This window comes from Poromitra crassiceps, assembly GCF_964638095.1.
Source record: "Poromitra crassiceps genome assembly, chromosome: 20".
In the NCBI taxonomy this organism is placed as follows: Eukaryota; Metazoa; Chordata; class Actinopteri; order Beryciformes; family Melamphaidae; genus Poromitra; species Poromitra crassiceps.
Genome location: NC_139637.1, coordinates 7,900,055 through 7,972,143, shown reverse-complemented (window position 1 = coordinate 7,972,143; position 72,089 = coordinate 7,900,055). Strand labels below are relative to the sequence as shown.

Sequence of the window (72,089 nt, the reverse complement as noted above, 5' to 3'; positions counted from 1 at the left end):
ACTGGCTTGGGTCTATGTTAACTGCTCTCTCCTTCTGATGGATGTGAAGAACACTGGGATGATTTTGACTGCACAGCTTGCAAGTCAAGCGCTTAACGCAATCCTTGCTCCTATGCCCAATGCAAAGGCAGCCAAAACAAGATTCTTTTCTCCATCAGAAAGTTAATCTTGTCCCTGTGTGTCTTCTCCTCCAAACGTGGACAATGCTCCAGTGTGTGATCTTGAGAGCAACACATACAAAAGCGGGTGTTGGCAGATGAGCCAATTTGCCATTGAGCTTGGTTAGAGTTTCTGGGTTCTTCCAATGTAGGAGTTTCCATGGTGACAGTACTGGCAAAGCTGCCCCCCTTGAATCTGGGCTTTAAGTCAGATTCCATCCTGTTCATAGCCTTACTTAGTGGTGGTGTATTCTGAATGTTGCCAAAGATTGGGTCAGACACTATTTTGACTTGACGTTCGATGAATGTGATGATGTCAACAAACCGTGCCCTGCGATTGCATCGTTCCAATATGTCACATGCACAGATCCTCCAGTTTTCTCTTAGCTTATATGGAAGCTTCAGAATCACTGCCTTCATATTTCCTGGCATATCAAGTTCTGTCAGATAATGCACAGCCTCCATTGCATTGCCACACTCTCGCAGAAAGAGCGCATAAGCTTGAAGAGATTTGACATCTTCAGGCTTCACCATTGGCCAGCCCAGAACCTTTTCCATATAGGCAGCGGTGACCCTGTGTTCGTTGCCGAAATGCTCCTGAAGCAAATCCTTAGCCATAGCATAGCCTCTTTCTGGATCCATGTGATGACAGCTACGCACTAGCTCTCTTGGCTGCCCTCTTGTGTATTTGTCCAAAAAATACAAACAATCCCCTCTGTTGCTGGTGTTCAACTCCACACAGTGTTCAAAGGCTCGGATAAACGCTCTGAACTGCAAAGGGTCTCCATCAAAATATGGAATTTCTCTTGGTGGTAACAAATGAGAAGTTTGCTGTTGTATTAGCAGTGATGAAATTTCATTTTGCTTTTGCATGAGGTTGTATAAAGCAGATGTTTCATCATTTCCTTGCTGGAATTGAGTTTGGATGACGTTAGGGGATGTAAGCTGCACATGAGGGTTCAATAGAGGCGTGCCTGTCGGTTTTCCATCCTGTACTGTGTTTACTGCATTCCCATATGCATGTGGTTGTAGCTGCAAAGATGATGGTAATGCTGGTTGCTGCCATTGTTGTGCGTTCACAGGTTGTTGTGAATGCAACGGTGGTGGGTTGAAAGTTGCATTCCTATATGCATGTTGTTGTTGTTGTAGTATAGGTGGTGGGTTAAGAGTTGGAGGCATATGCTGTTGCATAGGCGGTGGTTGTGGTGGGTTTGGCTTTGGCGTGTATGCTTTGGCCTGCGGATTGAGAGTTGTATGCTGTTGTATAGGTGGTTGTTGTTGTTGTTGTTGTAGGTGTGAATCCATTGGTGGTGGGTTGAGAATGTTATTGATTTCATTTGACCTTGTTCCTCTTCTCATGTACGACTCCATTCCATTTGACCATGTACTTGAGAAAGCTTGTTGACTAGATAATACTGCTAATTTAGCAGCAGAAGCGGCCATTTCTGTATCCAGCTCCAGCCTTTCCTGTCTCCTTTTCAGCAGCTGTGCTTCCTCCTCCAGAGCATGTTTCTCTTCTAAACCTGCAGCACGAGCCAGGAGTGCTGCCCTCTCAGCCTCTGCCTGAATGCGTGCTGAAGAAGTGGAGCTTCCACTGGATTTGCTGGTTCTTGAACTGACATGACTTACGTGACTTTTCCGGCTTGATTTTTTACCATGAACATTTACTTCCACATTGGAGATGCTGTCACTGGGTTTTATTTCATTCTCCTCCTCAACATTACCACCCTCATTTTCAACAATTTCAGCTGGTTTCAAAATGTCTGTATTTGACAACCATTTGTTCACACCATCATTAAATTCATTGACACTCAACATTTTTGCTTTGAACCATATTTCATGTTTCTCCTTTTCTTCAGGAGGTAGAAGTTGCAACAGAGAAATGTGTGCTTCCTCTGCTTCATCACACAGACCATTGTATTTTTCCAGTGTAGAAAGCACCTCAGCTTCATTTTCTCTGTCCTGCATTATGTCCTGTATTGTGCTCTTTAACTTTGATGCTTTATTCAACGTGGATTTCCTATTTGCTTGCAGCCTTTCCACTTTAGCCAACAATGCCTTTTTTGTTAGTTTGACGACACGTTTTTCCCTTTCACCAGATTCCACCTTGTCACTGGTCACACCAGCAGCTGAATGAATTTCAACAGGTTTTTCCATTGTAATGGGAGTTTCATCAGGTGCAGGCTCAACAGGAGAAATTGTATTTTCTTGCCCAGACATAATTCAAAAACAATCAATTTGCAAATAGCCTACCACACCCAAGTCAAACAGATCATAAACCAAGAAAATGATCAGAACCAGGTAGGAATTCATAGACCACGCAGTATATATTCACAGAAGAAACCACAAGCAATAATCATCAATGGGCATTATGTTCGCACAGCCCACCCCACCATTCAAAACCCAAATGGAACCAATGCATTGGATTTATAGGCTAATGTGTGCACACCATCTAATGGCCATGTCATGTTGGTAGCGCGCTACACATACCTCTTCATTGCGTTGGCAGAGCAGATTGTGTCCCGTCCCAGTGGAAAGAGCGGCTGTGACGTCAGCGCTGGTGAGTTGCCGTTCCTGATCGGCAATGAGCGTGTGAGTGTGATTCACATGATGTTTTTTCCGCACCGGCAAGAGCCGGCGAGGAATAGGCTGGGATGTGGATCCCTCTGAACCCGTGGCCCCCTGCGATGAGCTGCCTGTGGCCTCGCACAGATCGGTACCGCTTAGCTGGCTGTGATGAGATGTGGATCCCTCTTCGTGCACGACACGCTGAGTAGATTGTCCCGGGCCGATGGCTGTAGTCTCCCGTCACCTGGTCTCCGGAGCTTATGACAGCAGGCGCACTCTGCCACTATGCACCTGCAGCTCCAGCCAAACACACTCCAGTGCTGTATATGGCTGGTTGATCCCGAACAACGGTCCAATACGAGTCAAAAATTAAGCCAGTTTTCGACTAATGTAGAGGCTAAATTAAACCAAAATAATAAAGCCACTGAGGGGCGAATTGGGAGTAGTTTCAGACGCGTGTTCAAGTCCAAGAAATCAATGTCCATTCACTGTGTTATAATTGGATGTCTCACCGACCCTCCATTTATTTGGCAATGCATGTTTGTCATTGCTCACCATATGTACAGCATAGTCCAACAGCAACAGTCACGCTATGATGCCCAGTAACCAAACTCATGACTTCACATAATACTGATAACACGGAGAAAATGAACAAACACGGTAATAGTGAAAGGCATGGAGCAGCACCAAACACTGCAGCACGGTCGAAAACTGTGTGCTTTCCCAATCAGCACCTGATTCCCCTCACCTGGGAGCATACCTATATGCACTTTTCTCTCCCATACCATGCTCCACCCAGTGTCCAATGTCAGAATTGCATGTTCACACACACACACACACACACACACACAGTGTCAGAGAAGAGGCCTGATAATAAAGAAAATAATAAATGAACAAAAGTACCTTTTGGCTCCAACAAAGTCTGTTATTGAAAAGTGTATGAAATAGATTCATAAATGCAGCAATGAACATACACGTGCCAGTCAAAAGCAGGTGACCATTCTGAAGTGTGACTTTGTATGTATGCTATATAATGAGAGTCACCATATACAGTACAGGATCCTCTTTGTCCCTGACTGTATCACCACAGCCCTTTGTCTCCGCTGTGCTGAACCCCAGCTGGCCCGGGGGTCACATGATGCAGGAGGTTTGATGTGATGTCTTTGGATGTGGTTGACGTTGACCACGGTCCTATAGCGCAGCAGGAGTCTGTCTGCTTTCTGAGCGTCAGCTGGGTGTGTGAGTGTGTATGTGTGTGTATGTGTGCGTGTGTGAGAGAGAGCAAAAACGACAGATTGTGTGTTGTGTGTGTCTTCATATGTGTGTTTATGGATTAGTGTATAATGTATATTTCGTGGTGTTCTCATATCATCTGTCAGGCCAGACAGTGCTACAGGGCTGACAACTCCTTCCCCTTCACTGAGCCCCCGCCCCCCGACACACACACACACACACACACACACACACACACACACACACACACACACACACACACACACACACACACACACACACACACACACACACACACACACACACAGAGCCGGGTTCACAGACACAAAGGAATATCAACTTAATTGTCTCATGCCATCAAGCTCAAGATTAGAACGAATAATAATAATTAATACGAATAATAACTATATTTATATAGCACCTTTAATAACAGATTTCACAAAGTGCTTTGACTGACAAAATAAAATACTCAGACATTATTCATTAAAAATACAGTAGGATGAAAATCAAAATAAACAGTAAAAGAAGAATAAAAGATAGAATTAAGAGATAGTTAAGATAAGACGTAAAAAGACAATAGAAAGACGATAAAAATGATAAAAAGCCAATGAGACAATAAAAAGCCGATAAAAGCACAAACTTTATTTAAACAAATAGATTAAAAGGTAAAAGGTTGGAAAATACCAAGAATATGTAATTCAACAAAAAAAATAGAAGGAAATGACTGTATTGCAAATACTGTAATACTGCACTGTAGCGTTTGCATATTGTACACACAATATAAAATAGAATATTTGAGAATATTGGAGATTCATTCACAAACTAATAGTTGTTTGAATGTTTTCTCTGAATTTTCTCGAACTAAAAAACACATTTTGACACCTTAATGGAAACAGCGAAGACGTTTGCTTGTGTCAGTGCAGACACACATGAAGACACACTGAAGCTTGTGTCAGTGCAGACACACATGAAGACACACTGAAGCTTGTGTCAGTGCAGACACACATGAAGACACACTGAAGCTTGTGTCAGTGCAGACACACATGAAGACACACTGAAGCTTGTGTCAGTGCAGACACACATGAAGACACACTGAAGCTTGTGTCAGTGCAGACACACATGCAGACACACTGAAGCTTGTGTTAGTGCAGACACACATGCAGACACACTGAAGCTTGTGTCAGTGCAGACACACATGAAGACACACTGAAGCTTGTGTCAGTGCAGACACACATGAAGACACACTGAAGCTTGTGTCAGTGCAGACACACATGAAGACACACTGAAGCTTGTGTCAGTGCAGACACTCATGAAGACACACTGAAGCTTGTGTCAGTGCAGACACACATGAAGACACACTGAAGCTTGTGTCAGTGCAGACACACATGAAGACACACTGAAGCTTGTGTCAGTGCAGACACACATGCAGACACACTGAAGCTTGTGTCAGTGCAGACACACATGCAGACACACTGAAGCTTGTGTCAGTGCAGACACACATGAAGACACACTGAAGCTTGTGTCAGTGCAGACACACATGAAGACACACTGAAGCTTGTGTCAGTGCAGACACACATGAAGACACACTGAAGCTTGTGTCAGTGCAGACACACATGAAGACACACTGAAGCTTGTGTCAGTGCAGACACACATGAAGACACACTGAAGCTTGTGTCAGTGCAGACACACATGAAGACACACTGAAGCTTGTGTCAGTGCAGACACACATGCAGACACACTGAAGCTTGTGTTAGTGCAGACACACATGAAGACACACTGAAGCTTGTGTCAGTGCAGACACACATGAAGACACACTGAAGCTTGTGTCAGTGCAGACACACATGAAGACACACTGAAGCTTGTGTCAGTGCAGACACACATGAAGACAGACTGAAGCAGAGTAAGCATGAGCTATAGGAGAGGCTGCATCAACATGTTTTACTGCATCTGTTATTTAGTCGGTAAGATAACTACACCGTGCAGCAGATGATCTTTAGAAACAAGTTAAAAAGTATTAATCATAATTTTTGGCAATTTGTCTTATGTTATGATGTAGCACAGAGCAGCTCTAGCTTGTGTGTGGTGGAAACTGATTTGAATCTAAATTGACAAACACAACATGTGGGACAAATTCCAAGTAAAGGAATGGAGAATAGGCATCATCGACTGTGTAGTTTTTCCCATGTTTTTTCCACTACAGCGTCAAGCAAGACGCACTGTTTCTGCTTCCTCTCTCCACCTTCCTCTCGTCCTCCTCCTCCTCCTCCCTCTTTCTGCCACATTCAGTAAGCCCCGCCCCCTCTTCCTCACTCTTTAGCGCCTGTACTCGTCCCCGCAGTCCCCGATGAGCGCCATCAGGTCGCTGGAGCGCCGCGTCACGGCCTGCAGGGCGGCCAGGTCGTCCTCCGTCAGCCGGAGCTCGGGGCTGCAGCTGCGCAGGCTGTCGGCGATGTGTTGCCCCGCCCCCGCCACCCCCAGACGACAGCCCACGATGACCCCGCCCACCGCCGGCCGGTCCAGGATGCAGCGCGTCGCCACGGACGCCATCGAGCAGCCGCGTCGCTTGGCGACCGTCTCCAAGGCGACGAGGAGCTCCTGGAAGAGGCTCCAGCCGCCCCACGCGTCGATCATCTTCTTGTACTTGGAGAGAGAGGAGGTGTCCAGCTCCGCCTCTGACTTAGGCTCCGCCTTCCCCAGATAACGCTCTGACAGCAGACCTCCAGCTGAGAGGAGAGAGGGGGAGAGAGGGGGAGGAGAGGGCAGGGAGAGAGAGGGAGAGAGAGGGAGGGGTTGAAAAAAAAATGGAGAGACAGAGTGAAGGAGTGAAGATGATGGGAGGGGGGGAGGGAGGGAGGGAGGGGGGGGCACGGAGACGGTATGTGTCGTCACCATTGGAGCGACTCCATCTTAGAAACCCACCATTTTACTTCTTTACCCCACTAACCCTAACTATAACCCAGCAGGATAACTATAACCCAGCAGGATAACTATAACCCAGCAGGACAACTATAACCCAGCAGGATAACTATAACCCAGCAGGATAACTATAACCCAGCAGGATAACTATAACCCAGCAGGACAACTATAACCCAGCAGGATAACTATAACCCAGCAGGATAACTATAACCCAGCAGCATAACTATAACCCAGCAGCATAACTATAACCCAGCAGGATAACTATAACCCAGCAGGATAACTATAACCCAGCAGGATAACTATAACCCAGCAGGATAACTATAACCCAGCAGGATAGTTCATATGCTCACTGCTTTTACATCATAAAACATCAAATCAACGTCTTCCTTGTAATTGTTCCACTTGAGTGACACGTATGTGTTTAATATGAGTAATACAACCGATGGGTAAATATAGTAGGGTCAAATATGATTGGCTTGAAGTCAATGTGCTGTATCTAACCCAGAGTATCTAACCCAGAGTGTATCTATCTAACCCAGAGTGTATCTATCTAACCCAGAGTATCTAACCCAGAGTGAGTCAATGTGCTGTATCTAACCCAGAGTGTATCTAACCCAGAGTATCTAACCCAGAGTATCTAACCCAGAGTGTATCTAACCCAGAGTGTATCTAACCCAGAGTGTATCTAACCCAGAGTATCTAACCCAGAGTGTTATCTAACCCAGAGTGTATCTAACCCAGAGTATCTAACCCAGAGTGTATCTAACCCAGAGTGTATCTAACCCAGAGTGTATCTAACCCAGAGTATCTAACCCAGAGTGTATCTAACCCAGAGTGTATCTAACCCAGAGTATCTAACCCAGAGTGTATCTAACCCAGAGTGTATCTAACCCAGAGTGTATCTAACCCAGAGTATCTAACCCAGAGTGTATCTAACCCAGAGTGTATCTAACCCAGAGTATCTAACCCAGAGTGTATCTAACCCAGAGTGTATCTAACCCAGAGTGTATCTAACCCAGAGTATCTAACCCAGAGTGTATCTAACCCAGAGTGTATCTAACCCAGAGTGTATCTAACCCAGAGTGTATCTAACCCAGAGTATCTAACCCAGAGTGTGTCTAACCCAGAGTGTATCTAACCCAGAGTGTATCTAACCCAGAGTGTGTCTAACCCAGAGTGTATCTAACCCAGAGTGTATCTAACCCAGAGTGTATCTAACCCAGAGTGTGTCTAACCCAGAGTGTATCTAACCCAGAGTATCTAACCCAGAGTGTGTCTAACCCAGAGTGTATCTAACCCAGAGTATCTAACCCAGAGTGTGTCTAACCCAGAGTGTATCTAACCCAGAGTGTTATCTAACCCAGAGTGTATCTAACCCAGAGTGTGTCTAACCCAGAGTGTATCTAGTGTATCTAACCCAGAGTGTATCTAACCCAGAGTGTATCTAACCCAGAGTGTGTCTAACCCAGAGTGCCGTAGGTCAGGAGCTGGATATTGTTTGCCAGACAGAATTCCTCCATCCTCACTGCTGGTTGCTGGTCGATCAGGGAGTACTGGACCTGCAGGACAGACACAGACATGAGTACTGGACCTGCAGGACAGACACAGACATGAGTACTGGACCTGCAGGACAGACACAGCCATGAGTACTGGACCTGCAGGACAGACACAGCCATGTACACGGTCCATATATACAGTCATATGTGTGTTAGTGAGAGAATGAGAGAGAGAGAGAGAGAGAGAGACAGACAGAGATGGAGTCTATAGTAGTTAGTCTATTATAGTGTCTAAAGGAGGTATACGGCCTGAAGGTAGTGGTACCTGGTTGCTAGAGATGCGGATGCCTCTGCTGGTGATCTCCTCCAGTCTCTGAGTGTCAAAGTTGGTGAGGGCCAGCTCTCCTGACACAGGAACCAGATGGAAGATGGAAAAGTCTCAATAAAAACACTGATCTGGGATCATAGAACAGGTCACTTAGCCACTAGTCTCGCTGGCCAGCCTCCTCTCCCTTCCGAGGAGTCTGGCGCCGCAGGTCTCCATAGTGGGATTGCGATGGGCGGCGCTTAGCGGCAGTGCCCTTGGAAAATAGTTTCAAACAATCCAACTTGCCGTTTTCAGCGTGTAGCAACGAGCTAGCGTGTAGGTTTCTGCCGTTAGCTTGCTAGCTAGTTAGCGTTGTTGTTTTCCCTGAGGATGGCAGGGCACTATTTACAGCAACACACAGGGAGGAGGGAGCAGAAGCCGCTCTGATTGACATGGTCGGAGCCAATGACAGAGCTTCTGACATCCGGCTGCCACTGAAACCGATGCCTCCAATGGGAGAGCAGAGTAGAGCAGGGGAGGGTTTATCCCAGTTATGTGTGTGTGTGTGTGTGTGTGTGTGTGTGTGTGTGTGTGTGTGTGTATGCATGTATGCATGTATACAGGACAACACAGGTGTACAAAATACAAACACAGAAAAGATAGACATGTAAGCAGAATACAACATGTATACATGTGTGTTTACATTGTAAACATCCAAATGCATGTATGACCAAACCTACATGAACACTGAAGAATATGTCCATAGAGAGACCGAGGTCAGAAAGGTGTTGCGCTATCTTTTGTCTCTCTTTTGTTTAAGTGTGTGTGTGTGTGTGTGTGTGTGTGTGTGTGTGTGTGTGTGTGTGTTCAGTGCAGTAAACATACGTATGAGTCCCTCCTGCTGCAGGTCAGACAGGTGTCCCAGAACGTCCAGGTATCTCTTGTCTCCATACTTCCACCAGTGGAACTGAAGACAGTCCAGACTGTCCACCTGCATGCGAGCCATGGAGCGCCGCACAGCCGTCTCCACCACCTGAGCACAGAGGGACGCTTCAAGGCCTGCTGCACGGTTCAAACTCCAAGCTCAATTAAAGCTTTCAAAATAAAACCTTCAGTCAGACGTCCACAAAACACTTTGAAGCTTCTGAGAAATGAAATGATTTGATTTAAGAAGGTGGTGTAGTGAGTAGAGCCTCCTTCAGTCATGAGACTCAGATGAGGGAGGTCATCTTTAAAAAGACACACACTGCTCTCTAGTGGATGGAAATATGTCCACTGTAAAACATGACGGGGTTAAAACCTATTTCTCCCCAGCTCACCTTGCGATCCATCGGAAGCCATCCACCTGCTCTTGGCACCCATTTGGTCAGTCCCTGCAGAGCCGGGGTGGGACTCCCAGAGGATTTGGACTTCAGCTATGGATCAGACAAGGACTAGTACAAATTAGAAAGACTTTGAATGACATTGGCTCGTTTCTGACCGTTGCACTTTATTTTGACATCCACCAAGAAGGTTTTGCGCCTGTTTGTTCCTTAGTTTGCCTTTACATGTATTTCAGCAGGATATCTAAAAATGTATGAATAGATTTCCATGAAAAATGGTGGACAGATCGACCTTGGGCCAAGGAAGAATTTATTTGATTTGTCTGATGATCCGTATCTGGAATTTCCACCATTAGACATTTATAATCTTTGTCGTCACTATGACGATGAGATAAAGAAGTGATTCCAAATGCCGGGTAAAGAAATCAATTAAACTTGAAATATAAGTGATAGAAATGATGTATTTGGGTATAACAGCAAGTAGGAGAATTGTTCAGCATTGGCAGAGGTTTGCACTATTCAATTTGTAATCTTGATATGAGATTTAAACTTATTCTGCCATTTTTGTATGTCCCTGACTCCCTGGGTAAGTCAAGCAATCAATCAATAAGTCAATCAATTTAATATCTAAAATGTGAATGTATAATTGACTATGATGTTTTACAATACAATTTTTCAGTTAAAGCTTGTGCAAAATCAAGAGAGAGAGAGTGTGTGTGTGTGTGTGTGTGTGTGTGTGTGTGTGTGTGTGTGTGTGTGTGTGTGTGTGTGTGTGTGTGTGTGTGTGTGTGTGTATATATATATACCTGGCTGTTGAATTGTCCAAATATCTCCTCTGCAGGCCCATAATGGTCTGCCATGTCAAATGTGGTCAGGCCAGCATCTACATAGGCCTGCATGGCTTTAACTGGAGAGAGAGAGAGAGAGAGAGAGAGAGAGAGAGAGAGAGAGAGAGAGAGAGAGACCACATCAGGGAGATTACATCAGGGAGATTCATCTAGTTTCACAGAAAACTATAACTTTCAAATATGTGTGCTTGTATCCTGTGTGTACTGTACAAACAGACATAATGAACCTAGAGGATTCCCACAATGCATTGCCCTGGATATAAAATTCCAATATAAATGTGGAATGCTTTTCCTTCCTGCTGTAATGTTGCTTAATTGGATCACTGGATGTGAAGTGGCCATGATGGCCCCCTTCAGGACTGTGTTGTGACTGGTTACACACTGCCAGTGACAACACCTGAAAGGCACTACCAATATACAGTGTATTATCTGCTATGTTCCTGACTGTAAAGTGATTCCTTAACTTCCACATTGTCTCCCCGGGCCCTGTCATTCTGTCTTGACGACACCTCTGTCAGTCTCATGTCCATGATGATATGATATGATATGGACCCCGGAGCCCGGGGGTAAAGTCCTGTGTGTTGTGTCACCTGCTCTGGCCTCGTCCACCGCTCCGTGCCCCCCGGACACCTGCCACATGCCGTTCAGCACCCGGCAGATCTCCAGACCACCGGCCAGTGTGACTGTGGGCACCGTGGACATACTGCTGCTGCCTGCCTGCCTGCCTGCCTGCAACAATAATAACAACAGACGTCTAGAGCTCCAAGAGCAGCACGTTTACTGGTTCATAAAGTAGAACAAGACATGCATGGAGTGTCAGTGTGGCACACAGTTATTCCTCATACAATACAACATTGTAAACATAATTAATCGATTAAAAGGCACTTACTCCGAATTTAATACTTAAAGGGTAGTTTACACGTAACGCCACTCACTGCAACAAAACTGTTACAAAACACTTTGCGTAAGGGCGTTTTACAAGAGCCACACATCTTGATATGACGTCCCTGAAGTAAACACTCGGGTGTCCTGTCCTCGCGTGCCCTCTGCTGGACAACAGCTGTCACTTCTCTTTAGGAACACAACCCGATCTGTCAGCTGTGATTGGTCCAACAAGGCTCACGTCAGAGCAAAACACGGCAACTGGCAATTCCAGCGCTGATGTCTGATGTCTTGTCTAGCCGACCAACTCTGTTTACATTTTAAAAACTGCGACAGTTCACAACTTTAACAAGACATATATTATAGCCTACATCAAACTCTTGAGCTACTTCTGCTCTCACTCAGAATGTCAAAGCGATGTGATGTAGCCAGGCCTATAGACCAAATCACCGGGATGTTTACATTTACTTCCGGGTACCCCTGAGGTCCACACATTATAATGGCGGTGGACGGCATAAACTGACATGTTGAAGACAAAAACAGACAAAGAAGACAAAAATGGTTCGTCCGTGTTGTGTTGTTGTTTAATATCATTCATAACAACACTTTCACTAACGTTAGTGGAGACCAGACTAGCTAATTTAACTGTTGGACCAGACTAGAGTAGACTTGAAGCTAAATTAAATTGACGTGGCGTCAGTATCTCTGTCTGTACCAGGCTCTTTCTCGCCGAGAAGAGCGAAGAGCCTGGTGACGCGAGGTTACTCTGTAACGTTAACGACTGCAAAAAACAGCGAGTTTGACAGACGAACAAACGTTATTAGCTAGCTAACACTACATAAAACAAACACAGAAGAAAGGCTAGATACGTCGGACAAGCATGTTTACCAACCGTTTAACCATTTAAATTGAAAGTAGTCGGCTGAAAACAACGAGAGGGTTTGACAGCATTTATTTGACAACACGCACATTTAAACCTGCCGCCTTCCCCAAGTGGTACCCGGAAGTAAATTTGTTTACATGGTGACGTCACGGTGATTTGGTCTATAGTTTTTGAGATATTATGTTTGTTTGGCACAACTCATACTATTGACTGCCGTGGGGTTCCGCATTTCTGGGTGGCAAGTGACGTCACGCTGATCATTTTGCTATTGTAGAAAGCATTTCAAGAAATAACACAACTAGAGGTTCATCTTAGTGTTCTCATGTTCATTATGTTGGACATACCGGTAGTTCAATTTCTACTTCAATTTTTATGGTAAAAAAAACTTTGAAGGCAAAATCACTAAACCGGAAGTGCAATTCCTGCTGGAGCAAAAAATCCGGCTCAATCCTGCTCTCTCTCTCTCTCTCTCTCTCTCTCCCTCTCTCTCTCTCTCTCCCTCTCTCTCTCTCTCTCTCTCTCTCTCTCTCTCTCTCTCTCTCTCGCGCGCTCTCTCTCTCTCTCTCTCTCTCTCTCGCGCGCTCTCTCTCTCTCTCTCTCTCTCCGAGTTAATCATTTCCTTGTTCGGTGTGGCGCAGATTATTTTCTCCAGGTAAAGGTAGGTAGGCTATTGTAACAGTACTTTACTGACACTTTTACTCTAACTTGACTGTTTAATAAGACTGTTAACACTGTTAAAACTGTTAGCCTTTTTGCTTATTTAGACTAAAAAGAGTTTTCTCCGTGTAAAAAAAACTCTAGATTCAAAACTAGACTTGTTTACCCTGAAGTTATGAGGCCGCCGCGCGCGCGCACCGTCATATTAAATGAACACACCTAGAACTGACAGAGGAGAATAAGCAGTCTGTCTTCTCTCTCTCTCTCTGTCTCTCTCTAAAAGATAGACAACAAATGTTGGTTTTAGAATAAATCCTACTCTTGAGAAAAAAGAAAAAAAAAAGTTTTTCCAGTGTGGATGTATAAGAAACTCACATCTGATCATAGCATTACAGTGAACACAATTAGAACAACGCGCGCGCGCGCTCAAATTCCCCCAAAAGGCTACAAAACTTACAAAGGAAACTAGTTGATTGTGGTTCAAGCTCAGTCTGAAGTGACTTTTGATGGACTCCTGTGAGTTTGCTGTCAGTTAGCCTCAATGCTATATCATCTCTTGTAAAATGGAATAACTTCTTGTCACATGTCGCTCTTCAGTCAGAAACCATTTTGATATTGCAGACTGTGACGTCAGACAGATTTGAGATGCACTCTCATAGACCCTTCTCACGGGGCCCATTTTGTGTCGAAAAGGCAGGGTAAACACAGGTGCAAGCAAAACACTAATGAGGGTTTCAAACTTCCATTGGAATTTGGAAACCCTCATTAGTGTTTTGCTTGCACCTGTGTTTATTCTGCCTTTTTCACACAAAATGGCCCACGTGAAAAGGGTCTATTCTCACTCGTCATTGAATTATATAGTATATAATATAATGATATAACATCTAAATTACTGCTCCATGCATTACATGTGTGCTGCTCTGCAGTTTACTTCACTGTAGATGATGTGGTTAATGTCTCCATCTAGTGGACAGACAGTAGTACTCTTTCAGGTAGACCATTATGATGTCAGACTAGACTAGACACGAAGTTATGAGGCCACACCCTCATATCACATGAACACACCCAGAACTGACAGAGGAGAATAAGCAGCGTCTGTCTTCTCACTCTCTAAAGAAATATATCGGGGGCAACTTTTGCCCTCACGGTCTAAAAATTGGGGGCTTTAACAACATTTTGGGGGCACTTTAAAAATAGTAATTAATGCATAAAGTTGCTAAAGTGTAGTGTGAACAACAGCGCTGTTTGTGTGTGTGTTCTTCATCGTTGTCTTCTGGCATCCAGCTTGCAGGTGCTGAGTGTGATACAGATGGGATTTAAATCTATTGAATGAAAATACAATTATCAAAATATTGGGGGCAATTTTTGCCTCATGAACATGTTTTTTAGGGGAATTAATCTGAGATTTCTTGGGGGCATTTTTGCCCTGTGTGTGTGTGTGTGTGTGTGTGTGCGTGTGTGTGTGTGTGTGTGTGTGTGTGTGTGTGTGTGGCCCCTGGCTAAATTCCTACACTGGCAAACACATAGATAAATACATAGCTGAGAGAGAGCAGAATAGACAGGGTATATTATAGACAGGGTATACTGTCTGAGGCTGGGCGATATGGTTGAAATCAGTATCACGAATATTCACAGGGGTCAGTTTAAAATTTAGAAACATAATGTATATCACAATATGGGTCATATATTAAGCAAAATTAAAATTTGGTACTCCAATTATCATATTATCATATATTATAATTACCTGGCGTTATGATGTCACTGAATAGACGACAAACGATTGTACTGGATTATCGTCCTTTGGCACGGCTGCTACTCAATCAGTCAGCTGTAGACATTCTGACTAGTCTAACCTTAACCAGAACTAACTAGCACAGAAGAAATCTAACTAATCTACCGCCTAGTCTGCCCTGTCCTGACCACCTCTAATCTAGTCTAATCTTAGCCTGAACACTATACGATCACGGCTAATCTGCAGCCTATTAATTAATTAATACACAGGACAAGATGTTACTATCCCTTGTGCCAAAATCCGAGGAAAAACACATTTAGAAGCCCAATCCAGAATAAAACAAGCTAACAGGCTAACAAACTAATAAACAAGACACAAATCACCAGTTACCTACCCTAGCCAACAGCAGTATGAAGCATGTCATTGGGGTTTTCAAGTGGGCACCTTCCTTCACCGACGTTTCGTTAAGTTAGGCCCACGACACCTCAAGAAGGCTTAACGGTGTAATCCAGCGTCCTGGAAACACCCCCCTCCATGCTACCACCGCACAACTGCATATTACCTCACTATCTAAACCTAGCTATCCAGGTCGGTTCGGTATGACATTCCTGACTACACCACCACTGTCAATGATTCAGCCCTGTTGATGCGGACCGTCAATCATGACCAACAACAAACAATCCCTAACTACACCACCACTGTCAATGATTCTGCCCTGTTGATGCGGACCGTTAATCATGACCAACAACAAACAATCAATCTGACTTTAGCGAGCTCCCCAGCTAGCATGTTTCCTCCTTATCCACAGCCATTCACTTGCTCATTCTGTTGCCCGAGACATGTTGCTAACCGCAAGTTTCAGGCTCCGTCCCCGAATGCCCAACTCAGTTAGTAAGGCAATAACGGACTTTGCCACAAAACCACGGCAGCCCACCTCTACAGGGCGCACTCGAGCCCTCCAACCTAAGTTAAGTTAAAGTTAAGTTATCCTTTATTTATCCCCTTGGGGAAATTCATCCTCTGCATTTGACCCATCCTCTACTAGGAACCTTCCTAGAACTAGGAGCAGCTGCTCTGCCTCTGCTGCCATTTCAGCATACCTAGCTTTCTTGCGCTCATAAGCCTCCTCAACTCGATCTTCCCACGGGACTGTGAGTTCGATAAAATAAACTCTCTTCTCTACCTCAGACCACAGTAACAAGTCCGGACGTAGCCGGGTGCTAACTATATATGCTGGGATGACTAGCTGTTCATTCAAGTCAACCCTCATTTCCCAGGCTCCACCTACACTTAGCTGCCCTAACTTGTGCCTGACCTTAATTGGTCTAATCTTTTCTCCCTCACGTACAAATTTGATCTGTCTAGTCTCTTTGCTAACCTAAACCACTCTGAGCTACCCCGGCACCGACTACCCCAGTCCCCACCCCCCCTCCCACAAACATATGAGAAGTGGAGCCCAGGCAGAGAAGTACCCCCACAACCCAACAACCCCACAACCCCACGGCCATAAGAAAACCTTATAGCCCCTGGATTGCCTCACCTTAAAGGAGAGGAGGAACCTTGTGAGGGCCGATGCAGCTTAGAGGCCAAACATAGACCCCAACTGGGGACCCTCCTCCAGGACAGGCTGAGATGTAATCGATGTTCGGCTAAACATTTGACTGTTGCAAATATGGAGATGAAATTGCCACAAAAAAGAGTTGGTTGGTAGTTGAAGGTAAATAAAAATAGGACAGTGGATAATCACAATAATTTTGCACTGTTTTGTTTTTAGAGAAGCATGACATTTCTCACATAGTTATTGAATACCATAATGCTTATTTTCAGATGTGGAGGGAAGGGAAGTAAGATTTGACCTCAAATCCAAGATGGCCGCTGATCCCATGGGTCTAATGTTCAAATGTGCTCATAACAGTTGTGCACTTTTTGAGAAAAGCATGACATTTCTCACGTAGTGAGTGAATATCCTACCATAAGGTTTATTTTCAGATGTGGAGGGAAGTCAAGTTTGACCTCAAATCCAAGATGGCTGCCAATCCCCCGAGTCTAATACCGCATTCAAGACAACTTGGAACACTGGAAAAATTAGTTTTGACCTGTAAAAAATGATTTGAACGCTTGTCGAGGTCGGAATTACATGTCAGAAATTCGGGTATCATTTCAGATCTCCAGTCTGTCCGAGTTGACATCATCAAAGTGTTTTTTGACCTAATTTGAGGTGCAATTATGCAATATGTGTTTATATTGTTTATATTTCGCTCTGATTATAGCAATATGTTGAATTCCCAATGAAATTAGCTAGCTGAAGTTAGCTGTGTATGTTTTTGTAAATGTATCCTGTAATAACAGCTTGTAGTAATGACTGAGTGCAGCTAACAGCATGTTGGTGTGTTTGTGTGAAGGTGTTGTTGGCTCCACTATGAGTCAGTGTGAGGAGAGAGAGGAGGGGCTCTCTCTGTCTGAGGAACATGACAGCCGGACCAAAGCTAAGAGGTAAGATGACATAACTGTTCTCTATCTCACAGCTAAGCAGTGACATCATTACAGCACAGCAGTGACATCATTACAGCACAGCAGTGACATCATTACAGCTCAGCAGTGACATCATTACAGCTCAGCAGTGACATCATTACAGCTTAGCAGTGACATCATTACAACTCAGCAGTGACATCATTACAGCTCAGCAGTGACATCATTACAGCGCAGCAGTGACATCATTACAGCTCAGCACTGACATCATTACATCTCAGCAGTGACAGCAGTGACATCATTACATCTCAGCAGTGACATCATTACAGCTCAGCAGTGACATCATTAACCCTTCATTATCCAGAGTCAAAGCTCTGTCTGTCTCTGTTGTGTTGAAGGCCAGTTCAGCAGGAGAGAGCAGACTCCCCTGTACCCAGCTGTGTATCCATGAAGAGTGACTGGTCTATGGATCCTCCTCTTCACTTCAAACATGGACAGCAGTCTACTGAGCAAAGGTAAGAACGGAAAGCAGATTAGTTTATTTGATTCTACTGAACAGAGGAAAGAAGTCATGATACTCTGTTGATTTAATTTCTTCTTTTATTACAATTAACTATCCAGATTCCAGAAGGGTTTTGCTTAACATATTTTCTTTTGCAGCATTGCTCTGCCTCACATCCATAGCTACATATATTCATACCAGAGCTCCTCAGTACAACAACAGCCTTCTGCTGTTGGTCACTGAGCAGCTACCAGAACAGTCTGGGGGTTGAGATCTTTGCTCAAGGTCTAATTGTTGGTAGTTTCACAGGGTGGAGAAAGAGTTACATATTCAAAGTTGACTTTCAAAGTTGTTACTGGGATTCAAACCGGCAACCTACTGGTCAAAACCCTGCTTCTCTAACATGTTCACTGCCACCACCCTGTTTTATCAATCCTTAGCAGGATCCAGCAGAAGAGAGCAGACTCCCCTGTACCCAGCTGTGTGTCCATGAAGAGTGACTGGTCTATGGATCGTCCTATTAGTTTCAAAGATGGACAGCAGTCTACTGAGCAAAGGTAAGAACTGAAAACAGATGAGTTTATTTGATTCTACTGAACAGACATAGTCAAGTCAAGTCAAGTTTATTTGTATAGCACATTTCATACACAGATGCAGTTCAAAGTGTTTCACATAAGATGATGATGAGGATGACATAAGAAAATAAAAAAAAGGATAAAATAGACATTTCACAACAGCTTTGTCTTTATACTGTAGTTTCTGTGTGCTTTATACTTGTGCAGTATTGTTTTATTTTTAAAATATCCGACTGGACGTCGTATTGTTATTATCGCTAACTAACACAGGAGTGCAGCCGGTCAGTGCGGTCTGCGTCTCTGCTTCGTGAGCTGGATTAGCTCACTGGCATAACAAACGGGCCAGATTCCAAAACAGATGAGATTAAAATGTGTCAGACAATGGTTTTGTATGCAGGAGACAAGGCTACAGCTGCAGGATCAAATGGACAAAAAGACTGCAACACCACAAACACGACCACAGCTCAGACAACAACTAACCATAAAGCACTATCCAGTGGCAGTATGGCCGCCTGTCACTCAACCGGGCCACGCCCTTAATTATGCATAACTTTAAACCTTTATTAAATGTAAACGGCTGAGTTATGCAAAAATTGACCCCCCTACAGTTGTTATGAAAAGGTGAAATTAGCTATATAGACCAAAACCGTGTTTCGGTCCAGGCTGTAAAGATGTTTAATTACTGTTGGGGCATTTTAACAGGAACGATGGGACTTCTGAGTCCTGCCTCAAGTGGCCATTCGAGGAATTACAGCTTAAACAAAGACTTCCGCATCTTCAGGGGAAAGGTGGTGGGCTTGCCCCTTGGTCAAACCCTGAGCTAGCCCCCTGGTGGTCACTGAGCAGCTACCAGATCCGTCTGGGGGTTGAGATCTTTGCTCAAGGTCTAATTGTTGGTAGTTTCACAGGGTGGAGAAAGAGTTACAAGTCAAGTCAAGTCAAGTTTATTTATATAGCCCTAATTCACAAGCATGTCTCAGAGGGCTTCACAGAAAGTATGTCTAGCTAATTCTAGCTGACACAACAGTAACAAGAATATACAGAATAAAGATAACATTTGAACAATTGATAATATAGAAAATACAGGAACGAGGGGAGAGCAGAGGAGAGCGCAGGAGAAGGGAGAACAGCAGGGGGAATATTAATGTACACAGTTACATATTCACTCTGACTTTCAAAGTTGTTACTGGGATTCAAACCGGCAACCTACTGGTCAAAACCCTGCTTCTCTAACATGTTCACTGCCACCACCCTGTTTTATCAATCCTTAGCAGGATCCAGCAGAAGAGAGCAGACTCCCCTGTACCCAGCTGTGTGTCCATGAAGAGTGACTGGTCTATGGATCGTCCTATTAGTTTCAAAGATGGACAGCAGCCTACTGAGCAAAGGTAAGAACTGAAAACAGATGAGTTTATTTGATTCTACTGAACAGAGGAAAGAAGTCATGATACTCTGTTGATTTAGTTTCTTCTCTCAAAACATCACATCCAATAATCATAGCAGCATTTACAGTAGGAATGCACCATATTTAACGGACCGATACATTATCATCCATTATGGCCATTTTGCATGAGCTCGTGACGTCACAGCTGCACCTGGTGCCAGGCGCACTAGAGCCAAACATGGCTGCCGGCAGTGTGGCTGTTCCACAGTTTCAGATGATAACAACTAGGGCTGTCAAACGATTACTTTTCTTAATCGCGATTAATCTTGCGATTAACTATAGTTAATCGCGATTAATCGCATCTTTGTATCGCATGTTTAAAATGCCATTATTTTGCAAAACATCCCCGTATTCAAAGCACTTAAAACACACAATCCCTGGAAGTTTCATTTCGGGTAAAGATGATTCTATATGGTTTACGCCAGCTCTGGGAGTATGAACTCCAAAATCCAATCCACTAACATTATTAAAGTCCCTGGAAACCAGAAATATTTCTTTATTATTTAGCATTTTGAGTTCATCACATCACAGGAGCCTATGTTAATAAGCCACCAGCCAAATTTGAACGATGATGAACGTCGCAAAGTATATAAATTTAGGTTTGACAGTCCTGGCAAAAGTCATGAGAATCAATTATTTTTTAGAGTGTATTTTCTCCCGCGGACTGTGTGGGCGTGTCCCGTCTACAGCAGGGAAATTTCCCTATCTCAGTCAGACCTCTCTCCTCTCCTCGGAGAGGGAGAGAGAGAGAGATGGTTTGTGTGTGTGTGTGTGTGTGTGTGTGTGTGTGTGTGTGTGTGTGTGTGTTCGCGTGTTGCTGCGCGCATAGCGTACTGACGGTCATCTGTCTATCTGTCTGCACGCGCGCACACACACACACAGCAGCGCCGCAGCAGGCAGAGGAGAGGTTTCTACACACCGCCGACGAGACTAATCTCTGCTCTGCCACTTCGAGTGCACAGCGCTTCTGTCTCCCTCCCACCGTGTGCTGTTCGTTCTCTCTCTCTCTCTCTCTCTCTCTCTCTCACTAGTCCAGAGAGAGAGAGAGAGAGAGAGAGAGAGAGAGAGAGAGAGAGAGAGAGAGAGAGAGAGAGAGAGAGAGAGAGAGAGAGAGAGAGAGAGAGAGAGAGAGAGAGAGAGAGAGAACGAACACAGCACACAGAGTGGGAGGGAGACAGACAGACAGCGCTGTGGGGGCAAAGAACGCGCGTGTACAAAGGTTATATAGAGCTTATGACATCATAAGCTCCTGCGTTTTAGCACCTCGCGCACTGCTGTCTTCAATGAGGAAGTACTTTGTAGAATCTTGTAGAAAAGTGTCGATTTTAAGGCTTTGGGTTGAAAGTAATGTATAATAATTTCGGAGGCACACAATTACTAACATAAGACCCTAAATAACATAGTTAGAACGTTTTTGTGGATTTTGGTTTCCAGGGACTTTAAGCTAACCAGGAGTCCCACTATAAACCAAATAGGGACTTTTGAGTTGAGCTATATGCAGAACTGGACAGAGCCATCATCTGTTTGGAGACCAATAATAAGGAAAACAAACACACACATTACATAAAAAAAAATCTGTCAACATCACATAGTGTCTTTTCTTTCATCTTTCATCTTTCCATGTCTTCTCCATTCACTTCAATAGAACTGGCCCCAATGCAAAATTCAAACAGATCAGTAACATGACAATAAAAGTCTAAATTACTAGGCTGCCTTTTGTCATTGTGTTTTATCTGCAGACTAATGCCTCCCACACACTAGAGGATAAAATGCCCGATTTAATGCCCGATTCCCCTCGGGGGGGCGTGGCCCGATTCGAGGCTAGTCTCAACCGATTTTTTGTCAAAATAATTGTCAAGTGTCTGGTGTCAATAAATTATTGATTGAATCGGAGCCTGCCCGATCTCGAATCGGGCATATCAAACATGTTTGATATTTACGATGGCTGTCTCCCGACGGAACCCGCAATAGCCAATGAGAGCAAGCAGACCGGGACTCGTCGACGCGTCATACCCGGATGTTAATGCAGCGCTCACAACAAACGAGCAACAGCCATGGCAACAGCAGAGCCATGTAGCTCCTCTCCCCAGCATCCTCACAGCAGCTTAAAACAGGGTGGACAGCGGCGGAGGGCTCTCCAAACATGCGCCGAGCGGAGCGGCCCGCCCCAAGGGAGCGGACATGCTGCAATATGAGCTCTCAGACAGGACGTTGTTTTAGCTTATTTTGCGAGGGTGTCCGCCCGCTTGTAGCGGACCCGCCGCTCGGCGCATGTTTGGAGAGCCATCCGCCGTTGTCTGTGGGAAAAAATTGCGGTTCTGTGGGATATAAACAGCCTACAGTCTAGTTGCTGGAATCGCTGTGAGTCGGTACTTCAAACGGCTGGTGTGTGGTCTCGCAGTCTGGCCGAATCGTCTAGTGTGTGTGTTCAGGCGATTTTAATGTTAAAATCTGATTAAATTGTCCTCATGTCTGTGGTCTCTCATGTTTTTAAAATCGGTTAAGATTTGAAAATCCTCTAGTGTGTAGGCAGCATAAGCGGTTCAGTTCAATAAATGCCTTTATTTTTTGTATTGTTTAATTGAGTGATACTTTACTAAAACAATCATATATATTATATCAGAAGTGCTCTTTGTTTTGTGTTCACAGTAGTGATGTCAGTTAGATTTGGTTAGGTCAGAGCTATGGAATAGTCTTTTAAATCACCCATCTTTGCTCAACACATCTGTCTTTTGTCACCCCAGGTGTGCATAAAATACAGGTTAAGAACTTATTTCTTTAAATACAAAGATGTGAAATAATTATCGGTTATTGTATCCGTTATTGGCCAGGAGAAGCAGATATTTATCGGTTATCGTATCGGCTCAAAAAAATCCATAGCCTATCGTGCATCCCTAATTTACAGTGGATTTCACTGTGTGTGTGTGTGTGTGTGTGTGTGTGTGTGTGTGTGTGTGTGCGTGTGCGTGTGCGTGCGTGCGTGCGCGTGCGCCTGCATCTGTGTGCGTGTGTGTGTGTGTGTGTGTGACATTATATGACCTAATACTTCATGTGTTCTCCAGAGTCCACCAGGAGAGGTCAGAGGTTCCCAGTGGTCAGTCTGTCCAGGAGCTTCAAACAGACCTAGACTCCATATTTATGGTGTGTAAATGTACAACACATTTTACTGCAGCTACTGAATTACAAAACAACTACTCTGCGGCCTGTACTACGAATGTTGTATAAGAAGATCCAGGATCTGTCCCTTGATCTGGTTTGTCTAAACCAGATCAGCTCGATTGTAGTTAACTTGTACTACGAACCTCGTTTGCCACTAGTTTAGTGGACCCAGGTTTTCCTAATCAAGCCTTGAGCTCGTGCACATAAAAAGGGCGTTCTCTCTGACGTCTGACCAATCACAACATGGAGACGCCAAACACGTCATCGGCTGCGTCTGACTGGCAGCAGCAGCAGCAGCAGCAGAGCCGCATATTTCTCGCTTGAGGAGCAAACGCTCATATTCACGAAATATGAGGTTTTTAAACATCTAATAAAAACAAAGGGCAACACTGTTGCACATAATAAGCGTGAAAGGAGGGCTGGCAAAAAATTGCAGATTGTCTAAATGCATAAGTTATTCAGCTTGCTTGATTTCGCCACCAAAGCGCCAGACACGCCTATTTCCTCATTGAATGAATCCGCAAATAAAAATCTGTGTTGGATATTATTAGTCTGTTCCTGAATGACTGTCTAAAGGGACCACTTTTATCCACACCAGTAATTTCTTTGAAGAGCGGTTTCGTAGGCTATCTACAGCTCTCTATCTACAGTCTTTTGTGGAAGCAATGTGTAATCTATCTCAGTGCAAAATCCGTATGTATAGACCATTTAGGCTCAATGAATAATAATGATCTCATGATGTGTTTAGTCGCACTGACTGAATAATTCCTATAGGCTAATCAATAAAAAAAAGAATGATAATAAAATAAAAAAATGGTTCTGAACTGAATTGACACGGTACGTGCAGGCATAGATTTCATTTATAAAAAATAGCCTATTTCGTGGTCACATATAGGCTATAGGCTATTGTCAGCAGAGTCGCATATCTCCATATTTCATATAATGATGCTGGAAATATGAAGTTCAATCACATCATACAGGCCAAAAGCAACACAGTTGCAGCTGAAAAATGCAGGAGTAGCCTAGATATTAATCATCTTAATATGGGATCGCCTGTGTGCAGGTGATCCCATATTAAATTGCTTAGATGTAGTAGGCTATTCTAGCATGTGGGCTATGACCATTTCAATTCCAACCCAACGTCAGTCTCAGCTCCATTGCACACATGGCACCGTGCGCTTTGGAGACGTTTATGTAACCTTTTTATGCCGGTTTAGTGATATTTCTCCACTCACTATTCAGCTGCAATCGATCAGCGGGGTCAAACAACGTATCTAGGCTACTTGAGAGCACAAAAATGAATATATAAAAACATATTCCAAAGTGGTAAGTAGGGCTTAATTAAAATGTAGCCTGCAACAAGTGCAAGGCTTTAGTCCTTGATTAATTCAACATTACAATTCGTGCTCCTTCCTTGATGGGAAACTAGTCCAGAAAGGGGTTGGCCATTTTTCCAAACTGCTGATTCGATTGGTTCGTGGGCGGTGTATCTAAGGTCTAATCTTATCCTTGCAACTTAACCTGCTGCGGACCAGGTTAAGTGTGAAGCATAAGTTGCTATGGAAATATATGTCGGTAAGAAGTTAACTTGCTTTGTAGTACGGCTAAACCAGGTTTAAACCTGAAGTTACCTCGCTAAACCACTAATCTTGCTTTGTAGTACAGGCCTCTGGTCTTATAACAGTCTGTTGTTGTTGTTCTTGTTGTTGTTTCTCCTCTAGTCTCTCCCAAGACTCAAATATTATGTTGAATCCCTGCGCTCCGCATACTACACAAATGAGTCTGTGCCACTTCACAGCCACTGCTGGGGTTTTAGGGCGGGTCTAGGCAGGTTGAAATTGAATGAGTGACAGGTCATAGGACCAATGAGAGAGCGGTTCGAAAAATGGGCTGCGCCTCCCGTGCAGAGCCATGTAGATAGAAGAGTCCCGACATCTCCATTCACTCCAATGGACCAGTTTTTTACTCTCAAGGGTTCCAGGAATTAAGGTCCTGGATTAAGCAGCACTGCCGAGTTGCAGCAAAATAGACAGTTTGTGTTGTACTCTGAAAGGGTTTTCCCCCCCTTGAATCAAATTGTACATTATCAGCTTTATTTTAGCATGCAAAAGTAGCGCGAGACCCATTCCTGGCTGTTCATTGGCTACTGAGTCTCACATTTTGTTCCTCCGCTGACGCCACTCTATCTCTAGAGGACACTACTCCCGTGTCGTCTGATCGCAGATTGCAAAGTCGTTACTCAGTGGTGGAGACTGAATCCACCACTGGCCAATCACTGGCCAAGTGAACGGTTCACTTCTGTCCCCAGCTGGCTGAAGGGAGTGTCCCAGAGAGAGAGATCTGCAGCATGCAGTAACATAGTGTATCAGCGTAACAACTCTCATGGGTCTGGCGTTGAGACTATTTCTCCCCAAACCCTGTTCCATCCTGTCTTTTGCCTGCTTCCTGGTCATTATTGTAGAATTTGTTCTTAACTAACTTCTTGCCTGTTAAAATAAAGATTGTTGGTTGATGAGGTCTTCAAGCTGCACTCTTTAGACCAGTGGATCTGATGTTATTACAGTATTATTATTTTTCAGAATGTTTAATTCAAATGTTATTCTGTTGCAGCTGCTTGAGGAGAACATTGTCACTTTTGTGAAGAAGGAGCTGAAGAGAGTCCAGCTGGTTCTCAGTCCAGATTACCCAGAATGCTTAGAGAGTCCAAGGGAGGAGGAGGAGGCTTTTCTAAACATCACACTGCTCTTCCTGAGGAGAATGAAGCAGGAGGAGCTGGCTGACTCTCTGCAGAGCAGTAAGAGGCTTTAACAGCTTTAACATGATGGAGGGAGGAAGTGGTGGGAAAATGGGAGATATATGATTAGTTATTAGACATTTCTCAAGAAAGATTGATTCAATTCCAGATTGCAAAATAATATTCACAATCCTCATGAATCATCAGCTAAAATCATTGATTTATTCATTTGGGTGTATAATGCTGAACACAGTATTATTTAAGAACAAATGCCACCACAGATGCATTTCACATTGGGTAGCACACACAGTCAGGACCTGTTTGTCCACCAGTGATGAGCAGAATAGATGCCATGTGGTTAGGAAAAGTATGCATTCACAGATTAATATTTACACTTCTCATATTTACAGCAACATCCACTGATTGATGTAATTTGTACTTTCAGAAACTCTTGCTGGAGTGTGCCAACGTAATCACAAATCCAGTCTGAAGGAGAAGTTCCAGTGTCTGTTTGAGGGGATTGCTAAAGCAGGAAACCCAACACTTCTGAATCAGACCTACACAGAGCATTACCTCACAGAGGGAGGGAGTGGAGATGTCAATGATGAACATGAGGTGAGACAGATTGAAGCAGCATCCAGGAAACCAGTGAGACCGGAAACAATAATCAAAAGTGAAGACATCTTTAAACCCTTACCTGGAAGAGATGAACCAACCAGAACATTGATGACAAAGGGAGTGGCTGGCATTGGGAAAACAGTCTTAACACAGAAGTTCACTCTGGGCTGGGCTGAAGACAAAGCCAACCAGGATATACAGTTCACATTTCCATTCACTTTCCGAGAGCTGAATCTGCTGAAAGGGAAAAAGTACAGCTTGGTGGAACTTCTTCATCACTTCTTTCCTGAGACCAAAGGCATCTTCAGATTTGACAAGTTCCAAGTTGTGTTCATCTTTGACGGTGTGGATGAGTGTCGACTTCCTCTGGACTTCCAGAACAACAGGATTGTGACTGATGTTACAGAGTCAACCTCGGTTGACGTGCTGCTGACAAACCTTATCAAGGGGAAACTGCTTCCCGCTGCTCGCCTCTGGATGACCACGCGACCGGCAGCAGCCAAGCAGATCCCTCCTGATTGCATTGACATGGTGACAGAGGTGAGAGGCTTCACTGACTCACAGAAGGATGAGTACTTCAGGAAGAGATTCATAGATGAGGAGCAGGCCAGCAGAATCATCTCCCACATCAAGACTTCACGAACCCTCCACATCATGTGCCACATACCAGTGTTTTGTTGGATCACTGCTACAGTTCTGGAGCTTGTGTTGAAAACCAGAGAGAGAAGAGACATGCCCAAGACCCTGACTGAGATGTACATCCACTTCCTGCTGGTTCAGTCCAAACAGGCGGATGTCAAGTATCATGGGAGTGCTGAAACAGATCCAATCTGGAATACAGAGAGCAGGAAGATGATTCTCTCTCTGGGAAAACTGGCTTTTGAGGAGCTAGAGAGAGGCAACCTAATCTTCTATGAAGCCGACCTGAGAAAGTGTGACATTGATATCAGAGCAGCCTCAGTGTACTCAGGAGTGTTCACACAGATCTTTAAAGAGGAGCGTGGGCTGAACGAGGACACTGTGTTCTGCTTTGTCCATCTGAGCATTCAGGAGTTTCTGGCTGCAGTTTATGTCTTTCTGTCCTTCATCAACACTGGTGTCAATCTACTGTCAGAAAGTCAATCAACATCCTGGTGGTCAACACTATCAAGAGACAAATCTAAACTAACACGCCTCTACCAGAGTGCTGTGGACAAGGCCTTACAGAGTCCAAATGGACACCTGGACTTGTTCCTCCGCTTCCTCCTGGGTCTTTCACTAGAGACCAATCAGACTCTCCTAAGAGGCCTGCTGACACAGACAGGAAGTAGTTTGAAGACCAATCAGAAAACGGTCCAGTACATCCAGGAGAAGATCAAGGTGAATCCCTCTTCAGAGAAAAGCATCAATCTGTTCCACTGTCTGAATGAGCTGAATGACCATTCTCTAGTGGAGGAGATCCAACAGCACCTGAGTTCAGGAAGGCTCTCCAAAGCCGGACTCTCCCCTGCTCAGTGGTCAGGTCTGGTCTTCATCATACTGTCATCAGAAAAAGAGCTCGATGTGTTTGACCTGAAGAAATACTCTGCTTCAGAGGAGGCTCTCCTGGGGCTGCTGCCGCTGGTCAAAGCCTCCAATAAATCTCTGTAGGTGCATGCATAACTTGATGTCTTCAATATGAAATGCAATATACAGAAAAAACTACTTTCAAATTTCTTGTTCATGGCTAATTCTTCCCCAGGTTGAGTGGCTGTAAGCTATCAGAGAGAGGCTGTGAAGCTCTGGCCTCAGTTCTCAGCTCCCAGTCCTCTAGTCTGCGAGAGCTGGACCTGAGTAACAACGACTTGGAAGATCCAGGTGTGAAGCTGCTCTCTGCTGGACTGGAGAGTCCACACTGTAGACTGGAGAGTCTCAGGTCAGTATCCTTTAAGCCCATGGTACACCAATCAAACCTTCTCCAACAAACACAGACAAACACAGATGTTTGTTTGGTGCCCCGTTGCTGGCTGTCGTTGTTTGGAATTGTTTGGAGATGTTTGGTCAGATTCAACATGTTCAATCCTTTATATAGGTCTTCACAGGTCTACTCGGGTATTACACATAATGATAGAATAGATAGTGATAGAATCGGACCCGACCCGGACCCTAATTGATCATAATAAATATGGACCCGGACCCGTACGGGTCTTGGGTCGGGTCCCAGGTCCTAGGATCCGAGTAGCCCCGTGAAGACCTCTATAAAGGATTGAACATGTTGATCAGCGCTGATCACGAGAGAAACATATGAAAACACACAGCACGTGCAGAGGAGGCTCTCCTGGGGCTGCTGCCGCTGGTCAAAGCCTCCAATAAATCTCTGTAGGTGCATGCATAACTTGATGTCTTCAATATGAAATGCAATATACAGAAAAAACTATTTTCAAATTTCTTGTTCATGGCTAATTCTTCCCCAGGTTGAGTGGCTGTAAGCTGTCAAAGAAAAGCTGTGAAGCTCTGGCCTCAGTTCTCAACTCCCAGTCCTCTAGTCTGCGAGAGCTGGACCTGAGTAACAACGACTTGGAAGATCCAGGTGTGAAGCTGCTCTCTGCTGGACTGGAGAGTCCACACTGTAGACTGGAGAGTCTCAGGTCAGTATCCCTTAAGCCCATGGTACACCAATCAAACCTTCTCCAACAAACACAGACAAGCACAGATGTTTGTTTGGTGCCCCGTTGCTGGCTGTCGTTGTTTGGAATTGTTTGGAGATGTTTGGTCAGATTCAACATGTTCAATCCTTTATAGAGGTCTTCACAGGTGTACTCGGGTATTACACATAATGATAGAATAGATAGTGATAGAATCGGACCCGACCCGGACCCTAATTGATCATAATAAATATGGTCCCAGGTCCTAGGATCCTAGTAGCCCCGTGAAGACCTCTATAAAGGATTGAACATGTTGATCAGCGCTGATCACGAGAGAAACGTATGAAAACACACAGCGCGCACAGAGGAGGCTCTCCTGGGGCTGCTGCCGCTGGTCAAAGCCTCCAATAAATCTCTGTAGGTGCATGCATAACTTGATGTCTTCAATATGAAATGCAATATACAGAAAAAACTATTTTCAAATTTCTTGTTCATGGCTAATTCTTCCCCAGGTTGAGTGGCTGTAAGCTGTCAAAGAGAAGCTGTGAAGCTCTGGCCTCAGTTCTCAGCTCCCAGTCCTCTAGTCTGCGAGAGCTGGACCTGAGTAACAACGACTTGGAAGATCCAGGTGTGAAGCTGCTCTCTGCTGGACTGGAGAGTCCACACTGTAGACTGGAGAGTCTCAGGTCAGTATCCCTTAAGCCCATGGTACACCAATCAAACCTTCTCCAACAAACACAGACAAGCACAGATGTTTGTTTGGTGCCCCGTTGCTGGCTGTCGTTGTTTGGAATTGTTTGGAGATGGTTGGTCAGATTCAACATGTTCAATCCTTTATAGAGGTCTTCACAGGTCTACTCGGTTATTACACATAATGATAGAATAGGTAGTGATAGAATCGGACCCGACCCGGACCCTAATTGATCATAATAAATATGGACCCAGACCCGTACGGGTCTCGGGTCGGGTCCCAGGTCCTAGGATCCGAGTAGCCCCGTGAAGACCTCTATAAAGGATTGAACATGTTGATCAGCGCTGATCATGAGAGAAACATATGAAAACACACAGCGCGCACAGAGGAGGCTCTCCTGGGGCTGCTGCCGCTGGTCAAAGCCTCCAACAAATCTCTGTAGGTGCATGCATAACTTGATGTCTTTAATATGAAATGCAATATACAGAAAAAACTATTTTCAAATTTCTTGTTCATGGCTAATTCTTCCCCAGGTTGAGTGGCTGTAAGCTGTCAAAGAGAAGCTGTGAAGCTCTGGCCTCAGTTCTCAGCTCCCAGTCCTCTAGTCTGCGAGAGCTGGACCTGAGTAACAACGACTTGGAAGATCCAGGTGTGAAGCTGCTCTCTGCTGGACTGGAGAGTCCACACTGTAGACTGGAGAGTCTCAGGTCAGTATCCCTTAAGCCCATGGTACACCAATCAAACCTTCTCCGACAAACACAGATGTTTGTTTGGTGCCCCGCTGCTGGCTGTCATTGTTTGGAATTGTTTGGAGATGTTTGGTCAGATTCAACATGTTCAATCCTTTATAGAGGTCTTCACAGGTCTACTCGGGTATTACACATAACGATAGAATAGATAGTGATAGAATCTGACCCGACCCGGACCCTAATTGATCATAACACCGGCACCGGTGACCCCTGTTTCAATCCACGGAGTATACATTGACAATAAACTGGACTGGGCTAAGAACACTGAAGCACTCTACAAGAAGGGGCAAAGCCGTCTCTACTTCCTGAGATGGCTGAGGTCCTTCAACGTCTGCCGGACCATGCTGAGGATGTTCTATGAGTCGGTGGTGGCCAGTGCCTTCCTGTATGCTATCAGACTCAACAAACTGATCCGTAAGGCCAGGGACATTGTGGGGCTGGAGCTGAGCGGTGTCGGAGAAGAGAACACTGACCAGGCTACGCTCCATCATGAACAATGACTCTCACCCACTCCACGGCGTGCTGGTCAAACACAGGAGCACGTTCAGTGAGAGGCTGATCCCACTCAGATGCACCACAGAGAGGCACAGGAAATAATTCCTGCCTGTGAAGTAGCCGGCGTCCCGTGTTGTGCACAACCACGCTCTGACGTATGTGTGCGCGTTTGCGTGACAGGTCTACTTGAGATCGTGAGGATTACTTTTTCTTTTCTTCTCTTTTTACATAGAAAACACTGCATTCTGGCGGGCAATGATCTAACGCAGTAACGCAGCCTTTCTTGGATTAGTAACTGTAATGTAATTACTGTTTTGGAAATTGTAACGCCTTATATTACTTTGTTACTGAAAAAGTAAGTAATTACAGTAATACGCCCAACACTGTTTATATTTCATCGCATGGTGAGTACACAAGTCACAACATGTACATGTGAGTGTTTCTGGCGCTGTTAGAATTTGTATTTTGGGTGACTGAACGGCGATACCATAAGCCGCTTTCAGACATGCCTTGGAATTCGGGAGTTACAGTATCTAGAGGGCATCCGGATGGCGGTGTATGTATGTATGAACACATTTTGGTGAGCTATGCGAGCTCCCGTGACCCTCCTACTATCCGGAGGTAAGACAACCTCGAGCCCTTGTATCAGGGATGCGTGATTTCTAACCCCACATAGGATAAGCAATAACCACGCCCTGTGGCGCCAGGAGCATTGAAGCTTGGGACTAAAGCACGGGGTTTTTCATCTTTTAAAATAAAGATGTTTAAAAAACTATTGCTTGTTACATTTTCAGTGCTGTACCTTTTCTCTGGGTAAGAATTGAGCTTGAAATTAACGATATGATACATTATATTATATGAGCTATGAACGTGAACACAACACCGTTTATAGTATTGCATGTTTTTGTAGATTGTGTACATTGTGTAGATTACAATTATTATGCTTATTATTATTATTAGTATGCTAAGGAAGGTAGGTGACCATAATTAATTTCAATGTCCGCTCTCAATGTCCGCTCTCGAAATCGCTGTCCGTTCTCAAGACAAGAGCTATTCAGTTGGTTCATGAAATCGCTGGGCTGCGTGCCCTCCAAGTCAAGTCAAGTCAAGTCAAATTTTATTTATATAGCACCTTTCATACACGAGGCAATTCAAGGTGCTTTACAAAAAATAATCGAAAAAACAAGCAGCAAAGCAATGCACATATAAAAAACACATAAAAAACACAGCCGACAGTTTTAGTTAAAATATATACTCAAATTAACAAACATGAAACATTATTTCTGTTTTAAATAAGTTACAAGGCACTCTTCAGTATTATTATTACATGTACAGTCCATTTGTTGGAAATGTACAGGAATCTTTTTTTTAAATTACAGGCCGAGAGAGGCAGTAGTTTAGTAGCAGTTAAAAGCAAGAGTAAACATAAAGGTCTTTAGCTTGGATTTAAAAATAGGCAGAGTAGGGGCAGATCTAATGTGTTCAGGGAGTTTGTTCCAGTTATGAGAGGCATAGTGGGAGAACGCGGCTTCACCATGTTTTGATTTGGTCCTCGGGACAATTAGTAGACCAGTGCCTGAAGATCTCAGGGATCTGGATGGTTCATAGTGTAGAAGCATTTCAGAGATGTAGTGTGGGCCTGACCCGTTGAGAGATTTGTAAACTATTAGCAGAATTTTAAAGTCTATTCTAAGATTTACTGGCAGCCAATGCAGGGATTTGAGAACTGGTGTAATGTGTTCAGCTTTCTTGGTTCTTGTTAGAACTCTAGCAGCCGCATTCTGAATGAGCTGTAGTTGTTTAATAGCTTTTTTGGGAAGACCATTGAAAAGACTGTTGCAGTAGTCTAGCCTGCTAGAAATGAAAGCATGAATTAGTTTTTCAAGATCTTGTTTGGACATGTAGCCTCTAATCCTTGCTATATTTTTTAGATGATAGAAGGCAGATTTTCTTATAAGCTTGATGTGGGAGTTGAAATTTAGATCAGAGTCAATAATAATGCCAAGATTTTTTACCTGGTCCTTTGGCTTCAAAGATAGGGATTCGAGGTGAGCAGTAACTTTGAGCCTATCTTCTTTTTTGCCGAAGACAATTATCTCTGTTTTGTCTTTATTAAGTTGGAGAAAATTCTGGCACATCCAATCATTAATTTGCGCAAGGCACTGACACAGTGTCTCTATGGGGGCATAGTCATCCGATGAGAGGGCTATGTAGAGTTGGGTGTCATCTGCATAGCTATGATAAGCTATTTTGTTTTTTTGCATAATTAGGCCCAGAGAGAGCATATAAAGGTTAAACAGGACAGGACCTAAAATTGATCCTTGGGGTACCCCACATGTCATTTTGGTTTGGTCAGATGTGTAGTTGCCAATGGAGACAAAGTAGTTCCTGTCTTGCAGATAAGATCTGAACCACTCTAGGACCGTGCCGGAAAGCCCGACCCAGTTTTCCAGTCTGTCCAATAGAATTTCGTGGTCAACCGTATCAAAGGCAGCGCTGAGATCTAGTAACATTAAGATTGAGATTTTACCTGAATCAGTGTTCATTCGGATGTCATTTATAACTCTGATAAGCGCAGTTTCGGTGCTATGATGGGGTCGGAAGCCTGATTGGAAGGGATCTAGGAGATCATTGGAGGATAGAAAGGTATTGAGTTGTTGGTAGACAGTTTTTTCGAGTATTTTGCTAATAAAGGGAAGATTTGATATTGGTCTGTAATTGCTGATTATAGAGGGGTCGAGGCTACGCTTCTTTAGCAAGGGCTTAACAACTGCAGTTTTTAGAGATTTTGGAAAAATGCCTGTAGGAAGAGAGGTATTAATTATCTTCAGTATGTCGGTCGCCAGGCAACTGTAGACATTTTTTAGAAAGCTTGTTGGCAGGGTGTCTAGGCAACACGATGAGGATTTAAGGCCTCGTATCGTTTCTTCTAGTTTCTTGTGGTCAATGACATTGAACTGAGTCATGTTAATTAGGCACCTATTCTGTGGGTGCGGCGGAGCCACATTTGTTCTTGATGTGGAAATAGTTAGTCTGATATTTATAATTTTATCCCTAAAGAAGGTCGCAAATTCATTGCATTTGACATTGGATAGAAGATCAGGGGCAATTTGTGGGGGGGGGTTTGTCAGCCTGTCAGTGTTGGCCAGTGTTGCTCCTGGCCAATCCCGGCGCCACAGGGCGTGGTTATTGCTTATCCTATGTGGGGTTAGAAATCACGCATCAGGGATGGATTGTCCCCCCCCCCCCCCCCCCCCAGAGCTACGTGAAGTAGCCAGCTCAGTGAGTGCATGAGGAGAGGGAGGGAGACAGAAAGCCAGCGTGGCAGATTATTATTATACTGTATGTGAATGAGCGAGCAAAAAAAACATCATGCCGTTTCAGTTTTTCCAAATGAAACTCGAACCTGCTCCGTGTGTGGCAGCCAACAGGCTACATGTTTCTGGATTGAAATGCTCATGGCTTTGATCTTATTTCATTTCTGCATAGCTTCGCACAGCACACACATTTAATTAGCATTTTTGGACGCGAGGGTCGTCCTGCTTCCCAGTATTGGACATCCCTAGGTATGGTATCTGGATCTGGTTGCGTTCATGCCTTTCATTTAATGTTTACACAGCGTTTGTGAAGATTCACGTGCAGAACCGCAAATTCCAAGTAGCGTCAAGTCAGTCAGTATAAACGGAAACTTTGGGGTATAACCTTCGCAATAATAGCAATTAAATGAAGTAAATGCACGTGTAATGTTTCTTTGTGTGTGTTATCCGAAAGATACAGAACAGAGATAAACTGGAAGAATATCTGCTCCCTTCGAAAAGTCAATTTTAACCCGTAGTGAGTCGACCGTTCTGATTTCTTGTTACTAAGCAATACAACATTGATTTTATTTTGAAGGTAAAAACGTCTAGCTTCCTGTATTCTGTATAATTCTAGTGGGGTTGATGCATTTTAGGACTGAACATAGCAAATACCTGTTTTATTTTTAGCGCTTGAGACTCGAGGAAATCGATGCATCTGGGCGTGAGTTGTAGGGTTGTTTAATTAATTACTAACGTTATGCGCAAACGATTATATGCCGTGAACGTTAGCAGTTATCGCCCATTATCTATTTTTAGCAACTTGTTTTCAGACTCTGCATGTCATGATAGTTTGTTGAATGTCAATGCGATTTACTTAAATTCATTTGTTATTAAACAGTCTGAATGTAATATTGATGCATCACATCTTACCTATAATAGTAGCTGAGACCAAAGCCTTGTGAATCGGAGATTGCTCTCTTGATGATTATAGAGTCTGTGTCTGTCTTCCGGCGGGCCGGATAGACCAGGAAGTGAAATGAAACGTTTTACGGCAGCTGCCTGCCTTCAACCGTTTCGCTCTTCCTAGCAACATACCATAAACAAGGAGAACGCCATGCTCGCTACATCCAGGGGCTTGCTACTCTCGCGAACATCTCTCGTTATATTCTAACAGTTTGTTTGGAAGTAATTTTGTTATTTTGTGGTTATGGCCGAAGTGGCTGCCGCAAACCGTTTCATTTCACTTCCTGATCTGCCCCGGCCGCAGACAGACTAATCATCAAGACAACACTGGCCGATTCACTCGGTGTTCAAGCGAGACTACTCTGCGTTGGTCTCGTCTATTAGAGGTAAGATGTGAGGCATCGATATTAACTCATTGAGTGCCAGCCACTTTTGGAGAACGGGAGCGTTTCAGAGCGTTTTCAGTAAATTTCTCGAGGCCCACAGAATATTGTGTGATATTACTATGTAAACAGCGAACACACACAAAGAACGATCAGACTCTCTTCTATCATCTGCAAAAAAAAGTTTATTGATATCATTTTCTGTTCTTTAGTTATCAGCCGGAGAAGATAGGTTGATTTAAGCAAAAACACACGTTTCAATTTAGAAGCTGAGATATTCAGCCTTTTGTGAAATGAAGCATTTCAAGCACATCATTGACTCTGAAGCTAATATTTTCTGATGTAATAATGACACCTCAAAAATAATTTCCTTCAATAAAACAGTGAAAACAAAGGAATTTTGTTTGGCCAAATAATATTTTTTAGCTGCAACCAGCAGCGCTGGCCCCTGCGTGCGCAGACCCTACACCTTCTTGCTGGTCTTGATTTACTGCTGGTGGGCATCAGATATTCTAGCTTGTTTGCCTGTCTCTGTCTATCGAGCCTGCTGTCTGGGTCTGTGTTTACTGTCAATGGTTGTATGCTGCCCTGCGTGCCCCACCCCCCTCCTCCTCCTCCTGCGTTTGCTCTGCACTGAAAAGTGCGCTGCACCCCGCTTTTTCACATCGTGTCGCCGGCTCCCAGCTGAGAATAATGTAACTTTTCAGAAAGACGCTGGTGTCGGCAACTAAATCATATGGAGGGGCTATCGCAGCGGAGACGGAGGGGCTCAATTGTGGCAGCAGATTGACTGCTGTTCACAGGCACAGCTAACGTTATGCTTCATGCATATCGATGCGATTTCTGTTTCCCCATTACTTCTTCTCTCTTTTTTCCTCGCCTTTCTCTAATCTGGAGAGCACTGTCGCCACCTAATGGGTCCCTAAAATAGCTTTTACACATTCAACATCCACCATACTTTCACAGGAGATGGATCTGGCTTTGATCCACGTCCCACCGTCAAAAAACGCAATTGACGAACATACTCGTCCTTGGCACTCTACGTTAGTATTTGAATTGACGAACATACTCGTCCTTGGCACTCAATAAGTTAAAATTAGACTGTTTAATAACAATCGAAAACCTTGCTCGTAGCTGCTTTGCTCAGACAGTGAAGTACAGCTATGTGGTCAGTTTTCACAACTCCCCATTGTGTGGTCATGTCCAAATTCCCCCCACCCCCACCCCCTCTCTACTTTACACCCTACTTTACATGCTCCACATGTATGAAAGCAACATGCCTCATGTCTGAAAGGGTACACTTCACATATCCCCCGGGTCAGGCTCAGGGCAAGGGAATTGGAGGAATAACACTCCAACCTGACAGGAGGAACTAAATACAGTACCAGCAACAATTGTGCAGCCTACACATTTGAGGCCATAGAGACCTCCCAGGAAGCTACAGGATGAGGAACCAAATACATTTAACTGAGCAAAATATCTCAATAACAAAAAACAATGTCTGACTCAGAGAAATGGAGAGAAATCAATATCATCATTTGCTTTTAGGGTTACAATCCAAAAGGTTTCTCTTTGGAGGAGATGTTTGAGTCTATCCCCTCCTCTGGCAGATTTGGGGATGACTTCTATTACCATGAAATGCCAGGCATTTCAGTGTTGGGCCTCTACCCTGATGAAGGCTCTCTGTAGCTGAACGCGTTGGTCTTTTTAATTGTGTAAGATTGAGCCATGCCACAATAAAGGCTTTTTAACTGTTCTACCTGAAACAGAGTGGCCTTGGATTTTTCAAGTTTTTCCTGTACTCTACTCCATTTTTTTTACTTTTACAAGGATCCAACTTGAACGTTTTCTCATGCTTCTCTCCACCCTCACCAAAGAGCACCTGTTTCAGTGATTTTACTAAGGACCCACGCAGCGCTTACTCAACCCTTCTGTTAAATAAAGTTTGACTGAGCTCCAGCTAAATTGTCAAGTATTGCAGCCTGCTTGCCACCCAGGCACTTACTATGCAGTATATGTAGCCTACTTAAATTATATGATATAATTGTAACCAAACAGGTCGGCTTTGTGCACACAGGAGAAGTAGGTTAATTTTCTTTTGAAGAGAGATCCTTTATTGATTTGTTTGGGTAGAGGGTTTACTCTGAACACATTTGAGAACTGAACTGAATTCAGCTCATCACAAACAACGATGAGTCTGCGTACAGACAGGAAGTGGAGAAATTAATGGCATGGTGCGACAAAAACAACCTCTCCATCAATGTGAAGAAGACAAAGGAGATGATAATAGACTTCAGGAAATCCAGCTCCACCCCCCCTCCCCTCATCATCGGGGGAGCAGCTGTCGAAGTTGTCCCATGTTTTAAATATCTGGGAGTGCACATCTCCAACACTCTCACATGGAGCCTGAACACAACCAGTACAGTGAAGAAGGCCAACCAACGCCTCTACTTCCTGAGGAGGCTGAAGCGTGCTGGCCTCGGCACCTCAGTCCTCACCTCCTTCTACAGGTGTGTGGTGGAGAGCGTCCTCACCTCCTGCATCACTGTGTGGTATGGCAGCTGCTCTGCCGCAGACAAACACGCACTGCAGCGTGTGGTCAAAACCGCACAGAAGATCATTGGCTGCAGCCTGCCAACCATCAGTGACATCTTCCAGGACAGATGCAGGAGTAAAGCTGCGAAAATCATGAAGGACTGCACCCACCCTGCCAATGGACTGTTTGCCCCTCTCCCCTCTGGTAGGAGGCTACGCAGTATCAAAGCCAGAACCACCAGGCTCAAGAACAGCTTCTTCCCGGTGGCTGTGAGAATTATGAACAATGCATAATCACTCTAACGTTATATTCTTTAGTTTTCTCGAATCTAATTATATACATATATATTAATATCTTTTATATATAGTACATAGCATGTATTATATCTATATATGTATATATCAAAATGCTGCTCGTGCAATATACTGCTGCTATTTCTCATAACGTTTACCTTATTATTACTTTTCTTACGTATCTAATTATATACATATATATTACTTTTTATATATATAGTACATAGTATGTATTATATCTATATATGTATATATTTAAAATCTGCTGCTCCTGTAGTGAATGCTGCCACACTCCTCGCACTTTAATGCCGCCAGCTGTGAGCGAAACAAAATGAACTTTAAGTGGCTCCGTGTTGAGCGAAACATGCACTTTAAACTGTTTTCTTTGCTCTTACACCAGGTATTATGTTGTTTTTATGATGTCTCTAATTTATGTTTTCATATTGTTTTTCTTTCTTAGTACTCAGTTGATTTTATGATATTTTATGATTTATGATATCCTAGTTAATCTAGTTGATCTATCCACCAGGACCTTGAGTTCATATTTCGTTCCCTCTCATGTTTCATGTTTTGGAATGACAATAAATATCCTTGAACCTTGAACCTTGAACCTTGAACCTTGAACCTTGAATTGAAGAAACTGAATTTCTACCTTTTGCTGTACAGTACCTCCAATACACTGGATATTGGGTTTGCATTCTCACTCTGATTATGTAAGGGTTAATGCACGACGAGGTGTCCATTATCAGAAATTATTGGACGACATGGAGGCGTAAACCGTCCGAGGCGAAGCCGCGAAGTCCAATAATTTCTGATAATGGACACCTCGAAGTGCATTAACCCGCTTATATCATGGTCACTTGCCAAAGAAACAAAACAAGACCATTCATTTATATTTCCATGCATTTTGCAATCAAAATCTAGTTTTCATAACCTTGAATATGAGTTGAGAACCGGCGAGACAAAATAGTCCCCTCGGCTGCTCAAGATTAGGCTATCATTGGATAAAATGGCCGCTTAGGCACCTGGCACAATTCTAGAGTCAAGCTAACTAATAATTTAGCCAATTGTATGTAACATACGAAATAAAAGCAAATGGCAATGTCTAAGAATGCAACACCATGTAACTGGCTCGTTAATTCTCGCATTCCAGGGAATTACGTTAACGTCTGCGGGTCTTATAGACGTAAATGGCTCGCGCTGCACTCGGAGGAGACTGAAAACCATCAGCTTTCTATGTTGGAGTCCAGGTAGGTTTTGTGCAAGGACGTCTCTCAGTGTGTTGCTGTTAACTGCCCATTTCGTTGTTTTCTTTTTGTTGATCTCGTCTTTTTCCTCTTCGACTTGATTTGTATCAGTGATAGAGGCAGCGCACGCTCTCCCAGAGCGCCTGGCTGCTGCTTGCTGCAAGTTGTAAACAGAGGGTTTGACAGTTGACAGCTGAGAGCCCGGCTTCTGTCAGCTGACCAGAACAAAAATCAGATTTCTAAATAGCCGTTATTTTAATAAACTGAGCACTCAGGGGTAATCTCAATAGTTACTTTGACTGACTATTTTTTTTTCTAAACTTATAAAAGTGCCATAATTAATGGTGGTATAGCTCTGTCGTGGTCGTAATCCTGGCGCATTGATATGAACGGTGAACAGACCATTTAGCTAGGTGTACATTATCACTGTACATTATCACAAATTAATGGACACCTTGCAGCCAATCAGAATCGAGTATTCACCCAGACCATGGTATAATGCTTGTTAACATTAACATTAACAGCTTGGTGGTTCAAAAAGTGGCCCCCGGGCAAAGCAAGTTGAGTACATTACATTACGTTATTTGGCAGACACTTTTATCCAAAGCGACTTACAATAACACATTTTTGTCAGCAATAGAGCAATCAACTATGCAACACAGTCTATGACAACTACAACTTCTGAAGGAATAGTGGTAAAGTTAAGTTAGTAAGTAGTTTTTTTTTTTTTTTTTGGGAGAGAGAGAAAGAAGTTAGTTTCAAGAAGGGCCCAGATGGAGCCTGAAAAGGTGTGTCTTTAGTCTTGAGCCTGACCAGAGATTGTAAGTACAGGGGGGCTGTCTGGTGTACTGCCCTGTAGGCCAGACCAGTGTTTTTAATTTAATGCGTGCCGAGATCGGAAAGCCAGTGAAGGTCATGGAAGAGGGGAGTGACATGAGAGAATTTGGGTTGGTTGAAAACCAGACGGGCTGCAGCGTTCTGAATGAGCTGAAGCGGTCGGATGTCAGAGGCAGGTAGGCCGGCCAGAAGCACGTTGCAGTAGTCCAGGCGGGAGATGATAAGTGAGTGGACCAGGAGTTGTGTCGCTTCCCTGGTGAGAAACGAGCGGATTTTGCGGATGTTGTACAGGGAGAACCTACAGGAGCGTGCTGTCGCAGCAATGTAGGGCGAGCAAGACAGCTGGTTGTCAATGGTCACCCCAAGGTTCTTAGCTGCTTGGGATGAAAGTACAGTGGTATTGTCAATGGAGATGGAGAGGTCTGCTAGAGGGCAGTCTTTCCCTGGGAGGAAGAGTAACTCAGTCTTACCTATCAGTCTTAGTATTACTGCTTTAGCCCATAGCACACCAATCAAACATTCCCCAACAACTGCCAGCATTGTTGTTGTGCTTTAACCTGATCAACAGATGGCCATTTACATCGTGCTTTACATACAGATTACTATCATTTACATCCTGCTTTACATACAGATTACTATCAGCAGACAAACACCTGTGGGTGATTTTCTCTGTCCATGTATTTTTTAAACCAGGTGTGATACCAACATTTAGCCCTTCATAGCCCCTCTGAATGACTTTCCATGAGGGCATTTCATTCTTTCCTCTCTGTGCTGCCTCAGTTGTTGAAACCTGAAAAAGCAGAAAGGACTTCTAATATTCTGTCGGACAGTGAATAGAGAACTCTCAAACTGCAGCACATAACCACAGAGCTGACCAGCCAACTGTATGAAGCAGTAACCGTTTTGCTAGAATTTGACGGCATTATCACAACTAATTTCACAGTAGGCTACTAATCAAATCTGACATAGATTCATTTGTGTGTGTGCGTGTGTGTGTGTGTGTGTGTGTGTGTGTGTGTGTGTGTGTGCGCAGTTTGTCAGGCTGTCTGCTTACAGAGGAAGGCTGTGCTTCTCTGGCCTCAGCTCTGAGCTCCAACCCCTCCCATCTGAGAGAGCTGGACCTGAGCTACAATCATCCAGGAGACCCAGGAGTGGAGCTGCTCTCTGCTGGACTGGAGGATCCACACTGGAGACTGGACTCTCTCAGGTATATATTTAAAAAGCATCACCCTCCCCTATTTCCTCCAGTGACCCCTTCCATAAATAACGAACGGTCCCTATTATATGGAAAACCCTTCATAGGGAAGGTTTTGTTTCTGTCCTCAAATATAATACTCTGGTCTGACTTTGTTTGCCCCACAGTGTGGACCATGGTGGAGTCCAGAGGTTGAAACCAGTTCCTTTGAGGTGTAAGTGTTTATCTCCTTAACACTTTCAGTGCCACGGCCCTTGGGCAAAAGGTTGCTTGCTGTGCCACATAGGCCGCAATGCATTTTAAAACAGTCATATAATTTCTTTAATAATTACTATGTAAACACTGAACACGCACAAATAACGATGAGACTCTCTTCTATCACCTGCAAAAAAAAGTTTATTGATCCCATTTTCCGTTCTTTAGTTATGAGCCGGAGAAGATAGCTTGATTGAACGAAAAACAGAGCTTTTTTTCTACGAGCTGAGATAATGAGCCTTTTGTGAAATTAAACATTTCAAGCACATCACTGACTCTGAAGCTAATTTTCTGATGTAGTCACACCTCAAAAATAATTTCCTTCAATAAAACAGTGAAGGCAAGGGAATTTTGTTTGGAAGAATAATATTTTTAGCTGAAACCAGCAGCGCTGGCGCCTGCATGCGCTGCTGGTTGCAGCTTCTTGCTGATCTTTTGCTGCTGGTGGGCATCGGATATTCTGGCTTGCGTTTGCCAACCCTGTCCTGCTGTCTGGGTCTGTGTTGTGTACTTGGCTCTGCGTGCCCACCTCCCCCCCTCCTCCCCCCCCCCCCCCCGTTGTGGGAGGAGTGTCTCTCTGCTCTGCTGTTTTCTCTGCCTGTGCTCAGCACTGAAAAAGTCCGCTAGATCCTGCTTTTTTACAGCCGCGTGTACCAGCTCCCATGCTTCGAGTTGAGAATAATAACAAATCCACGGCTGATCATGTGTTGCAGCGGACACGGAGGCTGTTGCAGCGGACACCGAGGTGCTCAATTGTGATAGCAGATTGGCTGCTGCAGGGGCACAGCTAAACGTTGCTTCAATGAAGCCGCTGCATACGGACGGATGCGATGCGATTTCCTTCCCCCCAATGACTTCTTCTGTGTGTTTCACTCCACGTTCTCTCATCTGGAGAGCGCTGTCGCCACCTAAGGGTTCTGTAAAATAGGTTAGACACATTCAATACCTCTGAATATTGTAAGAGGCGATGTAAGAGGCATAGATCGACACCCCCCCGTCAAAAAAAAAAATTCGAGTTATTGACGCCATTTGGCGTCGCTGGCACTCTACGGTAAATTTCTAATGACGCCATATGGCGTCGCTGGCACTGAATGTGTTAATAAATGCACGACCGTCTGTCTGTATGTTCTCTGTTTATCACACATCTCGAGAGCTGTTCGTCCGATCGACTTCAAACTTGCCGAGTGTGTTTCTGAGACACTAAGAAAATGCAGTGTTGAATAGTGCAAATTAGACACATGACATGTTCAATATTAATACTTTTAGACAAGATTTTTACTATAAGCACCGCCCCACTGGGATGCGCTGGCGAGCAACCAGCGAGCCGGAAGCTGTGTGGCGCTGGCAGAGCTTAATAATATATGGGAAATTTGTGGACCTATAGGAGGTAAATCTGTGCATGGATTTTATTTTCTCCAGCGGATATCTTAAGGCTGCAACACACCACCAAAACTTCAAAAGACAAAGAATGCCGACTGTTGCATCACCTCACGTCTCCTGTGTCGCGGCCAAAAATGTGCACTTGCAACACACTGCAAAGACAACAGTCAACTAGTATAGCACATACGTTACTGTGACTGCATGAGACCATAGTCAAGTCAAGTTTATTTGTACAGTATAGCCCTAATTCACAAGCATGTCTCAGAGGACTTCACAGAAAATATGTCTAGCTAATTCTAGCTGACACAACAGTAGCAATTACAGTAGTAAGGAAAACACATTGAACAATCATATGATAGAGAGATATAGAAAATATAGAAATATAGAATAGAAAGGGTGCCATGCTTTAGGGTAGAATGGGTGCCATGCTTTAGAATAGTGGGGGAGGAGAGATCAGGAGAGGGAAGAGGTGGTGCAGGGGAGGGAGAGCAGGAGGAATGTGAGAGAGAGCAGGAAAGTGATCAGGTGGGGAGGGAATGGGAAATATGGGGGAGGAGAGAGCAGGGAAGGGGAGGAGGTGGGGGAGGAGCAGGGGAAGGGGAAAGAGAGAGCAGGAGAGGGGAGGAGGGAGGGAGAGCGGGGGATTTGGGGGAGGAGAGTGCAGGGAAAGGGAGAAGGTGGGGAGGGAATGGGAAATGTGGGGGAGGAGAGAGGAGGGAAGGAGCAGGGGAAGGGGGAAAGATAAAGAGAATGGGTGCCATGCTTTAGAATAGTGGGGGAGGATAGTTCAGGAAAGGGAGGAGGTGGGGAGGGAGAGCAGGGGGAGTATGAGAGAGAGTATGAGGAGAGAACAGGGAAAGGAGGGGATGCCATGCTTTAGCATACGGCCCGTGGGCCGTATGTTGCCCATGTATGAGCTAATCTATCTCCTAACCTAAGCTATTCTAACCTACCGGCATCCCTCTACCAGTGATGGAGGGCACCGATGCCCCCCACCCCGGCCCCCGCCCCCACACACATAAGGCGTGGGAGAGAAGGCCAGGCCGGGACACAGCGGCCCCCCCTCACCCCCAGTGCGCACCACATGGATTGCCTCAGTGACTTGTTGGCTGAGGAGGAACCTTGTGAGGGCCGATGTGCTGTAGGGGCCCAACTATGGACACCCTCTGCGGACCCCCCTCTGGGACAGGCTGAGAAGATGCCGGGCTAACCATTTACAGAGTTTCACATTATAGAAATAAAATTTACAAAAGAACAGAAAATTTAAAATGTAAATAGGAGTCCAACAAAAGCAATACGAAAATGTAGTCTTTAAATGATCCTAAGATCAGGGAAGAAAGTTCAAAGTGTAAAAAGGTAGATTCCAAAAAGAAATAGAAAATTGAGTCTTTAAGTGTTCGTAATTTCAGGGAATACTAGCTAATTAGCAAGGTGAAAAGGGGATCAGGAGTTCCACGAGGGTGATCTGAGGGATTCATGAGTCCGCATTGGTGGCATCGACCGAGATGAGAGGAGGGGAGGATAGGGGTCGGTGGTGATGATGAGGCCGGGGAAGGAGGGAGGCAAAGGAGTAGTGGGTAGATGGGCCAGAGTGACGACAGGTGGCCAGGACGATGACGATCGGATCGAGGGCTGCGGTGGCGGTCGACGGGCGGGCGGGGGTGCAAGTCAGGCCAGTGAAGGACACCTGAGGAGGAGAGAGAGAAGAGGGGAGAGCCAGTACGAAGGAATCTGCGCAGAGGTGGAACTAAGTTTGGCAGCTAATAATTTCCTGCCTATACTGCTGGGACAACTGATACTATACTACAAAATCAAGTCTAGATTTCTACTGATACTGCTGGCTTGAGACAGCCCGCTCAGCAGTTCAGGACTAAGTTTATTCAGCGGATATTAGATATTCTGTCCATACTACTAGGATGACTAATACTATACTGCTAATTCAGGTCTAGGTAGTCTAGGTCTAAGTTTAGACTGATACTGCTGGCTTGAGATAGCCCACTCAGCAGTTCAGGACTAAGTTCAAATACCTGGGTATGCAGTGCACCTATGTATGCCAAAAAAAATCACAAAAATCTAATTTCTTTAATTTTTCACACTTTTTCACATCAAAAGTTCATTTTTCAAGATTTCATTCATAACCGTAAACTAAAGTTTGCTGAAGTCACATAGTACTATAACATTTCTACCCCATTTCATCCAATCATATCACGACATGGCAGCTGTCAATCAAATCTTCATTTCAGGATAATTTTCTCTTCTAAATGAAGGAGAAAATGGCGCCTAGTGCCTGTCATCTGGCAGAATTCCTATCCCATAAACTAACTACTAACTTGGCCATTTGTATGTTGATATACACAATAAAGAAAACGGTTATGCCTAAGAATGCAAAGAAATGTAACTGGCTCGTTAAAACTTGCATTCCAGGAATATTGTATTTACCACAATAGCGTTAATGGCGCGTGCCTGAGAGCCTGGTTGTCAGGGGTCGCACCTCGGAGATTCCAGGCCGACGGGCTGCACTCTCCACTCCGGCAGCTGGCTGCCTGCGGCTCGCTGAGCTCCACTCAGCCACTAAACCTCATGTCACCAGGCTCTTCCCGAGGACAGCGCCGCAACACGCTGAATCCCACTCGATTTGGGGGTGGAACACACCAGGATTGGCCAAAGCCTAATCCAGTCCCCAGAATTGTCAAATAAAATCATTGACATGCTACTAGGACCCGCCTCTCAACCTGTCATCTCAGACAAGTTATGTTTTCAGTCTGAAACGGACTCCGACCCACGAGCCACTTGGGCTCCGAACGGGTTTGGGTTTAAGCACCACAGACACACTGTCAACCCCTATAGGAATATTATAGATATTAACACGTTCACTGCCAATGATGTGTTAACACGTTTTCAGAATCCAGCTGTTGACTGCCAACGACGTGTTAACACGTCAAAAAAAAAATCATTTTTTTTTTTTTGACGGTGGGATGTGCATCTAACCCTTTTACATCTCTTATATAAGTATTGGACGTGTACAACGTGTACAACCCATTCCACCGACCCACTAAGTGGCGACAAGGAAGGAGGAAGGCAAGCAAAAAGCAGTGTGACGAAGCCATTCTCATGAAAATGGATTGGCGAAAACGCTTTCGTTTTCGCGCTGATTGCTGGCAGTGCGGGATTGCAAATTTGCATAATAGATTACGGATGGAACACACTTTGAAACACGCAGCATAAATATGACCAGAATCGCAAAAGCTTCATCAAAGCTCTCAACCAAAACTCCAAGAAGCGAGCGAGTCCAACCAGACTTCCTCAAAGAGCGGCCGCGCAGACAGGCACAGCCGCACAGCAGCAGCAAAGCAGTGAGACTGGTGACAAGCTTGTGACACGGCGCTGCAGCCAAGAAGAACGCCCACGGAGGGAGGAGTTGGAAGCAGAGGGGAGTTTCCTGCTGTTATGGAGGAAATTACTGTTCAAAACTATTGTTTAGGTCTTACTGATGCCAAAAATGAATGGTTAAAGTGACTGTTCTATCGAATTTCACAAAAAGCCGTTTATCTCTGAATATTTTTTCTGACGCTGAAACCATGCTGTATTCAACTGCTAATGCTTACATAACTACTAACTCTACAAACTAACTCTTTTAGACAGAGAAAGCACACATTCTATTAGTTCTTTTGAGATATTGTATGTTCACAAAATCTTAGCAGAAAAGAATCCTCGGGTCTTGAAAGATGAGCCAGAATCCTCAAAAAAACCCTCTGGCAGAACCTACCTACAGTAAAAAAAAAATGGCTGGCAGTGAATGTGTTAACACCCTCAGGTCACAGACACACTGTCAACCCCTATAGGAATAGTATAGGGATATTAACACCCTGAGGTCTAAGGGTATTTTTTTGGAACTGAACGTCACCAAAGTGACATCGGGCGATGTCACTTTGGTGACACAAAACTAAATCAAATCGTGACTGACAGACACCACACGCCCGCCCATCCATCTAGGCAATTTTATTATAGGATATATAACATACTTGATTATCAGGCTGCTATGCGGCCTTCAAATCTAGTTTGCTGGTATTATGCTGTGTGTGTGTGTGTGTGTGTGTGTGTGTGTGTGTGTGTGTGTGTGTGTGTGTGTGTGTGTGTGTGTGTGTGCGTGCGTGCGTGCGTGCGTGCGTGTGTGTGTGTGTGTGTGTTTTTGTGTGTGTGTGTGTGTGTGTGTGTGTGTGTGTGTGTAAGGTATCGGTAGGTGGCACTATGCTGAATTGCATGAAATCCGGCACTGAAATCCATGAGGTCCCCCTCAGCGCATTCCCCGAGTGTGAAGTCGATCCGCCGAATGGTTCTCGAGATAAACAAAATTTGTGTTGCCAGTGGGTGGCGCTATGCCAATTGCACGAAATTCAGCACTGCACTCTATCAGGTCCCCCTAAGCCACACATGGGCAAAATACGGCCCACGCATGCGGTGTGGCCCACGATGGAATTGCATTTTTCTTTTTTTCTTTTTTTCTTCTTTTTTTTTACAGTGCACCTGAACGCAACATGTAGGATACCCGCTGAATAAGTGTCCAAATGTTCATGTCATTCTGGCCAATACTCCACTTCTGTTATAACATTTCATTTCTAGCGGGCCTGGGGCCCGGCCGGACTCAAGGAAAAACAAAACGACCCCCAAAAACTCAATAAAAGGCAGAATGATGTTAATAAATCTCATCTGCTACAGCCATTGGATTTGTATTACTATTATATCAGGAGATTAACAAGAAATTACCAATCACAACAGGAGAGAGGGTTAAAAATAGGGAGACTGCTGTGAAAATCAGGAGTGTTGGCAGGTATGATCTCCAATGTGTGGCCCTTCACTTACTTGATGTAAGTCAGTATGGCCCTCAGGAAAAACATGTTGCCCACCCCTGCCCTAAGCGCTTTCCCCAAGTTTGAAGTTGATCAGGCTAACGGTTATCGAGATAAAGCGCTTTCTGTGTTTGCCAGTAGGTGGTGCTATGCCGAATAGCATGAAACTTGACGTAAGATGTGTGTGTGGGGGGGTGAGGTGTGTGTGGGGGGGTGAGGTGTCTGTCTGTGTGTGGGGGGGGTGAGCTGTCTGTGTGTGGGGGGTGATGTGTGTGGGGTGAGGTGAGGTGTCTGTGTGTGGGGGGGTGAGCTGTCTGTGTGTGTGTGTGTGTGTGGGGGGGGGGGGGGGTGAGGTGTCTGTGTGTGGGGGGGTGAGCTGTCTGTGTGTGTGTGTGTGGGGGGGGGGGGTGAGGTGTGTGTGGGGGGTGAGCTGTCTGTGTGTGTGGGGGGGGATGAGGTGTGTGTGTGTGGGGGGGGGGTGAGGTGAGGTGTCTGTGTGTGTGTGGGGGGGGTGAGCTGTCTGTGTGTGTGTGTGTGTGTGGGGGGGGTGATGTGTGTGTGTGTGGGGTGAGGTGTCTGTGTATGTGTGGGGGGTGAGGTGTCTGTGTGTCTGTGTGTGTGGGGGGGGGGGTGAGGTGTGTGTGTGGGGGGGGTGAGGTGAGGTGTGTGTGTATGTGGGGGGGGGGGTGAGGTGTGTGTGTGGGGGGGGGTGAGGTGTGTGTGTGGGGTGAGGTGAGGTGTCTGTGTGTGTGTGGGGGGGGAGGTGACGTGTCTGTGTATGTGGGGGGGTGAGGTGTGTGTGTGGGGGGGGGGGGGTGAGGTGTCTGTGTGTGTGGGGGGGGGGTGAGGTGAGGTGTGTGTGTATGTGGGGGGGTGAGGTGAGGTGTGTGTGTATGTGGGGGGGGGGGGTGAGGTGTCTGTGTGTGTGGGGGCGTGAGGTGTCTGTGTGTGTGTGTGTGGGGGGGTGAGGTGTCTGTGTATGTGGGGGGGGGTGAGGTGTCTGTGTATGTGGGGGGTGAGGTGAGGTGTCTGTGTATGTGGGGGGGCTGAGGTGTGTGTGTATGTGGGGGGGGTGAGGTGTGTGGGGGGGGGGGTGAGGTGTCTGTGTATGTGGGGGGGGCTGAGGTGTGTGTGTGTGGGGGCGTGAGGTGTCTGTGTGTGTGTGTGGGGGGGTGAGGTGTCTGTGTATGTGGGGGGGGGGTGAGGTGTCTGTGTGTGGGGGGGTGTCTGTGTGTGTGTGTGGGGGGGGGGTGTCTGTGTGTGTGGGGAGGTGAGGTGTGTGTGTATGTGGGGGGGGGCTGAGGTGTGTGTATGTGGGGGGTGAGGTGAGGTGTCTGTGTATGTGGGGGGGCTGAGGTGTGTGTGTATGTGGGGGGGGTGAGGTGTGTGTGTGTGGGGGGGGGTGAGGTGTCTGTGTATGTGGGGGGGGCTGAGGTGTGTGTGTGTGGGGGGTGAGGTGAGGTGTCTGTGTATGTGGGGGGTGAGGTGAGGTGTATGTGTGTGTGTGTATGTGGGGGGGGGTGAGGTGTCTGTGTGTGTGGGGGGTGAGGTGAGGTGTGTGTGTGTGTGTGTGTGTGTGTGTGTGTGTGTGTGTGTGTGTGTGTGTGTGTGTGTGTGTGTGTGTGTGTCATATTTGGTAGCCTGGGTCATGTCCATAAGCTGGTTGTGAGAGGCCTTCAGATGGCTGGTCTACCTAAGAGAAGGGCCAAACAGTTAGCAAGGTATTGTTCAGTATCTGCTATTATTGGCAGTCACTCAATATGGAGAAGGCGCTGCTTTTTGTACCCATGAAATTGGATGCTGTCCCTTATCTTGTATTACAGTATAACTGTATGTCAATCTGCCTTTGTCATCACCCTGTGCGGTATTATATCTTCTTTGTATGCATTATTGTGGTCGCCAATTAGGCACTCTTGTATCTGACCAACTCCCAACATCTGATTGCATTACTAGTGTTTATGTCCTTTGTACTCTGTATCTATGTGGACATAAATAAATCATTTAAATGTGTGTGTGTGTGTGTGTGTGTGTGTGTGTGTGTGTGTGTATGTGGGGGGGGGGGTGAGGTGTCTGTGTGTGGGGGGGTGAGGTGAGGTGTCTGTGTATGTGGGGGGGTGAGGTGAGGTGTGTGTGGGGGGGGTGAGGTGTGTGTGTGTATGTGGGGTGAGGTGTCTGTGTATGTGGGGGGTGAGGTGAGGTGTGTGTGGGGGGGGTGAGGTGTGTGTGTGTATGTGGGGGGGGTGTGGGGTGAGGTGAGGTGTCTGTGTGTGTGGTGTGTGTGTGGTGTGTGCGTGCGGTGTGTGTGTGTGTGTGTGTGTCCTACTCTGGTATCAACATGAGAAAAGGCAGATTGAAGTAGAGTTTGGACTTGAACATGTTTGACTATATAAATGATATCAATGGTGTTAAAAGCAGTGTTATGCTTTGACAGAGACATCAGAATAGCCTCCTTTGTTTCAGCTAAATAAAGTATTAAACAGTCAACTGCTGACATGGAAAGTCCCTCACAGCAGCTTGTGACATCTCTTCATTCAGTCCTGCTGTGAATGAAGATGATGGCTGATAGAATGTGTCACCATGAAAGTGTGAAGAAATTAAAGGTCAAAGTGTTCATAAATCAACAGATAATAAACAGCTCTATTAGAATCAAAAGAGTTTCTGTATTGAGTCTTGTTCTCTCATCAGATGCCTGTGAACTCACACTGGATCCAAACACAGCACACAGAAGCCTCCTCCTGTCTGAAGACAACAGAAAGGTGACGAGGGGGAGAGAGGAGCAGCCATATCCTGATCACCCAGAGAGATTTAACAGCAGGCATCAGCTGCTGTGTAGAGATGGTTTGACTGGTCGCTGTTACTGGGAGGTGGAGAGGAAAGGAGGGGTTGTTATAGGAGGGACTTACAGAGGAATCCGCAGGAGAGGAGGGGGTGATGACAGCAAGCTTGGAGGGAATGAAAAGTCCTGGAGTCTGTGGTGCTCTAATGCTGGTTACACTGCCCGGCACAATACCAGAGACACACACATACCTCTCCCCTCCTCTCACTCTAACAGAGTCGCAGTGTATCTTGACTGGCCTGCTGGCTCTCTGTCCTTCTACAAAGTTTCCTCTGATAAACTGATTCATCTCCACACGTTCAACTGCACCTTCACTGAACCTCTGTACCCTGGGTTTAGGTTAGACTGGTCTTATGGTTCCTCAGTGTCTCTGTGTCAGATAGAGGAGTGAGAGAGAAACACACTGTTACCAAACTCAGCTGCTGACATGATGCTTCACTCTGTACAGGATCACACACACACACACACACACACACACACACACAGTCGTTGATGATTGACAGGTTAAAATCTCTTTCTTTTGGACCTTTGTTATGTTTGTATTTTATTCATGTCACCAAACTAAACATCTCTCGTTTCCAACAATTTAAGGTTAAATTCACATTGTTTGATCGTGTTGGTTTCAAACATTTGATTCTATACTTTTTATATAACTTTGACTTTTTAATAACTTTGACTTAACATGTGATTACAATGTTCCTCAAATCAAATCATATCTTGTTGATATGAGGTCATGAAGAGATGAGTGTGTAGTGTGCATATAAGTATCAACATCTGCTATTAAACAAATCTGACCCATTCTGCTTATTTCACTATTATTTAATACAAAACGTGTGTGTGTGTGTGTGTGCGCGCGCGCACGCGCGTGTGTGTGTGTCTGTGCGCGTGTGTCTGCGCGCGCTCGTCTGTGTGTATGTGTGCAGCTGTGGCTGAAATCATCCTGATTCATTTGCTGATTGTTGTGGTAAAAACTGTGAGTTTGATGATTTGAGGAGTCAAATGATTTCAGTTAACTTCCAACATGTTGCCACAGCACAGCAGAGCCTCTACACCTCATCTCAAACTGTTTCATATCAAGATTACCCAGCAAACATCGTCTTGACCGTGACGTCACCAGACGATAGAATTGTGGTTTGGCATCTACCATCTAAGTCTGACGTTCTCTCCACGTTCCTCCAATGTAACGTTTAGACTGTCACTTCAAAACAAAAAATATTGATCTCATATTGCTTTGAAAACACCACATGTAGGTGTCTTTTGTGTTTTTGTTGAATAAAATGACATTGGATTGACAATTTACCTGTTGTGTGATCAGATAGACATGCACTCCATGTGCAATGACGACTTTTATTGAACGCCCTTTTCTTTTTTTAATATGAAAACACGTTTATGTCATATAAGTGCAAGTGTCTCTTGCTATTGGCTTGTATTTATCACAAACTTCCTGAATCCTGTGGTCCCATCCTGTGGTCCCAATCCTGTGGTCCTGTTGTCCCATTTCTCTTGCCGTAACTAAACGCAGTGTTGTGGGTTTTGGATGTGCTATGCTGTCTGCTAGTCACGTTGGTTATATTATCGTAAATGCTATAAATATACCTGTCTCATCGCTGGTTGAAATCATGAAACAGAATTAGCGAGGCAGCTAGCCTATCAACGCAACTTCCAGTCGGGACCGTCAAAATGCTAAGTGCTCAATGTTAAGTATCTCTATATATGACCAAATCCGTAGCATTTGTAACTAATTCGGTGGCCTAATGGATAAGACACATGACTGCGAAGCGGACGCCGCAGGATCGAATCCCGCATGAGGTGCGATCTTTTGTCTTTCAAAAATCGTTGAATCTGGACACGTTGTGGGGAAGTAGAGGAATTACGTCGCTACGATTTCCATTCAGAATATAGAATTAGACCCTGACTAGATGTAGTGGTTTGACGTGCAGCTGACGGTCCTTATACGTGTAAATGTTTGCTGGGTAGAGACACATTTACAACGTTTTGCAATGCGTCCATTTTTCTGTCTAGCGCTTGATATTCACGTGTGTGGTTGTTGATTGGTCAGATTTACAAGTGACCCACGTGGCCACCACACAAACCGCATTCTGATAGGCTGTTGACACCCCCCACCCCCGCAATATGCGCCAAAGTGGTTTGGTCCATCCACTCTGTTTTTTTCCACACTCGGCAGATTTAAACTGCAGCGCGCGACTCTCTATGGAGGCGTGTGTGTGTGTGTGTGTGTGTGTGTGTGTGTGTGTGTGTGTGTGTGTGTGTGTGTGTGTGTGTGTGTGTGTGTGTGTGTGTGTGTGTGTGTGTGTGTGTGTGTGTGTGTGTGTGTGTGTGTGTGTGAGTGAGAGAGAGAGAGAGAGAGAGAGAGAGAGCTCTCTAGGGAGGGAGAAGTAGTCTGGGCACCTTCCACCCCGCTTTTTGTCATGGGGCGTAAACCACGGAACCAGAATGAACACCGGAAGGCAGTGCGCCAAAAAACATCTGTGTTGCTGTTAGCTTGATGTCTCTTCCCTCGATTAATTGTCTGATGCAAAGCTTCTGTATTGGCTTAAAAGATGTGAGATTGTGAATCCGCAATGTTTCTAAAAGAACTTCGGTACGTCCATCTTTTGTTTTGTTGTTTGCCGTTCTGATACTTGGGTCAAATTGTCAAGTTAACGTGAAAGTTGACGAGCTAGAAACGCTGCCATCCGGTCTAGGGCGGGCTCTAGGCCGGAACCAGTAGGGTGACAAAATCAATTGTGGGCGGGAGCCAGGCTCTTTCTCGCCGAGAAGAGCCTGGTGACGCGAGGTTAGGGAGAAGTGAAGCTGTGGGGTCATGTGACAATAACAATGGGCGTGGTAAACTATACACAGTTAGAATCAAAGTTTCCTGCATGTTGGTTTTGTATAATGATCTAGTCAGTTGTTTCTCTAGACACATTGATGTACGTGTGTCTGTATTGTAGAGATAACAGAGAAACTGTGATCAAAACAGTCATTCCTAATTTCCTTCTACATCTATTTGTGTTCACTTCTTGGAAATTTAATTTATCAGTTTGTTTGGGACCACCTGGAACCTCCTCAAAGACCTCTGGTGGTCCGGACCTCACATTGAGAACCACTGCTCTGGATTAAATTAAATTAAAAGAGAAACCTTACTTAGGGAAACTAAAGTAACAAAACATGACTAGACAGTAAATGAGTAAATGTGTAGTTATGTGATGTCTGTCTGTCAGCATCACAGTCTCTCATCTTCTTCAACAGCTCTCTGGCTCCCTCTGCTGCTGACAACTGAGGAAACTTTATTTTTATTTCATATTTGATGTGGTCATATTCTGTTTTATTTCCCTGCTGAGTCCGAGCTGCAAAGGTCTAATTTTAACCGATAAATCTATAATTGATTATTTAGTTTGAAGACTTCACACTCAACACAAAGCAAGTCAGCAGACGAGGAATATGAAGACTGTTGCTGTTAAAGAGCCACGATCAGCAAAACTTCCCTGCATGATTCAAAGTTATAAAAACAATACAAAGTGCTGAGTGTTCAGTTGATAAGTTAGTGCAAAAAGGCTGCACAGTAGCAATGAAGTGCTACGACTGCATCAACTAATCAAGCTGCTTTCTGCCTTCCCTCAGTCATATCATGTCATGTCAAATATATCATCTCGAGAAGTAACACATTCACTATCACCGCATGCTTAGTGAGAAAGATGGTGTTTGGCAATAATATAAATACATTAATAATTATGTTTTATTTCTTTAGCACTTTTGCAGGTAGAGTTATGAAGTGTTTGACAGGGAATAAAACAAGTAAAAGCTAACAGGAATTAATTGAAAACAGATTAAAGAAGGCTAAAATTGCAAAATGCAAGAGAGCAACAGGTAGAAACAAATTTTTATCAAATCTAAAATGAGTTGTGTGCATGGTTTGGCTCAAATTCATTTCAACCAGTGAAGTCAAGCTTCTGTCCATTGGTCAGTCATAGAGTCTTGATTCTCATTGATTTCTTTCAAGACAGCATGTATGAACCTTTTTCAAGATTTTGTTCTCAGTTTGTGGATTGAATCCAGCAGCTTAACTGGCTGAATAGAAAGTGAATTGACCCTTGACCCTGTGCCATGCTTCCAGGTTCAGCTCACCCTGACATCACTGTCTCCTGATTTCCCTCTAGATTAAGATGAAGCTCTGCCTCTTTTTTTAAACCAGGAGCTTTAGTGACTCAATAATAAGAGCTCTGTTTACACTCCTATGTTACAATGTTACAATTTACAGTGTTACAATGTTACAATGTTACAGTGTTACAGTGTTACAATTTACAGTGTTACAGTGTTACAATTTACAGTGTTACAAGGTTACAAGGTTACAAATTCACTTAGCAGACACTTTTACCCAAAGAGACGTACATCTGAGCTTTATACAACACAAGCAATGATCTAGTCAGAAGACAACAACATGAGGAAGTGCCATCATGAGGCCAAGCTTGAGTCTGAATGGACCCAGGTGTCACCAGGCAGCACAGAGTGCAGAGGATTTATTTATCATTCATGTCCCTCATTCATCACCATTCATGCTATTAACATTCATGTATCTATCATCCCTTTTTCATCCTTTCATCCTTCATGCTAATCAAGTGTGAAGGTGTTGGTTAAAGAGCTGCAGGGTCTGGAGTCTCTTCTTAAAGATAGAGAGCTAGGCCATGTTCAGACTAGGAGGCCAAATCTGATTTGTGAACTTTAGTGACCTATTAATGACTTTATCCAGATTGGTTTTATGAGTCTGGACGCTCCAAGTCTGATTTGTGTCACTTGTCCCAAACCACATATGGAGGTAGTTTCCAATCTGCTTTAAATGTGCTTTTGACTGATGTGTCTTCAGTGCGGACGCGCAGATCCACCAAATCTGATTTGAACGTCACTCGCAACTCGTCATCAAATGCTTCTGCGCAGGAAAACCACATCACCAACATACGTATTTACTGACGCCCACGTCGTTACCATAACAACCCATGCAGATAGGCTGATTTGTGGCAGTGCGGACACACTCCCAAATCAGATTTGGGAAACCAATCAAGATAATGATGATTAATGACTTTATCACCAAATTGGATTTGCCTGTAATGTGAGTGGCCTCGTGCAGGCAGGAATGATAGGGAGAGCTGGGTGTCTTCAGCATAACAGTGATATGAGAAGAGGTAGGACCTCAACCAGCAGAGGGCAGATCCTGAGATACCAAGCTCAGTGAGTGTGGAGAGGAGGATTAGGTGGCTAACTGTGTCTGACAGATCTAGCAGCAATAGAGCCGAGGACTGACCAGCAGCTCTAGCCAAACGCAGTGACTCCATTACTTACCATTACCATGTAAAGAGATCTGAGCTGGTAGAAGCTCATCTTCTGCACGATGGCTTCTTCATATAACTCAACTTCTACACGCTGTTTAATCATAAATATCCAGATAGCTTCTTTTTACAATACCAATTGAAGACAGTGGATTACTTCATCTGTTAGAACAATTGGAATATGAGTTTACACACAACAAACCTAATGAGTGCCTAGTAAACCGTAAGAGACATTTGCAATAACACAACTCATTTCTCACCATTAAACTTAAACGTTGCTGTTCATTTGAACTAGCGGCTGTATATCCAAAACCTAACCTTCCTTTTAACTCTGCTCTTAATGTTGTCACTCTGTAACCATGGTAATCCTTGGCTATCAATGGTAAGCCATGGTAATTGTTGGTAAACATATTGGTAACGAATGGTAACCCTTGGTAACGTTTGTTGAACCATGGTAACCTTTGGTAACACTTGTCCCTCTGTGTCTCTTGCTCCTTCCTTCCTGTCCCGCTAACTCAATCAAAAAACACCAAACCGTTCCAAAACGCGGCTTCCTGTGGTGGTGGCCATCTTTGTTTTGGGTTTTGTCTGACTCTCTGCCCGCCTGACTGACCTACTGATTGGCTGACTGGCTCGCTGTGTGGTTGGTTGGTTGGTTGTCTGGCTGGTTGATTGGTATCCCAGAGGGCGGCGATGCCTCTCCTGTCCGCCTGCCGTCCAACACCTGCCAGTGTTGTTGTTGTTGTTTCATTCATGAATGTATTTTTTTTTTACATTTGTACTTTTTATCCACCTTATTTTTGAAGCCTGGCTGTCAAATGATTATGGGTGCAAGGTCCGGTGTAGAACGTGACTGATGCAGCTGGGTAATGTAGTCTACTTGGCCGAGGGTCTGCCTGCGGGCGGCGCTCGTGCTCTGCGCATTTCCTCATCAAACTCTGTGAAAAAAAGTTGCTTGTCACAAAGAAATAACAGTCGTTTGACGACTTATTTGAGGGAATGTAATAATATTATCTATCAAGATGTTTCCAATCTCTATAATCTCTATATGACACATCAAGTGGTCCGGACCATGGTCAGTGCGTCTGTACACTGACCATGCATTAAGACAAGAAGGAACACTGACGGACCACGTGACAGACCACACTGACCACCTGACCGACCACACACTAAGTGATCCGGACCATGGTCAGAGCGTCTGACACTGACCATGCACTGACCATGCATTAATATAGCCTACCCACTATGCCCACTATAGTTTTTGAGATATTAAAGGAACACTCCGCCCATTTTCAACCAGCTTTGTATCATTAGAACATCAGTAGTATATCAGAAAACTGTAAACGGTTTTGAAGTCTGTCATTAAATTTGACAGTTATTGAGTGTTAAAGTGTGGACCAGTGACATCACTGGTCCACACTAACTCAAATTAATAACTCATTAACTCAAATCAACTCTCAATAACTGTCAAACTAGATGAATGATGAATAGTTTGACAGTTATTGAGAGTTGATTTGAGTTAATGAGTAATTAATTTGAGTTAGTGTGGACCTTAACACTCAATAACTGTCAAATTAAATGACAGACTTCAAAACCGTTTACAGTTTTCTGATATACTACTGATGTTCTAATGATACAAAGCTGGTTGAAAATGGGCGGAGTGTTCCTTTAATATCTCAAAAACTATAGTGGGCATAGTGGGTAGGCTATATTAATGCATGGTCAGTGCATGGTCAGTGTCAGACGCTCTGACCATGGTCCGGATCACTTAGTGTGTGGTCGGTCAGGTGGTCAGTGTGGTCTGTCACGTGGTCCGTCAGTGTTCCTTCTTGTCTTAATGCATGGTCAGTTAAAATTTAAAGCATAAAATATTTTTGTTGAACTATGAAGCTTTTGCAAAAAAATATATAAATATTTTTTTTATATATATATATTTATATATATATATATTTTTTTTTCCTGAAAACCTTTCGTGGACCCCCTGGCAAAGTGCCACGGACCCCTGGGGGTCCCCGGACCCCCATTTGAGAACCACTGGCCTAGGCTATGTTAACCTGACGCTGCCAGATGGACGGTTTAGCTCCACATTTCACTAAACGTCGAGAGAATCTCTTTTGATCTCGCGAGGTTATTCATCTTGCAAGCAAGGTTAAGGCTATAGTGTCTGATGTACAAGATGTGCAGAGGTTGTGGTTGTGTTCCATATCCTTTTCCTGTCACAACCGTCTCTCTCTCTCTCTCTCTCTCTCTCTCTCGCTCTCTCTCTCTCTCTCTCTCTCTCTCTCTCTCTCTCTCGCTCTCGCGCGCTCTCTCTCTCTCTCTCTCTCTCTCTCTCTCTCTCTCTCTCCGCCCTCCGCCAGTTCATCATTTCCTTGTTCGGTGTGGCGCAGATTATCTTCTCCAGGTAAAGGTAGGCTATTGTAACAGTACTTTACTGACACTTTTACTCTAACTTGACTCTTTAATGAGACTGTTAACACTGTTAAAACTGTTAGCCTATTTGCTTATTTAGACTATCAAATGAACACACCTAGAACTGACAGAGGAGAATAAGCAGTCTGTCTTCTCTTCTTTTTTTTTCCAGTGTGGAAACTCACATCTGATCATAGCATTACAGTGAACACAATTAGAACAATGCGCTCGTGCTAGGAAACTAGTTGATTGTGGTTCAAGCGTGACTGTTGATGGACTCCTATGAGTTTGCTGTCAGTTAGCCTCAATGCGTTGAGGCTATATCATCTCTTGCTATAGTAAAATGGAAGAACTTCTTGTCACATGTCGCTCTTCAGTCAGAAACCATTTTGATATTGCAGACTGTGACGTCAGACAGATTCTAGATGCACTCTCATAGACCCTTCTCACGGGGCCCATTTTGTGTCGAAAAGGCAGGGTAAACACAGATGCAAGCAAAACACTAATGAGGGTTTCAAACTTCTTGATTGGAATTTGGAAACCCTCATTAGTGTTTTGCTTGCACCTGTGTTTATTCTGCCTTTTTCACACAAAATGGCCCACGTGAAAAGGGTCTATTCTCACTCGTCATTGAATTATATAGTGTAAACTCTTCTTCATGTGTGGTGTGTTTCAATTCTGGTTCCACCATAAGCAACGAGGTTTGTAGCTTTCCTCTGCTTTACAAGCTGCTCGCCTTCAGCCACATGTTTGAACGTCTCTTGTGACATAACGTTGCATTTTGCTCCTGTGTCGACTTTCATTTCTGTTGACCTGCCATTTATATGTATTGTGACGAATCCTTGGTCCTTCTCATTTGCATATGAATTGACACAGTCAACACAGTTATCGACCTCGACACCGTCCACATAAAACGTTTCATCTTCATATGTGGGCTGCTCCACTGTCACTTCATGCACAGACTGTCTGTAAGGCTTTCTGTTTGTACTGCTTTGGCTGCGTGGTTCAGACTTGCAGCAGCTCTTGTAGTGGTTTAGCTTGTTGCAATTATGACACTGTTGTCCGAAAGCTGGACACTTTTCCCGCTTAGCAGCATGACTACCTCCACAGTTGGTGCATCTTGTGATGGCCTGGGAGAATGGCTGTGGTTTTGACTGGTGCTTTCTGCCTTGAAATGGCCTCACTGCATCGACACTGGTGGCTTGTGTGGCTAGCGTCTTGCTATTTTCTTCTGTCATCTCATGGATTCGACAGAGTGAGATTGCTTCGGCAAGTGTTAGTTCACTATCTCTCAGCAGAGATTTTCTTAAAGAGTCACTAATAATGCCACACACAATCCGGTCACAGATTAGCTCGTCATTCAAATCTCCAAAGTGGCAACTTTTTGCTTTCATCTTCAGATCACTGAAAAATGACTCGATACTCTCACCTTGCTTCTGGTTTCTCGAGTGGAATTTGTGTCTTTCCATTGTCCTGTTGCTTTGGGGATTGCAGATCTGTCGAAACTTCCTCTTCAAACACTCCGGGTCCTCCCTGGACTCCGCACGGGCAAGCACTGCTCCGCCGTCCCCGGGTGCACGCACCTCCGCTGCATAAACAAATGAACACTCCCGCTCAACTGCTTCTGGTCCAGCGAGGTTAAAGGGGGACTAACCCCCCAGATATGTATCAGAACAATGATTTGAAAATACCTATGGAAAAAACCAAGAAATGACATATGCTCTTGTCTATACTAAACTCTTTGGCTGTGTTCAAGTCAAGATTTTTTTTCGGAAATGGACGCCATTACAGTTTGCCTACCGCCTCAAAAATAATTTATTTGAGGGGCAATATCTTTTATAAATATCAACAACTAGCCAACGCTGGTGGTCTGTATGGAAAGAGTGTTGCTCAAAATGGTTGAAAGTGATATCAATTTGGCCATTCAGTGGCGAACTAGAAATTTAATTATTTTTGTCCCATTTTGTCCCATGTGTGTGTGCGTGGCTTGTCTAAACTTACGTTAAAAGAGCCTCGCTGCTCGCAGCACACAGCACAGTGAGGACAAACCTCTCGCTCTGGGGTAACACAATGCGAGATTTCTCCACGTAATTCCCTCGTCTAACTAGAGATAAACCGCGCAATGAAATCCGTTTTTAATTTGCGTTTTGGGGCTTTTCGTGATTCTTGTTAAAAGTTGCAGCACCTCTGATTTTTCCTCTCAGGGCGCAGGCAATGCAGGGCAGAGCTCTTCTCCTCCTCACAGACTGTTCCAATGCAAATCCCCCCGAGGAGCACACACACACAGACAGAGCCAGTTGCTCTGCTCTGCTGACTTGATTTCCTGAAAAGTTGGCATTGCTTGTACACAGTGACGATATTATATTAGCCGATATGTTTAGAGAAGCTTTGTCATGTTGTCACGTCGTAGTATAGCGTTATATTTTACATGTCCGCTAAACTGCGACGAGATTTGTTTGCTGAAATGTCAGACTGTTGAAAGCCCCCGCCTCTCACTGCTGCTGTGTGCTGCTGCTGCGCGCGCCCCCGCGGGTGCATGAGAGAGCAGACTCTCCCGTTTGACTGGCCGAGAGAAAGTGCTTCCAAGTCGGACTGATAGCCGCGGAAATGTCAGACTGTGCTCTCTTGCAGTGGGAAAAGGTCAGAAAGAAATGATGTAAATGTTGGGGTTGTGTTAAATGAATGGGGGAAAAGAAAGGAAATAATGAAAAACTAGACATTATGGAGTGCCTAATGGGAAACTAGACATTATGGGGGGTGTGGAAAAAAGAAAAGACTGTTGTTGGGAAGTAAGAAATGTAAACGGTGGTGGTGGAATGCGAAAAGAAGTGTGCTGAAAAATAAGAGACTATGTGGGGAAATTGATGTGGTGATGGAAAAATGTTGTGGGGTGTTGTGTTTTGGTACAGGGGGATATGTGTGGGTTGTGGATGTCGCGTGGGAGCGACATTAAAGTTGGGTGGGGGAAATGTAGCGATCCAGGTAATTGCAGGTATTGTGGTGTTTCCGTGTGTAGCTAGGAACTGATATGTGTGGGTGTGTTCCTAGGGGGAGGGGTGTATATGTGACCAGCGGCCGGGGCGGAAGTCGGGCCCCGTTCCAATACCCATACTTCCATACTATTTAGTAGGCAAAAAAAGAATTAGTATGTCCCAATACATAGTATGTCAGATGCAGTATGCCAAGAGTACCAGGATGTTGTACTACATCAGCTCCTATTTCGGAGTATGCATCGATGCATGCTGTTTCAGCCAATCTTCCCCACAATCCTTTGCGCAGCAGGAAGTTACATCTTCTTTTTCTTCTTCTAATGTTTTATGGCGGTTGGCAAACAACTTTTTGTGCATTACCCCCACCTACTGGAGTTACGTCGCACTGACTGAGCTGCGTGTTCATGAATGAGATAATTAACTTTAAGAAAGCCTTGAAATATGTTAAAACCAAACAAGCATGGAGTGTGTACCAAAACATGCATATCTTGATTCCTGTTTAGAACTCTGACTTAATGTTTTTGCTTTATTTATTTGATTTTGTTTATTTGATTGTCTGTTCCAATTTGTAAATGTTTAGTCTGAATTTTTTGTATAATGTACTGTTTGTTACTGCCAGACTTTGTTTATTGAGAGAAAAAAAAAACTCAAATGTGGCGCTGCGGACGTCGGCGGAAGTGAGCAAGAGGTCGGAGTTCAGGAAGCTCACGTGATGACAGATGTAGTGTGTCCCAATAGTATGCATTTTGATGCTGCACACTACAATCCATACTTTGTGAGGGCAGCGGCAGTACATACTACAAGAAAGAAGTACAAGTATGGGTATTGGAATGCAGCCCCGGTCTAACTATGAGAGGGAGTTGGAGTGGTTGCATATAGAGCTAGCAGCGAAGCTAGCTGCTAGGAGCTATTGTGAAGCCAGAGAATAAAAGCCTTGTACCAACACTATAATAGTAACAATAATATAAACTATAATGTTAGCCTGTTATAATAAAAAGATATGTAAACATTTCGGTCTTGCAAACAAATATGTACATAGGCTGGGTGACAAAAGTTTAAAAGTTTAAAAATAGGATAAAAGGAGTTGAAGATATCTGTACAGTAGCCTAGGCCAGAGGTTCTCAAATGTTTTTCAGCGAAGGACCCCTTACAAGATAGAAAATATACTGGGTACCCCCCCATTCTGATTTGTGATTTTGGGCTAAGCTTAATTGTTTCCATGGTAACGTGCTTGACTTTTAAATTGATAGGTTTGTTAGATTAGAATTTAATCCATGAACCATTTTAAATTTAAAGCATAAAATATTTTTGTTGAACTATGAAGCTTTTGCAAAAAAAAATATAAATCTTTTTTTTTTTTTTCCTGAAAACCTTTCGTGGACCCCCTGGCAAAGTGCCACGGACCCCCATTTGAGAACCACTGGCCTAGGCTATGTTAACCTGACGCTGCCAGATGGACGGTTTAGCTCCACATTTCACTAAACGTCGAGAGAATCTCTTTTGATCTCGCGAGGTTATTCATCTTGCAAGCAAGGTTAAGGCTATAGTGTCTGATGTACAAGATGTGCAGAGGGCGGAGCCTAAGCTTGTGGTTGTGTTCCATATCCTTTCCTGTTACAACCGCTCACAAACCTTTCACTAGTCTCTCTCTCTCTCTCTCTCTCTCTCTCTCTCTCTCTCTCTCTCTCTCTCTCTCTCTCTCTCTCTCTCTCTCTCTCTCTCTCTCTCTTGCTCTCTCTCTCTCTCTCTCTCTCTCTCTCGCTCTCTCTCTCTCTTGCTCTCTCTCTCTCTCTCTCTCTTGCTCTCTCTCTCTCTCTCTCTCTCTCTCTCTCCGCCCTCCTCGAGTTCATCATTTCCTTGTTCGGTGTGGCGCAGATTATCTTCTCCAGCTGAAGGTAGGCTGTTGTAACAGTACTTTACTGACACTTTTACTCTAATTTAACTCTTTAATGAGACTGTTAACACTGTTAAAACTGTTAGCCTATTTGCTTATTTAGACTATCAAATGAACACACCTAGAACTGACAGAGGAGAATAAGCAGTCTGTCTTCTCTCTCTCTCTCTCTCTCTCTCTCTCTCTCTCTCTCTCTCTCTCTCTCTCTCTCTCTCTCTCTCTCTCTCTCTTCTCTAAAAGATAGACAACAAAATCTTGGTTTTTAATAAATCCTACTCTTGAGAAAAAAAGTTTTTTTTTTTCCCAGTGTGGAAACTCACATCTGATCATAGCATTACAGTGAACACCAAAGGAAACTAGTTGATTGTGGTTCAAGCTCAGTCTGAAGTGACTGTTGATGGACTCCTGTGAGTTTGCTGTCAGTTAGCCTCAATGCGTTGAGGCTATATATATCATCTCTTGAAACCATTTTGATATTGCAGACTGTGACGTCAGACAGATTTTAGATGCACTCTCATAGACCCTTCTCACGGGGCCCATTTTGTGTGGAAAAGGCAGGGTAAACACAGGTGCAAGCAAAACACTAATGAGGGTTTCAAACTTCCATTGGAATTTGGAAACCCTCATTAGTGTTTTGCTTGCACCTGTGTTTATTCTGCCTTTTTCACACAAAATGGCCCACGTGAAAAGGGTCTATTCTCACTCGTCATTGAATTATATAGTGTAAACTCTTCTTCATGTGTGGTGTGTTTCAATTCTGGTTCCACCATAAAGCAACGAGGTTTGTAGCTTTCCTCTGCTTTACAAGCTGCTCGCCGTCAGCCACATGTTTGAACGTCTCTTGTGACATAACGTTGCATTTTGCTCCTGATGTGTCCACTTTCATTTCTGTTGACTTGCCATTTATATGTATTGTGACGAATCCTTCGTCCTTCTCATTTGCATATGAATTGACACAGTCAACACAGTTATCGACCTCGACACCGTCCACATAAAACGTTTCATCTTCATATGTGGGCTGCTCCACTGTCACTTCATGCACAGACTGTCTGTAAGGCTTTCTGTTTGTACTGCTGTGGCTGCGTGGTTTAGACTTGCAGCAGCTCTTGTAGTGGTTTAGCTCATTGCAATGATGACACTGTTGTCCGAAAGCTGGACACTTTTCCCGCTTAGCAGCATGACTACCTCCACAGTTGTTGCATCTTGTGATGGCCTGGGAGAATGGCTGTGGTTTTGACTGGTGCTTTCTGCCTTGAAATGGCCTCACTGCATCGACACTGGTGGCTTGTGTGTCTTCTGTCATCTCATGGATTCGACAGAGTGAGATTGCTTTGGCAAGTGTTAGTTCACTATCTCTCAGCAGAGAGTTTCTTAAAGAGTCACTAATAATGCCACACACAATCCGGTCACAGATTAGCTCGTCAGTCAAATCTCCAAAGTGGCACCTTTTTGCTTTCATCTTCAGATCACTGAAAAATGACTCGATACTCTCTCCTTGCTTCTGGTTTCTCGAGTGGAATTTGTGTCTTTCCATTGTCCTGTTGCTTTGGGGATTGCAGATCTCTCGAAACTTCCTCTTCAAACACTCCGGGTCCTCCCTGGACTCCGCACGGGCAAGCACTGCTCCGCCGTCCCCGGGTGCACGCACCTCCGCTGCATAAACAAATGAACACTCCTGCTCAACTGCTTCTGGTCCAGCGAGGTTAAGGAGTATATATAAGCCTTTGTCTTTGCAGGCTTGTCATAATGTGCTGCTGCAACAAAAATATCATACTCCCTCTCGAAGTTTCGCCAGCTTTCTGCAACGTTTTCATCAAAAACAACGGGGTCCGGTCTGCGAAAGCCGTCCGCCATGTTGTCTGACTATCGTCTCGTCTCTCCCCGGCAAAAAGAAACAGGTTGTCAGGCGAAAAAAATACTCACACAGGCGATGAGTTCGTACCTAATTCTGACACCATGTAAACTCTTCTTCATGTGTGGTGTGTGAGTCAAGGATCACACTGTGAACTGATTACTAGTTTTAATAGCGAGAGTTGCGTGCAGATACATTGGCATGTGATATCGAACTGGCTACACGCTACCGGTACTCAGACACACACCGGGCTAGAGGCACGCTGATAGGCTTAGCATGTAAACACTACGGTGGCCCACAGTAGACAAACATGACATGCGATTATCAAATCATCTACATATAGTATATAATATCATGATATAACATCTAAATTACTCCTCCATGCATTATTGTGTGCTGCTCTGCAGTTTACTTCACTGTAGATGATGTGGTTAATGTCTCCATCTAGTGGACAGACAGTAGTACTCTTTCAGGTAGACCATTATGATGTCAGACTAGACTAGACACGAAGTTATGAGGCCACACCCTCATATCACATGAACACACCCAGAACTGACAGAGGAGAATAAGCAGCGTCTGTCTTCTCACTCTCTAAAGAAATATATTGGGGGCAACTTTTGCCCTCACGGTCTAAAAATTGGAGGCTTTAACAACATTTTGGGGGCACTTTAAAAATAGTAATTAATGCATAAAGTTGCTAAAGTGTAGTGTGAACAACAGCGCTGTTTGTGTGTGTTCTTCATCGTTGTCTTCTGGCATCCAGCTTGCAGGTGCTGAGTGTGATACAGATGGGATTTAAATGTATTGAATGAAAATACAATTATCAAAATATTGGGGGCAATTTTTGCCTCATGATCATGTTTTTTAGGGGAATTAATCTGAGATTTCTTGGGGGCATTTTTGCCCTGTGTGTGTGTGTGTGTGTGTGTGCGTGTGCGTGTGCGTGCGTGCGTGCGCGTGCATCTGTGTGTGTGTGTGTGTGTGTGTGTGTGTGTGTGTGTGTGTGTGTGTGTGTGGCCCCTGGCTAAATTCCTACACTGGCAAACACATAGATAACACAACTCATACTATTAACTGCCGTGGGGTTCCGCATTTCTGGGTGGCAAGTGACGTCACGCTGATTCGTCCTATACTATGAATCGACCATATAATTGTCATTTAATTTTTTTTACACTTGCCAAAATGTTGTTATTAGTGTAGAAAGCATTTCAACAAATAACACACCGTCTCCTTTGTAGGTCTATTTTCATTCAAACATTAAACTAGAGGTTCATCTTAGTGTTCTTATGTTCATTATGTTGGACATAGTTCAATTTCTACTTCAATTTTTATGGTAAAAAAAAAATAACTTTATCATGCTTTTACTTTGAAGGCAAAATCACTAAACCGGAAGTGCAATTCCTGCTGAAGCAAAACAATCCTGCTCATTTGACGCTAGTCTCTCTCTCTCTCTCGCGCGCGCGCTCTGTCTCTCTCGCTCTGTCTCTCGCTCTCGATCTCTCTCTCTACTAACTTTATCATGCTTTTACTTTGAAGCTTTTACTCATTTGACGCTAGTCTCTCAATTCAATTCAATTCAATTCAAAAGGCTTTATTGGCATGGAGAACATAAGTTTACATTGCCAAAGCAAGTGTGCAACAAAACAAAAAGTAACACAATTTATAACCGAAAGGTTAGCACAAAACTATAATAGTAACAATAATAACAATAATATAAACTATAATGTTAGCCTGTTATAATAGAGAGATATGTAAACATTTCGGTCTTGCAAACAAATATGTACATAGGCTAGGTGACAAAAGTTTAAAAGTTTAAAAATAGGATAAAAGGAGTTGAAGATATCTGTACAGTAGCCTAGCTAGGCCAGAGGTTCTCAAATGTTTTTCAGCGAAGGACCCCTTACAAGATAGAAAATATACTGGGGACCCCCCCATTCTGATTTGTGATTTTGGGCTAAGCTTAATTGTTTCCATGGTAACGTGCTTGACTTTTAAATTGATAGGTTTGTTAGATTAGAATTTAATCCATGAACCATTTTAAATTTAAAGCATAAAATATTTTTGTTGAACTATGAAGCTTTTGCAAAAAAAAATATAAATATATTTTTTATTTTCCTGAAAACCTTTCGTGGACCCCCTGGCAAAGTGCCACGGACCCCCATTTGAGAACCACTGGCCTAGGCTATGTTAACCTGACGCTGCCAGATGGACGGTTTAGCTCCACATTTCACTAAACGTCGAGATAATCTCTTTTGATCTCGCGAGGTTATTCATCTTGCAAGCAAGGTTAAGGCTATAGTGTCTGATGTACAAGATGTGCAGAGGGAGGAGCCTAAGCTTGTGGTTGTGTCCCATATCCTTTTCCTGTCACAACCGCTCACAAACCTTTCGCTAGTCTCTCTCTCTCTCTCTCTCTCTCTCTCTCTCTCTCTCTCTCTCTCTCTCTCTCTCTCTCTCTCGTTCATCATTTCCTTGTTCGGTGTGGCGCAGATTATCTTCTCCAAGTTGCAAGTGTGCAACAAAACAAAAAGTAACACAATTTATAACTGAAAGGTTAGCACAAAACTATTGTAGCGATCCAGGTAATTGCAGGTATTGTGGTGTTTCCGTGTGTAGCTAGGAACTGATATGTGTGGGTGTGTTCCTAGGGGGAGGGGTGTATATGTGACCAGCGGCCGGGGCGGAAGTCAGTCTAACTATGAGAGGGAGTTGGAGTGGTTGCATGTAGAGCTAGCAGCGAAGCTAGCTGCTAGGAGCTATTGTGAAGCCAGAGAATAAAAGCCTTGTACCAACTTCAAGTCTCCGGTTCCTTGGCGAATTATCGATTCGCTACATTGGTGTCAGAAGTGGGATCGATAACCCTCTGCGACGGCCGAGAAGGGAGAGGGTGAGAGAAGGAACGGCAAAGAGACTGTGTGTGGTGCGGTTTTTGGGCTCAAGACCTAGCGCTAGTAAGTTAGCTACCAGGGGTGCTAACTGCTAGCTTGCTAGCTACCACGTGTGATGGTGCGCGGTGAAGAATGGCCATTGGGGAACGGGAGAAAAGAGGAGCTGACGACGGGGATCAGCTCGGTGCTGGCGGGCATGGAAGCCCGTTTGTTGAGAGAGGTCAGATGGCTGGCGGAGGCGATTCCTGCCTGGGCAGTGGAGCTGTGGCGGGCACTGCGGGAAGTCGTGCGGCGTGTGGACGAGTTGAGCACAGAGGGAGCGCAGTGTGGAGAACGGCCGGGGGAGCCACAAAATAGACTGTGTTGGACCTGCGGAGAACCGGGCCACGTGGCGAGGTGGTGCCGAAGCGGTCCCGGGAGATGGACCGGGTATGCGGAGCAAAGGTACTGGGGACAGCAGGGAGCCTGCTGGGCATGCGGTGCATTGGGGCACATAGCCAGAGAGTGTCAAGAAGCTGTCGGGGACTGGAAGACAGCGGGAGAGGAGAGATGTGCAGGTGGCGGACAGGTGAGACTTTGTTGGACGTGCCGTTCGCCTGAGCACTTAGCCAGAGACTGCACTGAGGGTGTGGGCGCTGGAGGAGACACACAGCCGGGGGAGCAGCCGGAGCAACAGGCAGAGGAACAGCGGAGCAGCGGAGCAGTGGAGCAGCCTGAGCAACAAGCAGCGGAGCAGCGGAGCAGTGCAGAGCCGGTCATTCAGGTCAGGAGAGCGTGGACTGCGTGTCCAGATGGACGGGTGTTGCTAACGCCGGAGAAGCCTAGCTGCTCTGTATACCAGCCGGTAGGGGGCGATATCGTCTGCAGAGCTGTTACAGTCGGGGGAGCGACGCTCGTGTCTCCGGGTGAGCCTGGGGGGTTACCGCCGGGGGAACCGGCCCAGCCTAGCCGCTACATACCCCCCATGGTTGCACTGCGGAGAGCCGAGGTGGAGATCGACACCGGTGGTGTTCGCCCTGCTGTCCGGAGCGCGCCGCCCCCTGGCGGAGGGGGACGGGAGGACGAACGAGTGCAAGAGGTGGAGGAAGACGAGGGAGACTGTTCAGATGTGGACCTGACAGACGAGGTCATAGACGCCATCATGGATGTCGACGAGGAGGAGTGGAAACGCAGGCAGGCGGAGGACGCGGATATCGGTCAGGTGTGTGTGTCACAGGGCAGAGAACTCCCAATTGTTTTGATTTATTTGTTTTGGTTTATTTCTATTAGATGTGTCCTATTATTACTTTAGATGTGGCATTTATATGACATACTTTTGCTTAATACATTTTGCTTTAATTATTTTGCATGTTTCAATTTGGGTTGGTTTGGATTTGGAGTGTATGTGTTTTTGGGAGTTTCTGCTTGGACTGCTGATTGCGGAAACTACAGACACCTGGGGCAGGGGAATGGACACGGGGGAGCCAATGGGCGAGCAGAGCGGGGCAGCATTTCCCCTTTATTAGGAAGATGCAAAGGACTGGAGGGAAGACCGAGCCACAGCAGACAGAGCCAGCCAGCGGCCGATATGTTTAGAGAAGCTTTGTCACGTTGTCACGTCGTAGTATAGCGTTATATTTTACATGTCCGCTAAACGGCGACGAGATTTGTTTGCTGAAATGTCAGACTGTTGAAAGCCCCCGCCTCTCACTGCTGCTGTGTGCTGCTGCTGCGCGCACCCCCGCGGGTGCATGAGAGAGCAGACTCTCCCGTTTGACTGGCCGAGAGAAAGTGCTTCCAAGTCGGACTGATAGCCGCGGAAATGTCAGACTGTGCTCTCTCTGCTCTGGCCGAGTCCGAGAGAGCCCAGCTGCTGCTGCGCGCGCCCCCGGAGAGGGGGCCAAGGGGAAAGGGGGTTCCAGAGGGTTGTACCCAGCTACCTGCGGGGGTTGGTGCTACGGGGGACGCACGGGGGCTGCGGCTGGAAGGGTCATTTCGGGCCTGAATCGACACTCCGCCGGGTTCGTGAACTTTACTACTGGGGCAAACACAAGGAGGATGTGCGGGACTACTGCCTTCGCTGTGTTGACTGTAATGTGCTTCAGGTAGTGTCCTCTAGTAAGAGAGTGGCGTCAGCGGAGGACCAAAATGCGAGACTCATTAGCCAATGAACAGCCAGGAATGGGTCTCGCGCTACTTTTGCATGCTAAAATAAAGCCTATAATGTACAATTTGATTCATTTCAAGGGATGAAAAACCCTTTCAAAGTAAAACACTGTCTATTTTGCTGCAACTTGACAGTGCTGCTTTTTTACTCAAGAGTTCCACTTTCTACTTCCTGGAAAAAAACTGGTCCATTGGAGTGAATGGAGATGTCGGAACTCTTCTATTATACGGCTCTGGCTTCAGGTGGGACAGAAGCTGTAAAAAGGGGTGATGGAAATGGTGGTTGAAGTGAAGTGGGAAAAGGTCAGAAAGAAATTATGTAAATGTTGGGGTTGTGTTAAATGAATGGGGGAAAAGAAAGGAAATAATGAAAAACTAGACATTATGGAGTGCCTAATGGGAAACTAGACATTATGGGGGGTGTGGAAAAAAGAAAAGACTGTTGTTGGGAAGTAAGAAATGTAAACGGTGGTGGTGGAATGCGAAAAGAAGTGTGCTGAAAAATAAGAGACTATGTGGGGAAATTGATGTGGTGATGGAAAAATGTTGTGGGGTGTTGTGTTTTGGTACAGGGGGATATGTGTGGGTTGTGGGTGTCGCGTGGGAGCGACATTAAAGTTGGGTGGGGGAAATGTAGCGATCCAGGTAATTGCAGGTATTGTGGTGTTTCCGTATGTAGCTAGGAACTGATATGTGTGGGTGTGTTCCTAGGGGGAGGGGTGTATATGTGACCAGCGGCCGGGGCGGAAGTCAACTATGAGAGGGAGTTGGAGTGGTTGCATGTAGAGCTAGCAGCGAAGCTAGCTGCTAGGAGCTATTGTGAAGCCAGAGAATAAAAGCCTTGTACCAACTTCAAGTCTCCGGTTCCTTGGCGAATTATCGATTCGCTACACTATAATAGTAACAATAATAACAATAATATAAACTATAATGTTAGCCTGTTATAATAGAGATATGTAAACATTTCGGTCTTGCAAACAAATATGTACATAGGCTAGGTGACAAAAGTTTAAAAGTTTAAAAATAGGATAAAAGGAGTTGAAGATATCTGTACAGTAGCCTAGGCCAGAGGTTCTCAAATGTTTTTCAGCGAAGGACCCCTTACAAGATAGAAAATATACTGGGGACCCCCCCATTCTGATTTGTGATTTTGGGCTAAGCTTAATTGTTTCCATGGTAACGTGCTTGACTTTTAAATTGATAGGTTTGTTAGATTAGAATTTAATCCATGAACCATTTTAAATTTAAAGCATAAAATATTTTTGTTGAACTATGAAGTTTTTGCAAAAAAAAATATATTTTTATTTTTTATTTTCCTGAAAACCTTTCGTGGACCCCCTGGCAAAGTGCCACGGACCCCTGGGGGTCCCCGGACCCCCATTTGAGAACCACTGGCCTAGGCTATGTTAACCTGACGCTGCCAGATGGACGGTTTAGCTCCACATTTCACTAAACGTCGAGAGAATCTCTTT

General features: G+C 44.7%; 2 protein-coding genes across 2 annotated transcripts; one reads left to right on the top strand and one right to left on the bottom strand.

The window, feature by feature from the left end:
• Positions 1-6,272: 6,272 nt before the first annotated feature.
• LOC310794546 (putative oxidoreductase YccK) lies at positions 6,273-11,550 on the bottom strand (the record flags this gene model as incomplete). Its single annotated transcript, XM_083656516.1, has 7 exons — positions 6,273-6,682; positions 8,341-8,434; positions 8,697-8,776; positions 9,564-9,711; positions 9,998-10,093; positions 10,807-10,907; positions 11,439-11,550. The coding sequence occupies 7 exons, from the start codon at positions 11,548-11,550 to the stop codon at positions 6,273-6,275; spliced, it is 1,041 nt and encodes a 346-aa protein (XP_083512642.1).
• A 6,411-nt stretch (positions 11,551-17,961) lies between these two features.
• LOC310794545 (NLR family CARD domain-containing protein 3-like) lies at positions 17,962-51,503 on the top strand (the record flags this gene model as incomplete). Its single annotated transcript, XM_083656515.1, has 8 exons — positions 17,962-17,986; positions 22,737-22,753; positions 23,055-23,069; positions 25,795-25,945; positions 26,331-28,128; positions 29,619-29,792; positions 41,633-41,792; positions 50,979-51,503. 8 exons carry the CDS (start codon positions 17,962-17,964, stop codon positions 51,501-51,503), a joined length of 2,865 nt encoding a protein of 954 aa, XP_083512641.1.
• Positions 51,504-72,089: the final 20,586 nt, after the last annotated feature.